The sequence below is a fragment of the Lactuca saligna genome, chromosome 4 (genome assembly GCF_052625555.1).
Source record: "Lactuca saligna cultivar CGN05327 chromosome 4, ASM5262555v1, whole genome shotgun sequence".
NCBI classification, from domain to species: domain Eukaryota; kingdom Viridiplantae; phylum Streptophyta; class Magnoliopsida; order Asterales; family Asteraceae; genus Lactuca; species Lactuca saligna.
Window position 1 is genome coordinate 54,244,158 of NC_136420.1, and position 72,089 is coordinate 54,316,246.

General features: G+C 36.7%; 3 protein-coding genes across 4 annotated transcripts; 1 reads left to right on the forward strand and 2 right to left on the reverse strand.

Annotated features, from left to right (window-relative positions):
- Nucleotides 1–727: 727 nt before the first annotated feature.
- LOC145041892 (uncharacterized) lies at nt 728–4,742 on the reverse strand. Of its 2 annotated transcripts, none has more exons than XM_078990110.1 (4): nt 4,553–4,742; nt 3,554–3,642; nt 3,111–3,399; nt 728–1,935 (listed from the first exon to the last, which is right to left on the reverse strand). In XM_078990110.1, the coding sequence occupies exons 3-4, from the start codon at nt 3,167–3,169 to the stop codon at nt 849–851; spliced, it is 1,146 nt and encodes a 381-aa protein (XP_078846236.1). In that variant the 5' UTR covers nt 3,170–3,399; nt 3,554–3,642; nt 4,553–4,742; the 3' UTR covers nt 728–848. The 2 variants fall into 2 exon arrangements, with proteins under 2 accessions (XP_078846236.1, XP_078846237.1); XM_078990111.1 differs by having other exon boundaries at nt 2,613–3,399.
- A 26,885-nt stretch (nt 4,743–31,627) lies between these two features.
- On the forward strand, nt 31,628–32,012 carry LOC145039625 (secreted RxLR effector protein 161-like). Its single transcript, XM_078987661.1, has 2 exons — nt 31,628–31,787; nt 31,858–32,012. Exons 1-2 carry the CDS (start codon nt 31,628–31,630, stop codon nt 32,010–32,012), a joined length of 315 nt encoding a protein of 104 aa, XP_078843787.1.
- Nucleotides 32,013–67,828: 35,816 nt separating this feature from the next.
- Nucleotides 67,829–68,958, reverse strand: LOC145038515 (uncharacterized). Its single transcript, XM_078986850.1, has one exon. The coding sequence runs from the start codon at nt 68,898–68,900 to the stop codon at nt 67,911–67,913; it is 990 nt and encodes a 329-aa protein (XP_078842976.1). The 5' UTR covers nt 68,901–68,958; the 3' UTR covers nt 67,829–67,910.
- Nucleotides 68,959–72,089: the final 3,131 nt, after the last annotated feature.

Below are 72,089 nucleotides of genomic sequence, written 5' to 3' on the forward strand. Positions count from 1 at the left end.
CTTTCTTCCTTCAAAATCAATTAGGTAGTAGCTAGAAAGCATCCTTATAAACATGGGTCGCCATCATCTCATTAATAGGAAAAAGCTAAAAGACAACAAACAAACTTGAATCAATTGAAACAGTTCCTATTATATATAGATGGATAACTTAATATGTTCAACGTCTATTAGCCATAGGAAAACAAGAGACATGTAGAAGGTTTTTTGTTGTATAACCAACAAAGAAGCAAACAGAGAAGTTCAAATTATTTTGTCGATAATGTACATATACTGTTGTATTTTGTATCCATAACTAGTTCTACATTTCTTGTTTGTAGTTATGAATTGATTGCTTGAGAGTCTAGGAAATAGACTAAATCCTCCATTGTACAAACCTTTGCTTCCGATACAATGCAATATAATGTAGAAACCGAGTGACTTAAAAATTAACATATATAATATGATGATGTTCCCTAACATTTGCAACTCCAATGCTTTGGTATGGACGTTGTTCAACAACAGCTATACTATCAGCATACTGCAAACATTGATAACGTACAAAGAACAAACAACGTGTTTTCAACAAAATGTTGTTGCATACACAGCAATATAACATCAAATGGTCCTTCATTACAGCATGTGTCAATGGGGTACACATAATGCAGTAGGCACAGATTTGAAAGCAAAGGACACCAAAACTTATAAAAGGGTCATATAATTGGTAGTTGTATAGCTAACAGCAAAGGTGGAGTGACAACCAAAATCTTTAAAAATAAATTGAAAATCCAAATCCATCCATGGAACATCTTGAAAAAGTTCAACATATGCAAAGATAAAAACCAAGATAAGAGTGCATCTGATCCAAGTCATCATTCATCTAAGCAATTCACGTTCAAACAATCATTGGGGAAGTACCAGATGCCTGAAAGAAGGAGCCTGTAATTTCGACCTGTATCAACGCTAGCAAAGAAGCAAGCACATCTCTCATATAGCAACCATTGATCAACCCACACCTCTGATCTAAAAACAGCAGAATACTTGAAACCGTTAATAAAGAATGCACATTCTTCTAATGTTTTTCCCGACGACACCCACTTCATTTCCTCAAAATCTAGTTGATAAATGTCGTATGAATCTTTAAACCTACAATCCGTCACATAAAGGTGTTCACTCGAACTTAGAAACTCCGGACATACGAAGACTGGCTTTGGAAAATTCATGGTTCGGAGTAACGTCAGTTTGGGGTATGGATTGAGTCTCATTTCATATACACGACAACCCATGTGTATGGTATATATCTTCCCCTTGAAAGCATGTAAATCAATCATGGGGAAAGTGGAGGAGACACAATTCCATTCTTGTGTACCCTCTATAGAAAACCAAACTTGATAGGCGAATGAACGCAACACCAAAAACACCCACCGAGAAAGCAAAGGTGAAAAGACAAGGATACATCTGATTAATGTTCGATCAGAACCTACATTAAACGGGAAACAAGGGAAATGAAGTTCATGCCTCGTGATCGGATTTACAAGCCAGAAGTCCTTGTTTTTCGTTTTCCTTCTGAACAAGATCACGTAACCACAACTTATTCCAAAACAGATCCTGCCAGCAGCATGGGGAAGGATGGTTTTGAACCTTCTTCCTTCAAAGTCCTCTAGGTAACAGTCTTTCTTATAAGGACGATTAGAGATCCAAATCGCCATGGGTGGTTTGGATGCCATAAAAATCTTCTTATTATTGAGTGCGAGTGACCTCCATGACTTGCACACACCACCGAATGCAAGAAAATCAATTAGTCCCAGTTGCATCATAACTAAAAAAAGCAAATTATGGTCAAGGTCTGACCAAGGTGCCACACCACCGTTGGTGGCCCTCCTCTTCCTGCTAGATGATGATGCAACATCATCATGATTCTGGTTTCTGGTCATACTCCTTGTCCTGGCCATTCCTATACTGCAAAAGTAAAATAAATATTCGGGAGCTTGGTAAATGAAAATTTCATACTAGATACAAGAGTTGTTAGCATTCAAATATATACAGAAGTTACCCTTCCGATCTCGAATAGCTGGATTTTTACAAATGGTTGCAAGAAAAAGAGAAAAATAGTGTGAATGAATATTACAGTCATACAAACTAGTTCAAGTTGTTTTGCAGTATCATAACAAATTATCCACAAACAAGAAACAGAAGATATCTACAAACCACCTGAAGGATGGAGTTTTCAGAATATGGAGATATGATTCTATTTAGTTTCCTTAAATAGTTCCCAAAATTTTGTTGTAAATTAGGAATTGATAGTGAACTAGTTTGAAAAATAGTCTCAACAAATGAATCCTGGAAAGAATTAAGACTCCACATAGTTAAAAGTTTCCTAAGTCCATGTATGTTCTTCTGTATAAAATCATCGGGAAAACACAATATACAGATACAAAATATTCAACATTTTCTCCATCTCTGCAATGTTCCCATTTTTGCAGTTTTCATTGTAATTCCGAACACATAAAAGAAACAGTATCATAGGCTTAGATGATCCTCTACTACACTGAGAAGAGGATAAAGTGTAAATTGATCTTCCAAAACACATAAAAGCAACAAAATTAAATGAATTTCCTTCAACTAGGACTTGATACCTGAAAGGTAAGAACCCAAAAAATAAACGCCCTTTTCGAAGGTTGTTAGAGGCAAGTTTTCCCTATATGACAACTCGATTTTCATGTGAGAATCCAAGAGTTATATCAGAAACGTTAAATCATCGTAGAGAGATCCAAAAGCTCATTTTGCAAACATTATTGCAGCTTTATTAACTGTAAAGTGCAAACTCCGGCACTAATTAACCAAATTGAACTGATTAGAACACATTGACTCAATCTAGGGCAAAAAACTAAATCAGGTCAAAACCAAATTGAGGAAAAACAATCAGATTATAGGAAAATGATTGGATTTCTAGGATAAAATCCTCAAGAAATTTTATCAGATCTTTTAACAATTAAGTTAGATTTTGTAGCCTGAACTTCAAATCAAATTAGGGAAAAGGTTTTAATAATGAAAACTAGGGTGATGAGTGCACATAGAAGATAACTCGACAAGAGGAAACACTCAAATAAAGAAGCCAAAGGAGAAAAATATACCTGCAATGGTAACACGGCGTTGAAGGTGGAGTTCTAGGGTTTGTACTCGAGACAAGCATAAATACTAGAGATGAGATGGGAATTGAGGGATAACATTAGGGTCCGATTTCAAGGTGAAATTACAATCATACCCCTTAACAAGATGCGGTGAGTGCACGTGACTTCACACGTGATCATTGTGCTGCACCAGTGATTCAATGCTGCATATAAGTTCAAGTATGCATTTGTATACTAAGAAACTTCATCATCTATAATAAATGTGTACAACACCCCCTCACGCAATACTTTCCTACAAAAATAATGGCAAAATGGTTATGGAACCCAAATACATGATATGCAATAGGTTGTAAAACCTCCATATGAAATATATAAGATGTCTTGATTGCAACTGGAAAATCAGGATCGAAATAATTACTCACCTATACAATGATAAAGAAACATACCTTGTAAGTTGTAAACGATGGGATTGATTGCAGGAAAAAAAATAGCATAAGGCCTCCATCGAGGTAGAGTGTTGTTGAATGCTTGCTTCCTACAAGTAAACAAATGGAAACATTTACAGCAACATACATAAACACACACAACTCAATCCTTTGAAAACCAAGCAAATCAGAAATGGCAAAAACCAAACATATAAATTGTTTCATAACAGATTTTTATGGGAAGTAAACTAAAAAGAGCAAATTATGATAACTTGCAGAAACAGAAAGTACAACGAAATCCCAATCTTACTAATATTAGTAACAACAAAATCAAAGGAATCACGGTGATCTGACAGGCAACTTTATTTTTCTATGATAGTTCACCAGGGTGATGAGTCAGTCCATTACTGGCTCAATTTGGTATGTTTGAGTTTTGCCACAAGATTGTCGCTCAAACCATCTAACAAAGATCAAATTAATGATAAGAAATACACCTTAATGTACATAACAAATAAGATGTTTGAATGGCTCTTTACATTCTTCAAGATCGTAATGGAATGTAATAGCCCATTCCATTACTTTGTTCATTCTAGTATTATTCCTTTTCGATTCTATTATTATTCCTTTTTGGAGAAGAGAATCATTCACCCTTCATAATTAAGCAATTGATTCTAATTTATGTAATAGTGATATCATGCAACTATACTAACAATTTAACTAGGATCACCACATGGTTTGTTAGGCTCAATGCCCTGTTTTATTATATACACGTTCGTAATTTAAATATGCTTCCGCAACCCATTTTCGTGTAAACTTGTATCATAATGCCACCTACAAATCAATTTTTCAGACGAAAAACATAAGCTATTTGAAGAAATAATACAGGAGATTTTTCTCTGATTTTGTAGGGTTTTAAAGCAGAAACATGAGACGATAAAGACGATAAAGAGAAGGAAGAATTAAAAAAACAAGCGAGGAAGGAAATAATCGATTAAAGAAGAGAATAGATTTAAAATTAACCTTGATGATGCCAGTTTAACAGAAAGTGATAAACTGCGGAGGCGATGGACTGCAGCCACGACGAACGGCAACCGGGGGTGAGGCTGGGAGAGAGGGGTGATGTGGACGAGGGCTGAGGAACCATGGGTGGGGTTACCTGATAAGCAAACCAAAGAACCAGGGGTGGGATCTCGGCAGAGAATGCAGCGTCGCTTTGGGGGGGGGGGGGGGGGGGGGGGGGGCGGGAATCGCCGGATATGAAGGGCCGTCGCCGGAGAAGTCAGGTCTTACTTTTCAAAAAATGTTTAATGATGTTTTAAACTTTTCTAAGAAATTATTGTAAAAATGACTTATTAAAGATTTTTCAATAGAATTCCAACTACTGGGATGGAACCGGTACATAGGTATCATTTTTAATTTTTCAAATATCAAATTTTATCAAAAGTTAATCCCAAATATTGTACCTAATTAAAGTTATTAGTACCGGGAATGGTAACGGGTACCGACGGTATCGAATTCTGAATTTTTTGATTTTGAAGTGTCGATCAAGATCATACCATATTTTTAAATTCGGTATAGTTCGGTATCTATATGAGATCAAGATTTTGTACAAATTACTCATCCCTATTTACCAACGCAACCCATTTCAACTTTTCCATTAAAAAACTATTTCTTTGTTCTATTCTACCAATACAATCCAATCTTATCTAATTTTTACAATTCAAACCAAATTTTATTAAATAAATGTAATTTATATTTATATTGTATTCTATTTTATATATATATATATATATATATATATATATATATATATATATATATATATATAAGTGTATGCATATATGAATACAAATATTCACACACACACACACATATATATATACACACACTACCTTCAAACCAATCTTCTATAAACTATTTCTCTATTTTGAGAATGGAGGACCATAAGGCTTGCCATCTTGACTTAAAGTACAAAGCACAAAATGGATGAAAAAAATGCCCAATGAAGTGTCTAACATCACCCATTCAAACTTCATCTTCCATTTCTATAAAAGTGTAGCTTACAAAACCTTAGAGTATAAAGGAAAAGCATTCAAACACTCTTCATTTTCCCTCACTCTCTCGATCTCTCTTACTCTCGGTATAATACCCATAAACTTGTGGCTTGTATGCCACCTTAAACCCTCAGAAAACCAACCACCATTGCAGCTACTGCCCTCCTTCATTTCTTTGACCATCTTCCCTTTCTCCCTTTGTTCTCGCTTGCAGAAAAGGAAAATGAGGCAACCGAAGCTCCGTTGTCATCACCAAACACCCACTGCCACCATCGACTTGCTGTTGTCATGGTTGATTCCAATCAACCACCACCACTTCCTACTGCAATAGGTATCGATCATTATCATCATTATATATATATTTTTTTGCTTCATGCGTCTAATATTGGCTAATGACTGAGAGAACTTATTTTTTCGTGGGTCTCGTTTCTATTTTTTATTCTATTTTTATTGTTACTTGCGAATGCAATTATAGGAAGAGGGTGATTCTGTTAGAATAATTCTGAAGTAGCCATTGAAGAGTTTAAAATAAAGTTGAACTGGTCTATTAGGGACCAAGTCTTTAGGAGAATAAAGTGGCATGATGCTATTCTAGTAAAAGCACATGCAGTAGTTGCATCAAAGTCGCTTATATGTTATTTGTTTTTAGTATTTAAACCATACTTTGTAATCATTTTTCTATCTTTTTAATTCCATAAGAACCAGTGGGTTCCAGAAAAACCAATCTCCATCTTTATTTTGTGTATCACTTGTGGTGTGAACTCGTTGATCCAATATGGACTGGTCGCCAACATTTTGTATCAAAGCTCCTTGTAGTTCATGCCCAAGTATCTTCGGTTTAAAAGGATGTAGCTAGAAACACAACTAGGAAAGGAGAATGGAAGTATGTCGTTCCAATGCCCGATGTTGACAACCACGAACTATACAATGTGGGTGATAAAGATGGAGGCGATCATGGATGCCCAGGGAGTATGGGAGTCCATTGAAGAACCAACTAGTGTGGATGTAGATGAGAAGAAAAGAAAGAAGGCTCAAGCATTTATTTTTCACGCACTACCTGATGATGTTATTCTACAAGTCGCCCAGAAGAAAACAACAAAAGAGGTATGGGAGTCATAGAATATTCGATACCTAGGTGTCGATCGGTTACAGAAAGCAAGGGTGCATACACTCAAGAGTGAGTTCAAAGCTATGAGAAGGAAGGAATGAGAATCTGTTGGATTAGTGTCTAAGCCCGTAACCATATTTGGTAAGTACTTGACCCGGTTGTGCATGGTCCTTTTGGGTTGCCTTCACCAAAGCAACTTGACTGGAGAAATAATAGAGAAAGAGGTTATTATGATTTATTAATATATTATAAGAATAATATATTAAAGGAGAAATCATATTTGTTTAATTAATATTAGTCAATAATTAATTAAGAATTAATTATGTGATCAAATGTAATTAATTAAACTAGAGGGGCTTTATTGTAATTATGTGATAGTTGCAAATTAGGGCATTGGTTGCCCCAAGGAAGGGGTGGACGAATTCAAGGTGATAAGGCCTTAGAATTCGTCCATGATAAGGATTTAAGGCTTATCTTATGGGCTGCTTGGTGGGCAAGTAACCAGATAAGGATAAGGACTGAAACCCTAATCTCTACCCTATATAAAGACCCATTGTGCCTTAGAAAATCGGCCACTTGATCCCTAGAATACCTAGATTCGATTTTTACCTCTCTCCCCTCTCTCTCTCTTGCCTCTCCATTTGCTTGTGGTGTTTGTGAGCCATTAGAGGTGCTACACTTGTGGTACTTGTTTTCCAAGACAAAGTGATTGAAGATTTGTGTTGTTATTACAATATAACAATAAGAGGTTTGTAATCCCTTCTACTACATAAATTTCAAAATACCTAGGTGCATGCTAGGGTTCTTCTTGTGTTCATAAAGTTGTGTATCTAATAGAGAAAACATAGATCCAAATCTAGGGTTGCATGCACACATATGATTGTTTGTATAAAATCCATCAGTGGTATCAGAGCTTATGGTTAAATTGTTTTCAATTAGAATTATACAATTGTATGAATTTGACACTTTAGGATTTATGGCCAATAAACCCTAGGAGGCAAGATTTCGAAATTAGGGTTCTTGAAACCCTATTTTCGAAAATTGATAGGGTTTTTGAAAACCTTTTCCTTAGTGCCCAAGATTTTGAAATCTAGGGTTTACAAACCCTAGGATTTTCGAAATATGCCTCCTTCCGAAGATAAGATCCTAAATTTTAGGGATTTGGATAATCCCATATCTTGTAATTATATTTTAGTGGTTAAATATGGTAATTAAAGATTTTGAATTATCCCATCCCATGATTTTCGAAATCTAGAGGGATTTAAGGGATTAGGATAAAATTAATTGTTTAATTTAAGATAATCCTTTATGATTTAGTAATTCAAATTAATTGTTTAATTTAGATCATTATTAAATCAAGAGTTTTAGTATTTAAAATTTTAATTTAAAGGTTATAAATTTCGAAAATTTTAAATTGAAATTAAAACCCTAGTATTTTAAAATGTTAAAATACACCCTATACTATTATATTATTACAAGATTTATATATATATATATATATATATATATATATATATATATATATATATATATATATATATATATATATGTATAACTAAAATGCTAGTCTTACCGTTAGTAGGCCTCATTCACGAAGCCGATCTATAAGGGGGGGTATAAGGTTATGGCCTATAAAATGACCGTTTAATGGGTATCCACTCTTACCCACCGCTTCCTTGATTGGTGGAGGGTCGTTAGCCGAACGAGTAGGATAGGGCAATCCTCTCTTCATTAATAAATATAATGAACCTATATAAAGTAACTAAATGTTTTTTTACAAAATTCCCAATACTAGTTACTTTAGGCAAAAGTGAATTGATGCAATCCCATGAAATTACACTTTGCACCCTTGCTAAGAAGTTAGTGGAGCGTGTGTGGTTAACCGGCACACTAATTGGTTCTAAGCAAAGGTTGCAAAGGGTGAATCATTGTTTGTCATAGTTCGATGGAGAGTGTGTGGTTAACCGGCACATCGAATAGGTGACTGTAACAATAAGGGCACCATGTACATTTGCATGGTTATTCACACCCACTTTGTGATCCTCAGCATCCCAGTCACAAATGAGAGGGGCATATCAAGATTTAAACATGCCATTGAAAAGTTCAATGAATCTCAAAAAGGAATCTAGGAACTCTCAATACATTAAAAACCTAAGCCTTTATGTTTTTCATGGTGAAGAATTAGTGAATCGTCATTCACTTACCTCCAAATTATTTGCATGTTGGATCACAACATCCCTTTTATAATATGTAAATAATGTTGTTGGATCCTAGCCCTAATTTCTCATTTTGGGTGTTTAATTAGGGATTCAATTCTAATCAAACTTTGTTCCTTTCTATTTGCAGATGTGTAACGCAAACGCCAACAACGCTGCTGCTGGTTCATTCTCGCTAATGAGCCTATGTCAAAAGGTGACATTTGACGGATCGAATTTCAGCGAATGGATAAGATACATTCGCATGATTTCTCGCTACGAGGATAAAGAATATGTCCTCGGCGAGAAGCTTGAAATGATCAATCCAGAAATCGCTACTCCCGAAGAAATGGCCGTCTTTGAGGCCCATGAGCGTGATGCAACGAAAGTCCATTGCATTATGCTGACTACTGTGAATCTTGAACTCCAAAAGTCCTATGAGGACATGTATCCCTATGAAATGCACCAAGATTTGCTGGAGAGGTACCACCAAAGCGCAAGGCAAGAGCGCTATGAGATCATCACCAACATGATCACCGCTAAGATGGGGAGTGGAGAGTCCCTAACCTCGCATTTGCAAAAGATGCAGAGGTATGTTGATCGTCTTTGCAAGTTAAATGTTAACTTTGGGGAAGATTTGGCTATCGACATCATTCTCCACTCTTTGCCCTCGTGCTACAACCAATTTAGGATGACCTACCACATGAACAAAGAAGAGGTCACCTTAAGCAAACTCCAAGGACTCCTAAGGACTGCTGAGAGCAACCTCAAGGACAAGTCTGTTACATCAACTCCCACTCCACCCGCTGCTCCTGTTTTGACCATTGGGCAAGGGAGGGGAAAGAAGAGGAAGGCTCCTTGAAAGAGCCACAACAAGGGAAAGCCCCAAGATGGTACCTCTACTAGTGGAACCAAAGTTGGTTCTGCTAAGCCCAACTCAAACCCTAAGGAGGCAGAGTGCCACCACTGCCACAAAATAGGGCACTGGAAGAGAAGCTGCCCGGAATATCTGCAAGACATCAAGGATGGGAAGATCAAGCCGTCTTTCGCAGGTATTTACATAATTAAATCTAATGATTCAACACATGCTATTTCTTGGTTTCTTGATACAGGATGTGGTTTTCACATATGTTCTGATTTGCAGGGACTAAGAAGAGATAGGGATGTGGAGCATGGAAGAATAAATCTAGTCATGGGGAATAGAAGATCGTCGCCTGTCACCAAGATTGGAGTGTATTGTTTAGCACTTAGTAATGGATTAGGTTTAGATTTAAATAATTGTTGCTATTCGCCAGATATAGCAAGAAACATCATTTCATTTCATGGTTTGTTTAGACAAGGATTTAGATATTCGTTTGATAATGAGAAAGGTTCGATTTATGCTTATCTAAATGGTGTTTTATATTTTGAAGCATTGCTTTGTAATGGAACTTATGAAACTTTTATGGCTGTAGACAACCTAGGAAATCATGTATTGTGTGTGGATTCTTCCAATAGTTTGGATAAAGCATGCTTGTGGCATTGTCGTCTTGGACATGTTAACAAGAAACATATAGCCCAACTCCAAAAGGATGGAGTGTTGGAGTTGTTCGACCTTAGGGACGATGACGTGTGTGAATCTTGTTTACTTGGAAAGATGACCAAGTCACCCTTCACTAGCACTTGTGAAAGGGGTGAGGGTTTATTGGATCTCATACACACCGATTTGTGTGGGCCCTTTAGATCCACCACAAGGGATGCGAACCGCTTCTATGTGACTTTCACCGATGATTATAGTAGATATGGGTATATTTACTTAATCAAGCACAAGTCAGAAACCTTTGAAAAGTTCAAAGAGTTTAAACAAGAAGTGGAGAATCAATTGAGCAGGAAAATCAAGATGCTTCGATCCGATCGAGGAGGAGAGTACCTAAGTCTTGAATTCCACGACTATCTCAAGGAATACAGAATAGTTTCGCAATTGACGCCGCCTAGGACACCACAGTTGAATGGTGTGGCTGAGAGGCGTAATCGAACACTGTTGGACATGGTTTGTTCCATGATGAGTCATGCTTCACTGCCTATCACATTTTGGGGGTATGCCTTAGAGAATGTCGCCCATATCCTTAACTTAGTCCTTACAAAGAAGGTTACTAAAACACCTCACGAGATGTGGATAGGGAAAGCTCCCTCGTTAGCACATATCAAGGTTTGGGGTTGCGAGACTTTTGTAAGATGAGAGACTCATGACAAGCTCAAACCTTGTAGTGAGCGATGTATTTTCATCGGCTACCCGCAGATGTCTTTTGGATATCTCTTCTATAGACCGAGTGACAATGTTGTCTTCGTTGCGAGGAGAGGGTTTTCCGAGAGCGAGAACTCATAAGCCAAGGGGACAATGGGAGGAAAATCAATCTTGAAGAGATTCAAGAGTCGAGCGATGAAGGAACCTCTAACACTGGTGCTTAACCCGAGTAGGAAACTTCGGTTGAACCGATTGATGAATCCTTACCTCTTAGACGTTCTGAAAAACTAAGAGTTCAACCCCAGTTGTATGGTTTTCATATTACTACTGAAGGGGAAACGTATATTAGTGATAGTACACTAGTAAATCTATATGAACCTAACAACTATAAGGAAGCCATGGCAGGCCTGGAGTCTGTGAAATGGAAAGAGGTGATGGACAGCGAGATTCAGTCCATGTATGACAACCAAGTTTGGAATTTGGTTGACCATGTAACTGGACGTAAGATGGTTGGGTGCAAGTGGATCTTCAAGAAGAAGACAAACATGGATGGGAATGTGCACATGTATAAGGCACGATTGGTTGTGAAGGGCTTTACTCAAACTACTACAGTTGACTATAATGAGACCTTCTCACCAGTTGCTAAAATAAAGTTTATTAGGGTGATGCTAGCCATTGATGCATTTCATGATTATGATATATGGAAAATGGATGTCAAAACCGTTTTCCTTAGTGGGAAGTTGGCTGAGGATGTTTACATGGCTCAACCAGAGGGTTTTGTCGATACAAAGCATCCCAATAGAGTGTGCAAGCTTGAGAAGTCCATTTATGGACTTAAACAAACATCTCACAGATGGAATCTTTGCTTCGATCAGAAATTCAAAGAGATTGGATTTGTACGAAGCGAATATGAATCATGTGTGTATGTCAAAGCCGGTGGGAGTATAGTTAGCTTCCTCGTATTGTATGTCGATGACATATTACTCATAGGAAACGACATCCTGACACTGCAGGAAGTTAAGTCCTGGCTCGGGAAGTGCTTCTCTATGAAGGACCTCAGAGAGGCTTCCTATATTTTGGGAATAAGGATAGTGAGAGACCAAAGTAAGAGACTAATAGGAATTATTCAGAACACTTACTTGGACAAGGTGCTAAAACGTTTTAGTATGGAAAACTCGAAGAAGGGAGAATTACCGATCCAAAGTAATGCCAAGTTGAGTAAGACTCAAAGTCAGAGAACCGAAGTCGAGATAGCAGAGATGAGCTGAGTACCTTACGCTTCCGCAGTTGGCTCAATCATGTATGCTATGACTTGTACTCGCCCTGATGTGGCCTTCGCTTTGAGCATGGTCAGTAGATATCAAGGGAACCCTGGCAGACCACATTGGACCGTAGTCAAGAATATCCTTAAGTACCTTCGGAGGACCAAGGAATGGTTTCTAGTCCTCGGAGGGAGTGATGACTTAAAGGTGCGAGGGTATAGTGACACCAGTTTCCAGACCAACAGGGACAACTACCATTCACAGTCGGGCTGGGTCTTTACCCTTAATGGAGGAGCAGTGACTTGGAAAAGTTCCAAGCAAGAAACCGTAGTTGATTCAACGTGCGAATAAGAGTACATTGCAGCAAGCGAAGCGTCAAAGGAGGCAATATGGTTGAAGAACTTCATTGGAGACCTTGGAGTTGTACCTGCCATAAAGGAGCCTATGGAAATTTTCTGTGATAATGAAGGAGCGATTCCCTTGACTAAGGAACCGAGGGATCATGGTAGATCTCGACATATCGACAGAAAATATCACTTTATTAGACATTAGGTAGAAGAAGGACTCCTCGTAGTTAAGAGGATATCGTCAGAGGATAACCCAGTAGATCCGCTTACGAAGGGACTAAGTAGGGTTAAGCACTTGCAGCACGCTAGGAACATTGGGCTGAAGGACGATGTTAGTTTGGATTAGATAGTTTAGAAACGTGTAATAGATAATTGTAATTGACAATTGATGATTAAATAAAAGAGTATTATTTATTAATACAGTTATTGTCTTATGTTGATTGGTTAACTATTATTTTTCTTTGCATGTTTTGACTTCCTGAATAATTGAGTTAATTGAGAATAATCGAATTATTCAAACGGTCCACAGTCGTTCATATGTTGGAAGTATGTATGAGTGAAGACTATCATGAATTGGTGTGTAGATTGTCTAAAAGGTATTAGACATTACAAAGGTTTGTTACAACATTCGTGAGTTCTTATGAATAAGTTTTCTGTGTTGGAATTGAAGGGTTTTGGTCATAAGACATCCTATGTGCTCATATAAACCCTAATGCTTGGATCTAGGTTTCTCTATTGTACATGCTTTGAATCCAAGATTATAAACCCTAATTCTAGCATTCAAGTAATCATATTAACATGAGAATAAGTTTATAATGTTACCTTGATTGTTGTGTAGCAATAACAATCCCAAATCTCCTATTTTGACTTTGGAATGCTTAGAGTCACAAGTGTCACTCCTCTAATGGCTTACAAACACCAAGAGCAATTGGAGAAGGTATATGGAGAGAGGAGAGAGGTTAGAATTCGTCCTTAGGACTTCTTGGGAAGAGATACACGAATTCATGAGCCAAGGGGTGTTTATATAGGTGTAGAGATAGGGTTTCAGTCATTATCCTTATCTAGTTGCTTATCCACAAAGCAACCCATAAGATAATCCTTGAATCCTTATCATAGTCGAATTCTAAGGCATTATCTCCTTAAATTTGTTCACCCTATATATAAGATAATTCTTACCTTATTTTGTAACTATCACATAATTACAAATCAGCCCCTCTAGTTTAATTAATTACATTTGATCACGAAATTAATTCTTAATTAATTATTGACCAATATTAATTAAACAAATATGATTTCTCCTTTAATATATTATTCTTATAACATATTAATAAATCATATTATCCTCTCTCTCTATATATTTCTCCAATCAAGTTGCTTTGGTGAAGGCAACCCAAAAGGACCATGCACCGTCGGGTCAAGTACATACCAAAATAGTTATGGACTTAGACACTAATCCAACAATCTCCCACTTGGATAAGTCTAATAACTATTCTGCATATGACTTCAGATCCTGATCTGCAATCGTAGCTTTCCAAAGCCGCTGTCAACTCTGATCCTATCAGATACGCGTGTCCTTAGATAAGGGACCATATATTCCTCCATTCTAGATATCATATGAGATATGATTTCAAATCATTCTCTTTGTACTATATCTCGATTTCCGATTTATGACGACTGACTAATTTAACAAATCAAATTAGCCCTAGCCCGGCCGAGCATTTACGTTTGTCATCACAAAACCATCGAGGGGCCCAAAAGATATCGCTTTTATCCTACTTTGGATAAAAGGAACGGATAAACTTTGATACAATGCTCGCTTGCACTCACTAACCAAATCACACACAACAATATGTTTTATAACACCAAGTTACTAGTGCGTTTACATATTATCAATGTGTAACCGATTAGCAAGATACAACTCACACATCTCGGTTTCAAGAATATAAGATGTTATCATCTCACCAAGCACTCGTGATACAATTCATGGAGTAATCCAAGTGAGCGTGGGTTTAATCCAATGCTCAAATCATATTCGTAAGCACTCATGAACGTTGCAGCAAACATTTGCTTATGTCTAATTCTCTTTTACACAATCCACACACCAATTCACGACAATCTTCATTCATATCTACTTCCAACATATGAACGACTGTGGTCCGTTCGAATAATTCGATTATTCTTAATAAACTCAATTATTCTGGAAGTCAAAACATGCAAGGTGAAACACAAGAATAATATTAATCCCATATGGCCTCAAACCTTTGAGTATAAATAAAACACGTTTTATTTATCACCATATCGATTACTCATTATTTGTCGTTTCGGGTAATCAACTTCTTACTTGAATTATTACACTTGTCCCATGCTCCTAGCATGCACACAATGTTTACCTATGGTTCTTACTTTTGTGAAATAGACAAATTGAACACATTTCCAATCATTCTCATTTTACAACTCCAAATCCATTTTCTTAAGTGTAAGAATATCAAATTCTTGTTACTTATAGAATATACTAGATTCTAACACTTTATGCAACGATCCTTTTGTAATGTCACTGCACCAAAGTCTCAAAGACTATTGCCAATGATATTGCATAGTCCTCTAACGTAGATTGTTACAAGACAATTCCTTAGATATGATGTCTCTCACTCAAAGTACATTCCTTTGAACATCCTTTTGCATAAAAGTTTCTAATCTAGTCATAGATTTTCAATATTTACTTCCCAATATGGACACGCTTCCATATGTTCCATATGACAACTTATTCTTAATAGAATCTTTTCTATTCGTAATGATGTCGATATTGTCCATCCAATATGGAAACATTTCCATAATTTCCAATACTATACTTCCAACTACTCACAAGCAACCAATTCTCGTCGAACTTCGAATCGTCCTTTGATAGTTGTTTAATTATTTTAGTCAAAACCGATTCTAGTCCCTTTTCCCTCTAAATGTGCTAGACATTTGGAAAATTTTAGAATGGTCAAACATTAAAGCATTTGCAATCGATCCTATACCCGAAGCGTATGGGACACGGCCCACAATGTTTTATTTGCTATGTTCTTAAAATTCGAATTGTGAAAAAGGAATGCCGTAATCATAATCGAAATTTTAAGAACACACTATGTACCTTTGACTAAATCTATTAACATTTCACAACCTAATCCTTTAGATTTGAAATGAAGCATAATATTCTGTCCCTTAATTATAGCAAAACAACTATTCCATCCTTACGACTTTGCAAAGAATGACTCTTGTATTCTATAATTAATATTTCCCACTTGCAATACTTTCCATAATAATCATACAATCATAAATTTTATGCTCCCACTATCATTATGATTACTATAAGACATAACACTTATGCTCCCACTAGCTTCGACATGTATTCAAAACATCTTAACTTCCAGAAAAACAATACCTATTGAATTTCTTAAGTCCATGTTTCTAATACTTAATGATTTGATAATCTTTTATCAAGGCCTCTTAAGCTTATACACCTTTGCTTTAGATAGTTCATATGTGTGTCTAAACTATTAAGACTAATTGCCAAACCTCACAATTCAAATCATGGAAAGGGTTACCGTAACCATAATTGAATTCGAGAATGCAATTTTACAATCACTATCTTCTTAAAATCTTTCTTAGTGAAAGCATTTCCTCACAATCATTTTCATGAAGGAGGAAATCTTATGACACTTAGATTTAAACGGTGTATGTGTTCCTATCCATGTGAACTTGTTAAAACCAAAGTTTAAGACAAATTCAAACTCATATGGACTGAACTTTCTTAATCTTGATTTCTTGCCTTATGGTAGCACAGCTGCCCACCACATCTTCCAAGTAGTTAAGCAGCTCACCTTTTTCCTATCAATGTACCTTTCATTGATCAAGGTGATTTACCTTTTATGCGTTCAAAATGAGAACTCATATAACTCACATGCATAATTAACTCAATTTGAATGGCATAGAAACATAATAACGTCAACACGATAGGTTGTAAACCTCAACTCGTGTGCTAGTGATGATTGATAAGGTTTATTTGATTTGTTCTTGAAACTTTTCGAGACCATTAAGACTTCCACTGACTCCTTGACATATAAGATTCTTTTGTCAATAAACATTTCTTGACAAACAAGTTTTCAAGAGTTAGTGTAGCTTGTATCAAAACACTTCATAAATTGGTCCTAGTTGGTCTTTGTCTTATCCAAGACGTCACAACTTTCCACATTTGATGAATGTTATAAACCTTTAATACTTTTCACTCATTGTCACAATCTTAACTTTAAGACTTGTTATTGGAACGAAGTATGATAGACTTCTTGATTTAACCATTTCTTCAATCCTTGATTCCTCTTCTTAAACATACAATTGTACTAAGACTCACTTAGAGGATCAATTGAGATATGGTTCTTAATCATTAAGACCCATTATAAAGCATAAAAGCTACTCTCCCTTCTTCTTAGAATGGAGAAACTTTTATCTTTCTCCCTACTTGATTCTTCTTATTCGTTCTACTATTGATCTAAACCCTTTAATCAATTCAGAATTACACTTAATCTTGTAAGTGTAATCATATTTACTAAGCCTTTAGTAAATCATGACGAATATCTTTGTTACTCTTATGGTGAACTTGATCAACACACAACTTTGTGTACTCGATCTCCTAGTCCTTCACTTGACGCTTTGTCAACGAATTTGTCTAATTTCCAAATATGAAATTTCTCATTCATCATGCAACCAAGTTGCGTGATTCCAAATTTCAGTCCAATTGAAACTTTGGGCGATGAGAAACTCTCCCTATTTGGTAAATTCTCGACATTTCCATAAATAACATAACTAAGAATCATATCCATTCGTTGTAGAAATATGCAAACATCAATTTTCATAACGATTTCATTGCAAGGAAGTAAACAAATAAATAAGTCAAAATTTATTTTATTTATAAAAGCAGCGGAAAAACATTTGTCCTTACAATGCAAAATCCATTGAAACCTATGTAAAAAATGAAAATTTCTAACAACTCTATCATAACTATCTAAGCTCAAAATCTAATCTTCAAGTCCATGCGATCGAGATCCATCTCTTGGTGATTAGATTCATCTTGCTTTCTCAACAAGCTTCCTTTCTTTTCACCAATCCTGCAAAACACTCAAATGCAATCTTATTACATCATGTATTAAGAATCAATGAATAGGAACTTAATGGAGTTATATAGTGGATTTTACTTAAAGTGGAGCCATACTTTCTGACTCTCCCATCTCTTAGATCTCTTAGGTAATTAGGGCAACTTCGTCTCCAATGCCCCTTCTCTTGGCAATAAAATCAAATTGACTCTCTTGGAACAACACATGTAACTACTTCAGACATCGCATTTCTCTTATGATCAAACTTTTCGATCATTGCATGTCTTTTATTGCCATTGTCTATATCCATAGAGGTCTTGAAGGCAGATTCACCAATCAACTTTGCTTTTCTATTGCACAAAACCATTGTTGATTCAGCAGCAATAAGCATGTAGGTGAGATCTATAAGGGTCACGTCGTGGTTCATCATATAGTACTCTCTTACGAACTCACTATACGAGTTGGGAAGTAACTAAAGAACCCAATCAACAGCCATCTCTTCACTAACAAGGAATCCCATCATTCTTAACCTATCAATGTGTAACTTAATCCCTAGGACGTGTGCACACACCGACTTTCCTTCTTTATGTTTACTTGCCAAAAGGGCTTGAGTGATATTGAACCTTTCAATTTTACAATCTTGTGGGTTAGGGAGAATAATTGGAGGAGGATGAGGAAGTGAAGCATGATTTCTTGTTCCTCGATCAAATCATGGAATATCATCTTCATGTGGAATGCTTGTTCCACAGGATTTGGGAAGACTATAGTTGTCGAACTTTGACATCTACAAAACGGGAGAAAACGAAATTCAAGTTAGTTGATTGATTGAGTCCTTGGTAAATCACCCAAATGAAATTCCAAGGCTAGGACCCAACACAATATGCTACAACCTAGAAGAGGGATGACGTAATCTAGTTGCAGAATATTTGAAGGTAAGTGAATGACGATTCACTAATTTCCACCATGAAAAACGAAAAAGAAATTTATGTTTTAAATCTATGAAAACTCCTAGATCCTTTGAGATTCATTGAACATTTCAATGGCATGTTTAAATCTTGATATGCCCCTCTTGTTTGTGACTGGGATGCCGAGGATCACAAAGCAGGTGTGAATAACCATGCAAACTTACATGGTGCCCTCACATGTTACAATCACCTATTCGATGTGCCGGTAAACCACACACGCTCCACTGAACTATGACAAACATTGAGTCACCCTTTTCTACCTTTGCTTAGAACCATTTAGTGTGCCGGTAAACCACACACGCTCCACTAACGTCTTCGCAAGGGCACAAAGTGTAATTTCATGGAATTGCATCAATTCACTTTGCCTAAGTAACTAAGATTGGGAATTTGTAAAACATTTAGTTACTTTGTATTACATTATACTTATAATGGAAGGTTTCATCCTATCCTACCCGTTCGGCTAACGACCCTCCACTAGTCAAGAGTGCGGTGGGTAAGAGTGGATACCCATTCAATCGCCATATTATAGGCAATTTCCTTAAACACCCCTTATAGACCAGCTTCGTGAATGAGGCCTACTAACGGTAAGACTGACTTTTACTCATACATATATATAATGTTAGACCTTTAATGTTATATATATAGTATAGGGTGTATTTTACACTTTTAAAATACTAGGTGGTCTAATTCAACAATTATACTTTTAATTTAATTAAATTGTAAACCTAAACTTTTATGGATTTATTAAACCTCCTTTTAATTAAACACCTTAATTAATTAATAAAACCACAAGGGTGTAAATTGAACTTTTCAAAACATTACTAGGGTTTTAGAATTTAACATTCCTAATTAACTTTTAATCAACTTTTAAATTCCAAAACTTGAGGGCAAGTTTTGAAACCTTTTTCAAAACATTAGGATTTTAACTATTTAAATATCAAAACTTCAAAACTTTTGGGTTCAAATTTAAACTATAAAACCTGAAGGGGAAATATGAAACTTTTCATAACAACAAGGATCAAATAACAAATAATTTTAAATTAACATTTAATCACATAATTATCCATATTTGATTTATTTAATGATTTCTTGCAAAACAATTTATCAATTTACTAAAAATAATTAATCAATTATCTTATAAGGAAACAATTATCTTATTAATTGATAAATATCTTCATTTAGATCAAAAATATAGTCAAATATATCATCTAAACAGATTAATATTGATCTAACATGATAAGGTAACTACCCATATGCAAAAACAACAAGAAATCCCGAGATAAGCATTATCTAACGAGTTGACTCGTCGAGTCAAGCCTGGACTCGTCGAGTCACCTTGGACTCGGTGAGTTCAGCTATGGACTCGGTGAGTCCAGCCTCTAGAACACCAAAAAATCGAATTTTTTAGATATATAATGCATCAATACAATTGAAACCATCCTAGGCTCTGATACCACTGAACGGTTTTGGTCATAAGACATCCTATGTGCTCATATAAACCCTAATGCTTGGATCTTGGTTTCTCTATTGTACATGCTTTGAATCCAAGACTATAAACCCTAATTCTAGCATTCAAGTAATCATATTAACATGAGAATAAGTTTATAATGTTACCTTGATTGTTGTGTAGCAATAACAATCCCAAATCTCCTTGATTTGACTTTGGAATGCTTAAAGTCACAAGTGTCACTCCTCTAATGGCTTACAAACACCAAGAGCAAATGGAGAAGGTATATGGAGAGAGGAGAGAGGTTAGAATTCGTCTTTAGGACTTCTTGGGAAGAGATACACGAATTCATGAGCCAAGGGGTGTTTATATAGGTGTAGAGATAGGGTTTCAGTCATTATCCTTATCTAGTTGCTTATCCACAAAGCAACCCATAAGATAATCCTTGAATCCTTATCATAGTCGAATTCTAAGGCATTATCTCCTTAAATTCGTTCACCTTATATATAAGATAATCCTTACCTTATTTTGTAACTATCACATAATTACAAATCAGCCCCTCTAGTTTAATTAATTACATTTGATCACAAAATTAATTCTTAATTAATTATTGACCAATATTAATTAAACAAATATGATTTCTCCTTTAATATATTATTCTTATAACATATTAATAAATCATATTATCCTCTCTTTCTATATATTTCTCCAATCAAGTTGCTTTGGTGAAGGCAACCCAAAAGGACCATGCACCATCGGGTCAAGTACATACCAAAATAGTTATGGACTTAGACACTAATCCAACAGGAATAAACCCGCACTTACTGGAATCACTTCATGGAATTTATCACGAGTGATCGCAAGACGATAATATCATATGGTCTTAAAACCAAGATATATGGTTTATTGTTTGCTAATTGATTGTGCATTGACAATGCGAAACCGCATTAGTAAATTGATGTCATAAAAAGCATTGTTGTGTATAATTTGATTAGTGAGTAGAAAATGCATATAAGTCAAAGTTTATCTGTTTCTTTTATCCTAAGAGGGTAAAAGCGATATCAGGGCCCTTGATGATTTGATTTGACTTATGTGTCGGGCCCGATCAAGACTGAGTTGATGTGTTCAAATTAATTTCTATGTCAAATAAATCTGAGATCGAGAAACAAGCTGCTAGACAATGAGTATGACTATGTTCCATGAGATTGTCCGCACGATATCTAAAACAGAGGACTGTACGATCCCTTATCTAAAGGACAGGTTGCTGATATGATTAAAGTTCGACAACATCTTTGAGATCTACGATTGCTAATCGATTTATACTTACATTTGTGGTTACTAGACTTATCCAAGTGGGAGACTGTTGGATTAGTGTCTAAGCCCGTTACCATATTTGGTAAGTACTTGACCCGGTTGTGCATGGTCCTTTTAGGTTGCCTTCACTAAAGCAACTTGACTGGATAGATAATAGAGAAAGAGGTTATTATGATTTATTAATATATTATAAGAATAATATATTAAAGGAGAAATCATATTTGTTTAATTAATATTGGTCAATAATTAATTAAGAATTAATTCTGTGATCAAATGTAATTAATTAAACTAGAGGGGCTGAATTGTAATTATGTGATAGTTGCAAATTAGGGCATTGGTTGCCCCAAGGAAGGGGTGGACGAATTCAAGGTGATAAGGCCTTAGAGTTCGTCCATAATAAGGATTCAAGGCTTATCTTATGGGCTGCTTGGTGGGCAAGTAACCAGATAAGGATAAGGACTGAAACCATAATCTCTACCCTATATAAAGACCCCTTAGGCCTTAAAAAATCGGCCAATTGATCCCTAGAATACCTAGAGCCAATTTATGCCTCTGTCTCCCCTCTCTCTCTCTCTCTCTCTAGCCTATCCATTTGCTTGTGGTGTTTGTGAGCCATTAGAGGTACTAAACTTCTGGTAATTGCTTTCCAAGACAAAGAGATTGAAGATTTGTGTTGTTATTACAATATAACAACAAGAGGTATGTAATCCCTTCTACTACATAGATTTAGAAATACCTAGGTGCATGTTAGAGTTCTTCTTGTGTTAATAAAGTTGTGTATCTAATAGAGAAAACATAGATCCAAATCTAGGGTTGCATGCACACATAGGATTGTTTGTATAAAACCCATCGGAATCAATAGACAAATTTATAGGAAAATTAAGTGGTATAAGTACAAGCTACAGCAGGCTAGGAGCAACGCTAGGGGATGGAGTGCTGGTAAGAAAATTACTCGATTCTGTCCCTGACAAAGACCTACAACTTGTAGCACCAATCGAACAGTACTTAGATATCGATTCCATGCCATTTGAAGAAGCAATTGGTAGGCTTAAGGATTACAAATCCTGATTGAAGCTATGAACAGAAAACATGACCATTGAAACGAGTTTGCTTTTAACTTGTTCAAACAGGCAAAGTGGTCAGAAAAAAAAGGGAAAGGTTCAAACTCAGGTGGAAAAGGACGAGGTTAGTCAAATAATGATCGAGGGGGTAGACACGGTGTTCGTGGAAGAGGAAGCTTATGAGGTAGAGGTGGTCAGGGTGGCTATCATTCGTGAGACAACAAAAATAACCGGTGAAAGATCCGAGATAAGAAACTCATTTAGTGTTTTATCTGCAATGTCTTTGGACATTACGCATCAGAATATTCTAATCCTAAAAGAAAAGAAGGTGGTGTGAACCTCATCCAAGCACAAGAAGAAGAAACAACGTTTCTATTGATAGTACATGGAGAAAAGAAAGAAGAAATGGTGTTGTTAAATGAAGACAAGGTGTTTCCAGCCCTCAACGGGAATGACAAGGACACATGGTATCTAGACAATGGAGCTAGTAACCATATGACAGGTGTGTGATATTATTTCGCAGAGTTGGATGAAAATATAACTCATCAAGTAAAGTTTGGAGACGGATCCAAAGTCCAAATCAAAGTCAAGGGAACCATCTTGCTAAACTGTAAGAACAAGGAGCAATTAGTCATCGTGGAAGTTTACTACATTCCATATCTTCGCAACAACATTTTGAGTCTAGGACAGATAACGGAAGAAGGATATGGAATTGAGATGAAGCAATATTTCTTGAAGATGCATGATAATTACAACATGATATTGATGATGGTACAATGTTTGAAAAACCGCTTATACAAAATTGCACTTCATACAACCCAACCATTTTGTCTTCACACAAAGATAGACAACATAGCCAGGTTATTGCACACACGCTTAGGGGATGCTAATTTTCGCCTGATAGAGTCCATGGTGGAAAAAGTCCTGGTGCAAGGAGTACCAAAGGTATGTCACCCTACTTAAGTATGTGAAGGGTGTTTAGTATCCAAACAGACTTGACAACCATTCCCACAAAAATCACAATGACAGGCAAGTACCCCTTTAGAACACTTACATGCTGACCTTTGTGGGCCCATAACACCACAAACAATAACATGTAACCAATACATCCTCCTTCTTATCGATGACCACAATAGGTTCATGTGGGTGTAACGCCCGTGTTTCTGGGCTAAAATCATTAATAAAGTTGTAATAGTCTAGGTCAACCTTTGTAACTCATTTTGAAGTAGTAAAGAGGAATTATGTGAATATTATGTGAATTATATGCTTATTTGCTTAATTATTATGATTTAATTAATTAATAATAAAAATAAGCATTTAAAATAAATATTAGAAAAAGACAATATCTTTTAAGAAAGTTGTAGTGGCCGAAACAAGGATTCCAGAGATATAAAGAACGCCGAAATCCGACTTATAATGAAAAAGTTATGACCTGTCGAAGTTTCGCGACGAAACCGACACGGCATCGGGAAGCGTAAAAAGTGAATATTGCGATAAAGTGCTTTTTAGCCTTAACAATCTAAACGAAAGTTGTAGTATTCGTTAAACGAGAAGTTCGATAAAAAGAACGCCCAAATCTGACTTCGTATGAGGAAGTTATGATTTTTCTAAGTTTTACCTTAGCAGTAGACAGCTAAATACTCGAATTTAAGATTGTAACAACCCGAAATTTGTTCGTCACCAAAACCCGTTCTACCCGGAAAGTCGCCGTTACCGAATTCGTTTCGATTTCTCTTTGGAATAAATTGATAAACTTATATGTTTATTTTATCCTAATGAGTGTCTAAAGCACTCAGGAACTTATGTTATTCGCCCAAAATCATTATTTAATAAGTTTTAAAAATGTTCCCGTCGGGTGACGGAAACTCAATCGGGTGCGACCAAAAGTCGCGTTTAGCGTCGGTATCGGGTAGAATTCCACCGCGTGCAAATTTTGGGAACTATATAAACAAGTTTCAGCCTTCATTTGAAGCTTTTCCTTCTCTCACTACTCTCTCTCTAACCTCTCTCCAAAATCCAAAGATTAAGTGTCCAAAACTCAAAATTAAGGCTTCAAATCCTTAAGGTACCTTCCTAGCCTTAATCTATAGCTTGTTTAGCTTCCAAATTCGAGATTTAAACATGAAATTGGACAATGTATGTGAGTTTATGGCCTAAGAAGATGCTTAGGCCGTAAACACCAAATATAAGGGGTTTTGAGCCTTTAAACCCTTCCTTGACTAGTTTGGACCTTGGATATGGCTATGAGACTTTAATGTATATAATCTAAACATGTAAAACATAATTTTTGTGATGTTTGAAGGAGTTTACGGCCAAGGAACATTCTTGGGCCGTAAACTCATATAATTAGGGTTTTCATGCCCTTAAACCCTTCCAAATCACCCCTATAGCTTAGATATGAATTATAGGACTTTGATTCTTGCATTTGGACACTTGAAACATTAATTTTGAGGGACTTAGATGAGTTTACGGCCAAGGAGAGTTCTTGGGCCGTAAACTCCACAAAACTTGGCATAAATCTCATTCTAAGGTGTTAGAAAGCCATCCAACACCACCAAAAGCCTTGGAATAAATCAAGGGACCAACCAAAAATACTTTGAGGGCCTAAAACACAACATTTATTGGGTTTCTAAGGGTTTACGGCCAAGACATGTTCTTGGGCCGTAAACTCCAAAATTTTTGGTGTTAGAATGCAAACTACACACCCCTAAGGCCCTTAGATGAATTTTAGAAGTCCTTTCATGCAAGTTTTAGATCTTGAATCACATTGTAGCCTCATATAATAGAGTTTACGGCCATGAAGGGGGTTTCATGGGCCGTAAACTCCACAAACACCTCAAAAATCACATGCAAACTCATGTTAGGCCTTGGATTAATTTTACCAATCACATGTGATTTGTTCTAGCAACATTTAACATCATTTTCTTGGACAAACAAGTTTTTACGGCCTTGGAGCCTTGATAGGCCGTAAACTCCCTTAAAAGAGGGTCAAATTGATGTTTTAAATCATTCCAAGTCCTTAAACCAAGTCTAGAAATTATCCCCTAAGTGTTGGAAGTCCAAAAGGCACCATAAACCACCCATCATGAGTTTACGGCCGTAAACTCATAGGGATGGGTGTTTAGGCCGTGAACTCCCATAAAGGGAGTGTTCCTTTGATGTCCCAACTCATCTCCCAAGTACCTTGTGTCATTCATGTCCCTAAACGCCACCCGGGTCCCACCAAACACTTGTATCGGAGTGTTATCGCGACCTGAAGCATTGGTCCCTATCCGACAATCAATCTAAGTCCTAATTAGATACAAATGTGTATCTTTACTTCATAATTAGGAACCTCGTGCGTTTACAAGTCCCGGCTCAGCTCTTAGCATCCAAACCGTCTCGTACCTCGTTCGGTGAGTTCATACCCCTACGACTTTTTCACTGTTTTCAATGTTTTCAGGGGGGGAATACAAGCAAACTATAACTGTTTTCCAATCACAACATTGATATGTTTCAAACAATATCTGACAAACTTATAAACTCTTTTACTCCTTATGTATTATGCTGAGCATAAGGAATGACTACTCGATTTCAACTAAATGGATTTTAGTTAAGGAAACAATCAAACTAATCAAATTATTATGGGAATAATTTGGGGGTCTTTACTGTTCTTTCTATCGTATACTGATATCTATACTAAGTTATTAGATAAACTATGTCTGTTTCAGTTTATCTCCGTATCATTTGAATGTATTATCCGATAATTTCATGTATGTATCTATACTTTACAGTACTATGTTTCATAATTTTATGTATGTCGATATCTTACAAGAACCCTGTGAATAGTTTAGTACTAGTTTGTGAGATAGTCACTACCCTTTATGGATGATCAGTAAATCCTCCCCGGAAGTGTAACCAGAGTCTCCTGGAGGGAGAGCGCGGAATTTGTGAATAGATCTATTCGGGACTGACAATCCCACACCTTAACTGCTAGCTACAGTTAGGCGGGCATGCCTAGGGTGACAAATTTCTGGATATCGTTCGACGTCTGACAAACATCAAGGAGGTCACGTTGTCGTATTAGTATGGTTACCCGACTCACAATATGTATTAATATCAGCTTATTCACAGTTTGGGTTCAGAATCTTTATCTCATTCAGGATTGTAATCCCATGGTATTGTTTCTATGTCTCTTTCGGGATAGTGATCCCATGGTATTATCAAACTATTATATATCTATGTCCTATACGGGATAATGATCCCATGGTTTATTCTTATATCTCTTTCGGGATAGTGATCCCATGGTATTAACTAAACTATTTGGTATCAAGTTCGGGATAGTGATCCCATGGTTTTATGTATACAACTTGTACGGGATGTCTTTCCCCATGGTCTTTAACTATACTTTATACGGGATAGTGATCCCAAGGTTTCGTATCGATATCTTACGGGATAGTGATCCCATGATTTTCTAAATCTATATCTTATACGGGATAGTGATCCCATGGTTTCTAAAAATTGTATCTTATTCGGGATAGTGATCCTATGGTTTCAAATCTATGTTTACATATATACATTAACTTATCCCGTGTTAGTCCGGGATGAAAGTCCCATGATCTTGAACCTGTACTTTCAAATATCTCAAACTAACTTATATGTCTTTCGGGATAGTGATCCCAAGATTTTCATTATATAGTTTTCTGTGTTAAACTATACTTTGTGATATACCATTGATCTTACAATTAGGAAAATATGGGATTTTCCTGGGGTAAATACAATACATAATCGAATTGGTAACAAATGATAACTTAACCAACTTCACATAAGAAAATATGGGATTTTCTTGGATAACAAATCTTTTCGGAAACTAAAGGAAACCGATACATTTTCACAGAACAAAACCGCTTATGAACTCACCAGCTTTATGCTGATTTTCAAACCGCTTGTATTCTCAGGTCCAAGTTAGACAGGTACCCGGTGATCACTTTTGGTGAAGACGGAGTGCGTAGAAGACTCGTCTCAACTTTCGTTAATATGATGCTTATGTATATCTTGTATAACTTTACTTTTGAAACAAATGTAAACTTTCATATATATGTAATGTAATGTTTGTTTACTGTGATTACTATGTACATTGGAATTGATACACAACATGGTAGTCAACCCCGGAGACGTTTCCACCTTTGGTTTTCGGGGTGTGACAAAGATCGAGCGATATTTAGCCAACACAACCTAAACAAGAATCTAAGGTCTCGTCAATAGTAGTACAACGGTAAAATGACTGACGAAAACGGACGTCGGATGAAGAAGTTATGAACTTTTAACGGATTTTCTTGTCCCGGTCTGTTAAAAATAATAATATTAAAATTAAATTCAAAATTAACCGACGAAGTCTAAACGGAAGTTGTAGAGCATGATTTTAGCTACGCGTGCATACAAAGAACGTCAAAAGCGGAGCTCGTATGCAAAAGTTATGGATTTTAGAAGTTCGGGGCTCAAAATTCGAAAAATTTCGGATGAATAGTAACCGGACACGTCACCTCGCCGAAGCTGCTGCGTCATCGAGGATGTGGCCGAATCCGGTACCGACGTGTGTCGCTATTCCCTCGGACCGAAGCCTCGGCCAATCAGAAGACGCCTCGTGGCTGCCGCGTGTTCGAATCTCGCAGGGCCACGTCCGAGCCTCGTAGCCAACCTCCGCGTCTCGCCTCGCTGCTGCCACACGCCTCGCCCCTTCGATGCCACGTCTCCCTTCCGTGTCCGAACTTCGCAGGTGCTACGTGGAAGCTCCTCAGCCACGAAGACCTCGGCCTCGCACCCTATAAATAGGGGGGGCTGAGAGATCTCCCGACTACTTTTGAAAATTTGACATTTTTCACCCCTAAACTTACATTTTTAATATTTTGACCTCCCCCGAATCCCCGGTATCATTTTTAAAGCCCGGAATACGTCCCGAAGTGCCCAAAAACCCGGAAAATTTTATCTTTTCGGTTTTGAAGCTCCAACTCTTGCAAAGCCCGGTTTCTCAATAAAACTCCCAGTTTTATCAGAAACAATCATTTTAAGGAACGAATTGTTGTCCGATTATCATCAAATCAAGTGAGTGTATAGTCACTTTCATCTTACACATAGATATGAAGTATTTTCTATAAGATACATGTTATGTGTAATTATATTGATTGTTTATTTGAGATGATTGTTGAATACAATGTTTTATACAAGTTATAAACTGTATATGTATTTTATCTACAAATATGTTGGGTAGAACATGGGTAGAAAAAATAGTTGATGTGTGTTAAAATGATGAGAGGCCTCGATGTTGTTGTTGTTCCAATCATCTAGCAGAGTATGGATGACGACCACAGACTCTTCTAGACAGCCCAGTGGAACGCTAGCACGCTCGCAACCTGTAGGTGTTGTGAACGATGTGTTCACCGGTGTACTCTATCCCCCTCATGGTTGCCTTTAGGACATTTATTGTTGAGGAACCCCCTTAGTAGTAGTATCCATCCCGATGATAAAATCCTTAGACTAGGTCCCTTGTATAGGTGTTTAGGGACGTAAAGTGAGGATAACGGGAATGGGTAATCAGGGTTATTGTTGGTTGATGAAATTAATAAATTTATTGTTGATCGATGAAATTAATAAATTTATTATTATTTGTGGGTTGAAAACCTTATATGCTCACCAGGCTCCCAATCCTGACCCACTCAGCTTTCTGTTTTACAGGTAGTGGACTCAGAGCATAACTATGATGATGATGAGGGAATTTTGGATTATAGGCCATTAGTTGTAAATAACTGTTGTAAGGCTTATAATGTATTATTTATACTTATGTACTGTATCAAACATGACATCCCAAGTCTTTTAATGAAATACATTTCTAAGGAAATGCTTTTGATAAATCTTTATCATATTATTGTTTTGGGACAAATTCCAATTCTTTTATTAAAAGGTTACTCTGATTTTGAAATAAAGTATAAACAAAACCGGTCTTTTCTGGCCGTGAAATTGGGGATGTCACAGTGGGTGTATATGCTTAAGCAAAAGAGTGAAGCATTTGAAACATTTAAGAGGTTCAGAACACAGGTTGAAATCCAAATAGAGTACAAACTAAAGGGGTTACGCACTGATCGTGGAGGAGGATTCACATTGTAGGAATTCAATGAATATTCTAGAAAGGAGGGTATAAGGCGACAATTTGAATCACCATATTCTCTTTAGCAAAATGGAGTAGTGGAGCATCGGAATGGAACCATTCTTAGGGTCACATGATCACTGTTGAAGGCGAAAAAAGTTCCAAAAACACTATGGGGAGAGGTGGTACGTCATGCAGTCTAGATCTTTAATCGATTTTCCAACAAAAGGTGTAAAAGACACGACTCCTTATGAAGATTTATACGAGAAGAAGCCAACACTAAAATATTTTAGGATTTGTGTAGCCCACGCAAAAAGACCAGCAAAAAAACTCACCAAGTTAAGTGATCGTAGTGTGGCGATGGTCTATCTTGATAATGAACCAGGAAGCAAGGCGTTTCGTTTGTACAGCCCAAGTGAAAAACAAAAGTATGTGGCCAGGGATGTGATTTTCGATGAAAGAGCTAAGTGGAAATGGGCCGGAGTCCAAAATGAAGCACATGTATTTCGAAAAGAATGGATTAGGTTCCAAAGTGAAGTCTCACATGATGCATGGAACGATGATCTTTAATCGATTTCCTCACTCTGATCCATCAACCCCACCGATGTCACCACAAAACCTCACAACACAATCATACAATGACGGAAGCTATCCGTCTTCTCAAGGAACAAACACAACAACAATCTCATCAGACTCTACACCAAATCGATCGACATACGATGATACACCGGTTTGGGGATTTCGCACCTTGGAAGATGTAATTAGTCGTTGCCAGCCACTTGAAGACGAAGTCAAGGAGCTCATGCTTGCTAGGGAAGAACCTTCAACATATGAAGATGCAGCAAGTGAAAAAGAGTGGCAAAGTGCAATGAAGAAAGAATTAGAGTCAATTAAAATTAATGACACATGGAAACTAACGAATCCTCCCAAAGGAAAAAAACTAATTAGATTGAAGTGGGTCTTTAAACTAAAGAAAGACGTTGAAGGAAAGATCATCAAACACAACGCCACGTTGGTCGCAAAATGGTATGTGCAAGAAAAGGGTGTTGACTTTGAAGAAGGATTTGCACCGGTGGCCAGGATGGAAACTATTCGAGTTATTTTGGCATTAGCAACAAACAAGGGATGGAAAGTCCATCATATAGATGTGAAGTCCACATTCTTGAATGGAGTGTTACAGGAAGAGGTGTATGTTCCTTAACCTGATGTTTTTTTTTTGTTAAAGGGAAAAAGCACATGGTGTATAGGTTAAACAAGGCTCTCTATGGGTTGCGTCAAGCGCTGAGAGCTTGAAATGCTTGGGTTGACAAAATACTCAAGGATATGGGATTTCAGTGATACCCATAGGAATACGCGGTATATAAGATTCAGAAGACAAAGATGACACTAATGGTTGGAGTTTATGTGGATAATTTGATCGTGACTGGTACAAGTGATGAACTGATAGATGATTTCAAGAAACCGATGAAAAAGGTGTTTGACATGAGCGAGCTGGGTAATTTATCCTATTACCTTGGGATAGAAGTCCTACAAACAAAAAGCAGCATCATATTAAGTCAAGTTGGGTATGTAGAAAAGATTCTTCAAGAAACAGGAATGGGTGAGTGAAATCCCACAAAGCATCCAATAGAGCAAAGATCAGGCCTAACAAAAGATGTGGATGTTGGGAGTTGAAAGTATTACATGATGAACTCAGAATTAAGGGGGAGATGTGTTAGAATAATTCTGAAGTAGCCGTTGAAGATTTTAAAATAAAGTTGAACTGGTCTGTTGGGGACCAAGTCTTTAGGAGAATAAAGTGGAAGCTTACGTTACCTGACCCATACAAAACTTGATCTAAGCTAATCAGTTGGTGTGGCTAGCACGTATATGGAGGTACCAAAGCAGAGCCACTTCAAGGCAATAAAGCAAATACTAAGGTATATTAAAGGCACAAAGAATTATGGCCTGGTGTACAAGAAAGGTAGAGATAGGAAACTAGTTGGGTACAATGATAGTAGCCATGGAATGGATTTAGATGACAGGAAGGGTACAACGGGAACAATCTTCTATTTTTTCGGATAGCCTATCACGTGGTCTTCTAAAAAAACAATGTGCAGTGGCGTTATCCACCTGCGAGGTGGAATTCATGGCAGCTGCAAAAGCTGCATGTCAAGCATTGTGGTTGAGGTGTTTAATGAGAGACTTAACGGGTTGGAAAAAAGAAATTGTTAAGCTCTATGTGGATAATAAATCTACAATAACTCTCATGTAAAATCCCATTTTCCATAGTAGAAGTAAGCATATCAACACCAGATATCACTTTATTCGAGATTATGTTGAGAAGAAGCAGATTGAAGTGGAGCATGTAAGTGGAAAAGAATAAAGGGTAGACCCTTTAACAAAATCCTTACCACGTGTGAAGTTCATGGAAATGAGGGACATGTTGGGAGTTGAAAGTATTACATGATGAGCTCAGAATTAAGGGGGAGATGTGTTCGAATAATTCTGAAGTAGCCGTTGAAGATTTTAAAATAAAGTTTAACTGGTCTGTTGGGGACCAAGTCTTTAGGAGAATAAAGTGGCACGATGCCATTCTAGTAAAAGCACATGTAGTAGTAGCATGAAAGTCACTTATCTGTTATTTGTTTTTAGTATTGAAACCATCCTTTGTAATCATTTTTTCCTTTTTATTTCCATCAGAACCAATAGAACCAGTGGGTTCTAGAAAAACCAATCTCCATCCTTACTGTGTGTATCACTTGTGGTGTGAACTTGTTGATCCAATAGGGACTGGTCGCCAACAGATTCCCCTCCCTTTCCAAACTTTCATTTAGATTAATTCATTTCAGATGATTCCGCTCTTTCTCCAAACTTTCATTTAAATTAATTTAATTTAGCCCCTTTGTTAATTGGTTACAGTTTTAGTCTAATCTTCATACCTTGATTTAATTTAATAAAAACAACCCTCATTTGGAAATTGCGTACAAAATCAATCCTTGTTGGGTTATCTTAGCAAATCAGTCCATGTGGCTTATTTAAGTTGCAAAACAAACCTATACTTGTTAATTAATATAAAATTTCCCTTTTTTGGATAATTAGGAAACAAAAATAATCCTCGCAGATTGCTTAAAACTCGAAATGTGTCGAGTTGTGGTTTTTTTTCACGTCATGCTTCACGTCAACGAACTTAGTTCTTGAATACACGCATTTAAGGTGAGTGCTTACGGCCCCTTGTTAATGTTTTTATTATCTTGGAGGAGAATACTTGTAAAAGACGTATATCAATTATGAAAAATGCATACAAAACTTCATATCTAGCATAAACGATATTTTATCTAAGTATTATATCATTTGTTTGTTTATCATGACATAGTTAAGTTATAGTGGATTAAGCATGTTGCGAACTAGAAAATATAACATATCATAATGCTATGATTTTCATGTGATAATGCATGTATTTATGCACTTACTAAATATATGTGTATAAGTTATAACACTCATATCTTGGAAATTATATATGCATTTAAGAAACTTATTATTGATTTAAGCGAGTGAAATATATTTTTACGGATATATCGAACTTACTCGGCTTTTATAGTGAAACTTTATCATATACCTTAGTTAATGGACTTTATGCTGAGAAAATACTCATTACCTAAGCTTAAATACTTAGTATAACCATTCAGATATAACTGTTAATCCTCGAAGCGAGATGCGTATGTATAGATCTATATGGTTTGACACCCCCCCCCCTGCGATTGCTAGCTACAACCTCGATAGATCAATTGAAGCGGGTGATAATTATCTTTAGTCTTTATCCTTGACATCTAATAAAGCGTCGTAAGGGATTATATCTACTCACATAGCTCGATTATAAGACTCACTATAAGCATTAACTAGATTATTTATCTAGAAACCACGAATTTGGTTTCTCACTTTATCAAACATTTTCAAACATGGTTTTTAACTACAAAAGATATATTTTTCAGAATTTTTAAAAGTATCATTATTGTGTTAGCATAAAACCTATAACTCTCACCAACTTTTGTGTTGACTCTCAAACTACATGCATTCTCAGGAGATCACTGAACCAACTTTTAGCAGAAGGAATTGTCATGGACTTCAAACAACCTAGTTTTATCTACTTTTGTTATTTTGGCATATTTGTTAAGGAAATTCATGTACTTACTTATTATTATTATTATCGGTAAGAAAAATGTATTCAAACTTTAAAGTGCAGTATAATTGATGTGTTGTTATTGTTATACCTGTGATGTGTATTTAATTTGTCTGTGATCCATGGACTAAGTTGCACAACCCGACATGTTCAGCCGCGTCGGTTGGGGGGTGTGACAGCGTGATCTATGCCATAAAAAAGTTTTTTTTGTTTTCTAAAGTGATATGAGTGATCGTCCCCTGCCCCCAATTCCAACTTTTCCATTAAAAAACTACTTTTTTTCTCTTTTACCTATACAATCCAATCCTACCTAATTTTTAGACTTGTTAATAGTCTAATCTAAACCATTTTTTATTAAATAAATGTAATTTATATTTATATTGTATTCTATTAGAAACTAATAGAATGTTTAAAAATATTTGTTTTATTTCACAGGATTTATGGTAGCAAATAGAGAATCAAAAAGATTAAAAATAAAGAGTTATAATATAATATTTTATAAACTTTAATAGTTTTAAAAATAATTTTGATTAAGATAATATTAGTTTTTAAAATAAAAAAAATCATCTTAAAAATATCTATTCAATCGATTTATATGTTGACATATGGAAAAAAAATCAAATGAGATAGAGTTGTGAAGAAGATGAGGCAGCTCGTGGGCGTGACCTAGGCCACAAAAAAATTAATTCTTTTTCTTTTTTGAAGTGATGTGAGTGATCACCCCCTCCCCCCCCCCCCCCCATGGGGATGGCCTAAGGGTATGAGGTAAAACGTGATGTTAACTAACATTTGTTGACCCATGTTTACAGAGAAATTGAGTTATAAGGGTAATACTTTTTCAGTTTTTTTATATATAGTTTATTTTGTAGACATCTAGTCAACTAACTTGTTTTATGTATTCAAATTTGACCATCATTATCAACAAAATTAGTTACAATTGACGTGACTAATACAAAGTTGTCTGGCGTATAGATGGAAATAAATGGCCTCTATGACATCTTGGTATTCAGGTACTTTCAAATTCATCCTTATGGTTTTAATTTATGTCATTTTGGTCCTTGTAATAAAAGGAAGTAGACATGAGAATCCCTAATGGAAAAATCATAATTTGGAAGGAATGAGAGCATGCCATGCGTACATGCGTACGCTTAGCGTACTAGGGCATGCCCTAATATGCGGGGCGTACGTCTATGTACATGGGGAGTACTCATCAGACATGGAAAATCCCAATTTTTAGGGTTGCGCTATATGTAAACCCGTTTATAACCTCATTTCCCTCACCTTTTCATCCTCCACCTTCTTTGAGTTGATTTTGCAATCCCTAGTCCTTGCATGTGTTGAGCTTCAGTGTATGTGTGTGTTCTTAGTGTTGAAGAAAGAATAAATGATTCCTTGAGAGGCTTTGGTGTGGGATTCAAGCTTGTAGATATGAGATCTTCATCTCTTTAGGAAGCTCCATATGGTATAAAGTCTTGAAATTTACTTGTATTCCTTAGAGATCTATCCATATAGAGTTTTATGAGTTATGTCCCCTCATCTTGGACTTAATGAGTAAATGCTACTCTATGACCAAATGAGCTACCTTTTTAGGAGATTTGAGTTTTGTTAAGTCATAAAATGCTTTATTGACTTATTTATTGCTTGCATGAGAAGTTTGGAGGTCCTTAATGGTTAAGACCAACTAGGAAGTTGGTTTTGGGTCTTAATGATGCATGGATAACCATAAAGTTGGAAATTTTATGGTTAAGAGCACCTTCTTGGACTTGGATCTGGTTATTGGACGTTTTGTCTTAATGAAATAAGCTCTTATTAAAAGTTTTGCATGGCCACCATGTATGTTAGGCGTACTAGGCCGTACATTGGGCGTAGGTGGTCAGTAGTGCGATCTTGGTCAAGGCGTAGTACGTTGAGTGTATAGTTGGGTACCCCCCGCGTCTTAAGTCAGTTGGGTTTAGGAGTTTGGGCTTCATATTTGGGTCACCTTTTGGGGCTCGGATGCTTGGGCGCTTTTTGGACCATTTGAGTTTTGTTTTTTTGAGCTAAGTGAAGAGTTGGACCTTAGGGTAAGGCCTAAGTAGGATTTTGGGCCCAATTTGGAAAATTGGGCCGATTATGGGCCTTGAGTGATTGCTTCGTTTTGGGCCTTTTAGATCAAGATTTGGTCCTGGGTATTAGCCCAACTAGGGAAAAGGTAAAGTGGCATTTTACCATAATGATGGACTATTAGCCTTGGTTGTAATCCAATTATTAATTGGATGATTATCTTGTTATGATAACACGTTCATTTTGTGAGTCAGCAATTGGAGACTTTCAATGCGATTCAACAGTTTAAGGTGAGTTTTCCTCACTATACTTATGGGTCGAAGGCACCAAGGCCGGACCATTGGTTTGCTAACCTGATATTCGTTGATATGTTGAGTATGGAATAGATATGCTTGCTAATCTTGATATGCTTATATGGTAGATTTGTAGGACTACCTGTGATATTGTCTGTTTATTTGTGTATATTGTTATCTGTTATATGTCAACATATATTCTGTGGGTTGGGTTGAGGTTGTACTGCTTCGTGGTGTAGCCAACAAACCCTGGAGCAAGGCAGATATGAGCTGAGGTTCGGGGAGGCATGTCAAACTCATAGTGAGGGCTCATGAGCATTCCAGATACGAGCTGAAGGCCGGGAAGGGCATGCCAAACTCATACCGAAGGCTTAATGATATTTAGTATGAGGACCGATCATGCTGGGGAGCAAGCCAGACATAAGCTGTGTACCAAGGGTAAGCTAGATTTATGATGTGGGCACAAGGGTAATCCAGTCTGTTAGATGTGGACACATTGGATGTTGTTATTGTATATGTGGTATTTGTTGTGTATTGGTATGTTGGGGAACTCACTAAGCTTTAGACGTACCATTTTGGATTATGTTTCAGATACCTTAGAGGATCGCCAAAAGGCGAAGGCGTGATCGTGCACCTCCTCGTTTTTGGTTTTGTGATTTTGGGCAAACTATTATATTAGACATGTTTTGAAAACTATTTGGTAAACAATGATGATTTATGGGTTGTTTTAAAAGTTTAAATTTTTCCTAAATTTTATGGATGTTACAAGTTGGTATCATAGCCTTGGTTTGAGTGAATTGGAATAACACTCATGTGAATCCAGTCACAAACTAAGGAAAAGATTTTAAAAATGATTTTTCAAATGGTTTTCAAATAATCAAGGAAGATGTGATGTGTACGATCGGCCGGAGCCAGTATGTAACGCCTGCAAATTTGGGATAGTCAATTTAGAGACAATAAGCTTCAAAATGATTTTTTGATAGAATATTATTTAGAGTAAATAATCTTAGCCAAGTTATATTATATTTCACAAGGGTTTCGTATATATAAAGAACGCCGAAACTTGAGTTATAACGAAAAAGTTATGACCCGTCAAAATTTTATGGCTAAACTTGCACAACCCCGCGTAATGTAAAAAGTGAATTTTTGATGAATTACTTTTTATCCTTAGAGATCTAAATGAAAGTTGTAGTATACATTAAGTCGAGAACGTGCATAAAAAGAACGTCCAAATCTGACTTCGTATGAGGAAGTTATGATTTTTCAAAGATCTACCGTAGCAGTGCATAGCCCGTAATTCGAATTTTTGATCGAGCGATTGTTAGGCAAAACAACCTAAATGAGAACTGAAGATCTCATTAATAGGAGTTCCATGATGAAAAAGACAGTCGAAAACGGAGTTCGTATGTTAAAGTATGTATTTTACATGGTCATTAACAATGTAATTTCTCATACTGTTAAATTTAAAATTAGATGTGATTAGTCGATGGAGTCAAAAGGAGAGTTGTAGATCTTGTTAATACCTACGTGTGGATATAAAGAACGTCGAAAATGGAGATCGTACGCGAAAGTTACAAAGTTTAGATGTCGGAAGGGTGCTACTGCGAAGCGGGTGACGTGGTGCGATCTGAGCCATTGCTTTCTCCCCACGCCTGGCCATCTGACGGTGACATGTGGCACCAACTCGACTAGTTAGAGGCCAAAACTCGATGAGTTTAAGCCAATTTCAGCCTATAAATACCATGTGAGTGTGCCTTCATTTTTCACACTGAAACCCCTTCACTTCTCTCTCTAACTTCTTTATAAGCCTCCTAAAGCCTTAGTAACCTCAATTTGCTAGAGGAAAGCACCGGAGTGCCTAGAGGCTTCGAGAAAAAGAGCTTTTTGACTCGGAAGTTCTGCCCCGCAGAGCCCGGTTTCTAGCTAAACCCCCTGTAAGTTTAGTTATGCTTACCGCACTTTAAGTATAACTTATGTTTAAGTTCATTATCGTTATTATGAACCCATAAACAAGATTTATCAGTGATTCCAAGTTATTATACTGATTGATCTACTTATGGGGATGATGTATAGGCTGTGATTTAGTGAGCTGTTTAAAGTGGGATTTCCAAACAGTATACTTCGTATACCAAACGGACCCTACCTCCGATATGATCCTACCTGGTTGTTCCTTACTTGATAGATCATGAAAGAAGGCTTTGAGTTAATGATGAATCTAGATTAATAATTACTCGCATTAAATATTAGACTAAAAATTAGCAATAATATTGTTAGGTTTCGTCAAAGGAAAATATAATCGTTAGAAGCAAAGTGCTGCCCGAGTTTGGAATCATCACTTTAACAAGTGAGTGCATAGTCCCTTTCATGAACATGATTTTAATACAAGTATTAATTAAAGTATTAAATATCTGTTAAAGAGTTAAATATATGTTAAATATTTTATGTGTGAGTGCGTAGTCCCTTTCATGAACATGATTTTATTACAAGTATTAATTAAAGTATTAAATATTTGTTAAAAAGTTAAATATATGTTAAAGAGTTTATGTGTGAGTGTATAGTCCCTTTCATGAACATGATTTTAATACAAGTATTAATACAACTATTAAATATATGTTAAAGAGTTAAATATATGTTAAAGAGTTTATGTGTGAGTGCATAGTCCCTTTCATGAACATGATTTTAATACAAGTATTAATTAAAGTAGTAAATAGATGTTAAAGAGTTTATGTGTGAGTTCATAGTCCCTTTCATGAACATGATTTTAATACAAGTATTAATTTAAGTATTAAATATCTGTTAAAGAGTTAAATATATGTTAAAAAGTTTATGTGTGAGTGCATAATCCTTTTCATGAACATGATTTTAATACAAATATTAATTAAAGTATTAAATATTTGTTAAAGAGTTAAATATATGTTAAAGAGTTTATGTGTGAGTGCATAATCCTTTTCATGAACATGATTTTAATACAAATATTAATTAAAGTATTAAATATTCGTTAAAGAGTTAAATATATGTTAAAGAGTTTATGCGTGAGTGCATAGTCCCTTTCATGAACATTATTTTAATACAAGTATTGATTAAAGTATTAAATATATGTTTATGTATGAAATATTTGATATTGTCTGAAATATGTGTTAAGAGCATATCTGATAATATATGATGATTTAGGATACATAGTAAACCTAAATTAATTAAGAGGAATATTGGATAGTATCTCCTTATGAGTACGAGTGAGATATATATTGAGGGTAGAACTCTAAGATTTGTCATCGATCCGAGAGTATGGATTGGACATAGTCATTTGTACTTAGTCCAAGAGTATGGAGAGGACATAGTTATTTATAATTAATATGGGAGCATGGATTAGACATAGTGAATTGTCCCTAGTCCGAGAGTACGGAATGGGCATTGTTATTGATCCGGGAGCATGGATTAGACATACCTGATCCAGGAATATGGATTTGATAAAGAGGTTAACTTTAGATCTGAGATTATAGATCGTGTTGTCATGAAGATCGACGGGATGGGGTAAAATTGCTTATATGAGGTGAAATTGGGGATGTCACACAATAATTTGACCCCAAAATACCATACTGTTATTTGATATTATGATATGTTAGAACAACATGCTAGTGATAGGCTAGGGATCTTCAGGATTTTGTATGATAGAATTGCTTGATTAGATGATTCCTGATAGCCTAGGGTTGTTCTCTAATGGAATTGACATCATTATTGTAGTTGCTTAGTGTATGCATCATGGTTATGCATAACTAAGATTTTATAGTTTGAGAATGTTTGGTGACTTATTTCATGTTCTTGTTTGATGAAGGGCTTAGGGTAGGATCAGATATTCGATTGTCTATAAGGTCTGGTGTAATATATGACTAGCACACATGAGTGATGCAGGGTTGGTGGAAGTTTCATGGATGAGTTGTGTGGGGTCAGCCCGCCAATTCCAAGATTTGTAGCCTTTCCTCTAGGTAGTGAGGATTGAGTGTATGATTATGCTAGTATGTATTGTTAGGCTTGTCGCGATGATCCTCTGAGATAAATACGGGTAGGGTTGTCAAATCGGGCAGTCGTGTTGTGTTTTTGTCTGACACGACACGACACGACAAGGTTTTGTATAACACGAACACGACACGACACGATGTCGTGTTTTTTTTTTCATTAACACAAAAATGAACCAATTAAAAAACGAAAACACGACACGACACGACAAAGATAATATTATGCAATTATTAGTGTATTTAATTAAAACTTAAAGATATATAACACGATAAAAACAACAAACACGAAAAACTCGACAACCAAATGTTTAATCATGTCACTTTCGTGTCAATTTATGACCATGAACACGACACGACACGACATCGTGTTTTTTAATCTTGACATGAACACGACACAAACACGAATTCAAAATTTGATTTCGTCCCGATTTCATTTCGTTTCGTGTATTTTTGTCATGTCGTATCATAAATTGACACCCCTAAATACGGGTAGGTATGGAAGGTAGTATGAGCCTGTGTTACTAAAAGCACAGGACTCGTACGCGTAACACGGAAGTCACAACCCCTAGGGATTGTTTGGGAGTTGGTTCCCCTAATTTGATATGTGTAATTTCTGATATCCTCGTGGTTTATTTTTAGTATGGTGACTACATGGCAATTTATGGTTGGGTCCCGATCGGGATTAGGAGTTGGTAGTCAGGGTGGGTCAGCTGCGTTGGATGACAAGATTAGGGAGATCCTATAGGAGGCGGTTGTTGCTCGCTTATGAGCTCAGTTGCCAAAGATCTTTAGGTCTATTAAGACCACCATGATTGAGTACTTTGATGAGCATTATGATGCTTTGTCTGGAGTTGCTGTTGTTGCAGCCATTGCGGCTGCAGGGGTTGGATTGGGTCGGGTTTTTCAGTATCGGGACTTCGACAATATGAAGCCCCCGAATTTTGATGGAGTGTGGGACCTGATCATAGCAATGAGGTGGCTATCTGATTTGGAGGGATGTTTCTTCACATGTTCTTGCTCAACTGACCAGAAGTCCAGGTGCACTTTGAACCTTCTGAGGACCGAAGCGAAGGATTGGTGAAGACTTGATACTAGTTCATTTTCTGCTAAGCAGAGAGCTATTGTGTCTTTAGAGAAATTCTTGGAGATGTTCTGATCCAGATATGTGCCGCTAGTGGAGCGTGAGAGATTGGCCCACGAGTAACTGGATTTGAAGCAGGGGTCGGAGTCGGTGACGGAGGTCACCAAGATGTTCATAGAGAGGGCAATGTTTTGTCGTGTGTTTTCTACATCTGAGCAAGATCAGATGAGCCATTACTTGAGCATGCTCAAGATGGAGGTCAAACAATTTATTTCCACCAAGCTCTATGGTCCTTTGTTGGAGATGCAGGAGGCCACCAGGTGGCGTGAGATTGAGATTGATTTGCAGACAAGTAAGCAGAGACCAGCGCTGACGCAGTTGCAGCCTGCGCCAAAGCAGTTTAAGACTACTGATGTCAGATCTAGGGGCTGTAGGGGCCTCACTTGTGGAAAGTGTGGCAAGATGCAAGAGGGTGCTTGCCTATCATCTTTTGGGTGCCACAATTGTGGCCGGTAGGGCCAGATGGCGAGGGATTGTCGTTAGCAGGCCCCGACACTTAGTTGCAGGATTTATTATCATTGTTACCAGGTTGGCCATGTGAAGTCCAATTGTATCATGCTTGTTGCTATGCTGGTGTAAGCTCAAGTACCGTCTACTTCTAGGATCACTAATAGGAGTCAGGGCAGGGTGGAGCACCCGAGGGCTCGAAGTCGCGCTTCCAGCTCTCTGCCGAGGAGGCTAGAGTAGCTCCAAATTTTATGATTGGTATGTTTCTATCCATTATTTTGTTAATTATGTTTTATGTTATGCTTATCAATGTGCCGAGAAGGCCGTATAATACGTTAAACCGAGAGCGTGGATAAAAAGAATGTCCAAATCTGACTTCGTATGAGGAAGTTATGCTTTTTCTAAGTTTCAGCTCAGCAGTATGCAACCCAAAACTCGATATTTAGATCGAGTGATTTCTAGCCGAAACAATCTAAATGAGAATCAAAGATCTCGTCGATAGTAGTGCAACGGTAAAAAGGCAGAAAAAATGAACGTCGGATGAAGAAGTAATGAATTATTAACGAACTTTTCTTGTCCCGCCCTACTTAAAATATAATATTAAAAATAAATTCAAAATTAGTCGACGGAGTCTAAATGAAAGTTATAGAGCATAATCTCACTTACGTGTGGATATAAAGAACGTCAAAAACGGAGCTCGTATGCGAAATATATGAATTTCTGAAGTTCGGATCACAAACTTCGAGGTCTGTCAGAATTCACGACGTGAACATAGAGTTCACAACGTGAACTCAATGATTGACACCTTCCAGGACTATGAGTCAGACGTCGAGTCTACAAAATGATCATGACCAAGTTCACGATGTGAAAAAGCCTGGTTCACGACGTGAATGTCGAATTTCAGCCCTATAAATAGAAACCGAATCCAGCCGATTTGGTTGCTAATTTCTGAACCTCTCTCCTAGTTCTCTCATCTTTAAGCCAACTTTTAACCCCCCGAAGTTCCGGTATCATCCCGATACCCGAAGCAAGTCTTGAAGCCCCGAAGATCCCGAGAAAAAGAGTTTTCGAGCCGAAACTTTGCCCGCGAAAGGCCCGGTTTTTTAGAAAACATCTCGGTTTCATCGAAGAATATTGTTTTAAGGGACGAAGCGTTGTCCAGTAGTCATCTTATCATATGAGTGTGTAGTCTCTTTCATATAACACATAGATATAAAATATTTTCTATAAAATACGTGTTATGTGTTAATATATTGTTTGTTTATTTGAGATGCATGTTAAATGAATGTTTTATATAGGTCTTAAACTGTATATGTATTTTATATCTACGAATATGTTGAGTAAAACATGGGTAGATAAATTATGAGGTATTAAAGATTTTATAGATAAATATTGGTAGTTTCGCAACAATGTGTATTAAACCACGTTATACTCTAAACATCGTAGCAGTTGCGCAAAAAGGATAGTATTGGCAGAAGCACCTAATAGTGAATGTCGTAATCCTGGCAGATGCGGCTAAACAATATTATTAGCAGTTGCACCTAATAGATTTCATTGGCAGTCGCGCCCTATGAAACAATGGAAGTTGTGCTTATTCCTTAAAGTCAATCTTTAGGAATGAATGAATGAAGGATAGATGATTGATAGGGTAAATCCTTAATAAATAAAGGAGATAATTGGGATGGGGAATTTGATTGATTGATTGATGATTATAAATAACAATTATATTATTGTGGGTTGAAAACCCTATGTGCTCACCAGGCTCCCAAGCCTGACCCACTCAGTTTTCTTTGTATAACAGGAAGTGGAACAAGAGCATAGTTGAATAATGACGAGAGATTTTGGATTATAGGCCAATAGTTGTAAATAATTGTTGTAAGGCTTATAATGTATTGTTTATAAGTTGGTCTGTATCGGAACATGACATCCCGAGGTTTTGTTATTTAATGAAAATACATTTCTTTTTAAAATGTTTTGATAAATTTTTTTTATCATATTTTGTTTTGGGAACAAATTCCGCAACTCTTTTAAATCAAAGGAATACTCTGATTTTATTTTAAAAGCATAAATTAAATCGGTATTTTCTGACCGTGAAATTGGGGATGTCACAGTTGGTATCAGAGCATTAGTTTAAGCAAACTAGGAATTTGTAGGATTTATAGACTTAAACTTAGAATGCTGAATGATGATCATCAGATGAGTGTCTACCATAATTTAGACACAAGCACTAGTTTATTTTAGGAAAGATGCCTAAAATATTTTTATGTGCTAAATGCTTTATGTTATAGCTATAAAGATGCCTTATATGCTACTATTTGTTTGGATCTATGGTCTATTGACGACCAGATCTAGAAACCTTATGTGTTCAGGATTCTAAACGTTTAATTACGATATTAGAAGTGACATGTAACTTTTGGAGTAATAAGAAGGATTTCACGTCTAAACCTTCCTCTATTTATATTCTCGTCTCGATACACCAAACGCATGCTTTAGTGTATAGAATGTCATGGTGATGACTAATAGTGAACTGAGTAAATGGAGGAAATGAGAAGGCTTACGATACTGAATGGTACGTATCGGAAGATATTATAAGAGTAATATCTTGCCTTTAGAATGTGTCCATTAAATACATCTAGTACGGGAGAAGTACATTTTCGATTATCAGAAAGAAAGCTTTTTGGTATAATCCACAAAGTTATCCCATTGTCCAACATTCCCATCACCAACCGAGTTAAAGCGAAATTGATGATTGAAGATATGGATGGAAGAATTCCTAGTAGAGTCTAGGGAATTTTTTTTAGATTATTTGGACACATTCGTATATGTTAAACAGTTTTGTGATTTTAGGAAATAAGAACTTGGGGACTGCGAGACAATACTTGGGACGAGTATGAGTAGGTGTGAAAGGTAGTAAAGGCCTATACTACCGGAAGCACATGAATCACACTTAGATCAGGAAAGGTCGCAAGGTTACCAAGGAGCTAGTAATTGATTCCGTTTTGTTCAAGTATGTTGTTACCATCGTTTCGGTAATAACTAAGAAGATGATTGTTTTTTTGACCCTAGTTGTCATATCAAATTGAGTCTGACTACGATGAGTTTGTTACATGGTTCAGAGAACCAAGTTCGATGTAGCACCTTACTTGAGCCAGAAGATTGAAATCAAAGCAAACAATTGTATCGCGCTCATTGTTAAAGAAGTTAGTAGCTAGAAATGCTACATGCTAAAATGTGATTATATCACATTAGAATATGAACGAAGGTATATAATCCATTCTGGAATTTGACTCTAACAGACTTAAGTCTAAGCGTTGCATCATACGATGAGAGGCCATTAGAACATGACCCATCGGTCTGTTACAATAAATGAAGGAAAGTACTTATTCTAAGAAGAAGAATGAGTCCTCAATAAGGATTTATTTTGTAACTCGAAGGTTACGATTGAAATTCTAAGTTAGTACGAAGAGCAGATGCAAGATTGAGCATCGCCTGCAGTCAAGAAGTCCAAGAGTTAGATACTCATTCGAAGAAACATATATATTATGGTTATTACTTAGGAAGGAAATTTAACGTATGGAATCATTATATTAGACCTATTTCATTGATGATTCCAGGACGTAATCATCCTAAGGGGAGATAATTGTAATGCTCGCAGATTCGGGCTAGTCAATTTAAGGACAATAAATTTCAAAAATGAGTTTTTGATTGAAGGTTAATTAGAAGGAGTAGTCTTAACTAAGTTTTAGTATATGTTACAAGGATGCTGTACATGTAAAGAATGCTGAAATCCGATTTATAACGAAGAAGTTATGACCTATCGAAGTTTCACGACAGAACCGGTACGACACTACGCAATGTAAATAGTGAATTTACGATAGAGTGATATTTGGCCTTAGCGATCTAAACTAAAGTCATAGAAGTGTGCATAAAAAGAACATCCAAATCTGACTTCGTATGAGGAAGTTATGATTTTTCTAAGTTTCAACTCAGCATTATACAACCCAAAACTCGATATTTAGATCGAGTGATTTCTAGCCGAAACAATCTAAATGAGAATCAAAGATCTCGTCGATAGTAGTGCAACGGTAAAAAGACAGACGAAAACGAACATCGGATGAAGAAGTTATGAATTATTAACAGACTTTTCCTATCCCGTCCTACTAAAAATATAATATTAAAAATACAGTCAAAATTAGCCGACAGAGTCTAAATGAAAGTTAAAGAGCATAATCTCACTTACGCGTGGATATAATGAACGTTGAAAACGAAGCTCGTATGCGAAAGATATGAATTTCTGAAGTTCAGATCACAAACTTCAAGGTCTGTCAGAATTCACGACGTGAACATAGAGTTCACAACGTGAAGTCAGTGATTGACACCTTCCAGGGCTACAAGTCAGACATCGAGTCTATGAAATGATCATGACCAATTTCACGACGTGAACAAGCCTGGTTCATGATGAGAATGTCGAATTTCAGCCCTATAAATAGAAATCGAATCCAGCTGATTTGGTTGCTAATTTCTGAACCTCTTTCCTACTTCTCTGATCTTTAATCCTACTTTTAACCCCCCGAAGTCCCGGTATCATCCCGATACCCGAAGCAAGTCCTGAATCCTCGAAGATCCCAAGAAAAAGAGTTTTCGAGCCGAAAATCTACCAGCGAGAAGCCCGTTTTTTTTTAGAAAACATCTCGGTTTCACCGAAGAATATTGTTTTAAGGGACGAAGCGTTGTCCAATCACCGTCTTATCATGTGAGTGTGTAGTCTCTTTCATTTAACACATAGATATAAAATATTTTCTATAAAATACGTGTTATGTGTTTATACATTGTTTGTCTATTTGAGATGGGTGTTAAATGAATGTTTTATACAGGTTTTAAACTGTATATGTATTTTATATATACGAATATGTTGGGTAAAACATGGGTAGATAAATTATGAGGTATGAAAGATGTTATAGATAAATATTGGTAGCTGCGCCACAACGTGTATTAAACCACGTTATACTCTAAACATCCAAGCAGCTGCGCAAAAAGGATAGTATTGGCAGAAGCGCCTAATAGTGAATGTCGTAATCCTGGCAGATGCGGCTAAACGATATTATTAGCAGTTGCACCTAGTAGATTTCATTGGCAGCCGTGCCCTATGAAACAATGGAAATTGTGCTTATTCCTTAAAGTCAATCTTTAGGAATGAATGAATGAAGGATAGATGATTCTTAGGGTAAATCCTTAATAAATAAAGGAGATAATGGGGATGGGGAATTTGATTGATTGATTGATGATTATAAATAATAATTATATTATGGTAGGTTGAAAACCTTATGTGCTCACCAGGCTCCCACGCCTGATCCATTTAATTTTCTTTGTATAACAGGAAATAGAACAAGAGCATAGTTGAATAATAATTAGAGATTTTGGATTATAGGCCAATAGTTGTAAATAACTGTTGTAAGGATTATAATGTATTGTTTATGCTTTTGGTCTGTATCGGAACATGACTTCCTGAGGTTTTGTTATTTAATGAAAATACATTTCTTTAAAAAATGTTTTGATAAATTTTTTTAATCATATTTTGTTTTGGGAACAAATTCCGCAACTCTTTTAAATCAAAGGATTACTCTGATTTTACATTAAAAGCATAAATTAAATCGGTATTTTCTAGTCGTGAAATTGGGGATGTCACACCCATTAGGGAGTTAGAGTGTTTGCTTCGAATTTTTATCGCCAATGAACACTAGGTTTCTACATCATCACTGTATCTGGGTTGTATTCAGGAGATCTTTCGGATGCCTTACCCGATCAATTTGATTCCTATCCCCATGGGGGATGTTTACGTGATTGTGGGTATGGATTCACTGAGCCATTTCAGTGCTATGATTGATTGTGAGGGCCAATGCATGGTTGTTCGAACCCCAAGGGGGGTAGAACACATTATCTATAGAGATGGCACCAAGATGGGTCCAAGGTTTTGTTCTGCAGCTAGGGATTCACAATATATTCAGCATGTGTGTATGGGTTACTTGGACCATGTGGTGGATATGCGAGTTGGGGATCAGGTTTTAGTTTCAGAGGTCCCATTTGTCAGGGAGTTTGCCGATGTGTTTCCGGAGGAGTTACCCGGTGTTCCACTTAAGAGGAAGGTCGAGTTCAGGATTGACCTTGTGCCAGGTGCCACCCCGATTGCCAAGGCATCGTACCGCTAGGCACCGCCTAAGATGCATGAGTTGTCATCTCAGCTACAGGAGCTGTTAGTCAAACAGTTCATTAGACCGAGTAGTTCTCCATGGGGAACGTCAATTTTATTCATCAAGAAGAAGGATGGTTCACATCGGATGTGCATTCATTACTGGGAGTTGAACAAGTTAATGGTGAAGAGTCGTTATCCCCTTCTGCGGATTGATGACCTCTTTGATCAGTTGCAGGGTGCATCTTGGTTCTCCAAGATAGATCTAAGGTACAAGTATCATCAAGTCAGGATGAGAGAGGAGGATATGGAAAGACCGCATTCCAGACTCGTTATGTGCATTATGAGTTCGCGGTGATGCCATTTGGTGTAACAACCCGTCATTTCAAGTCATTAAAAATCGAGTCTTGTAACCTCTTTGAAAAAGGGATTAGAATATCATCGAAAAATGAAGTATTCAAAAGCTCTGTTTGGAGTACACTATGTAGTAAATATCGTCTTAAGGTTTCCAAACATATAAATAACACAAAAATCCGAGTTATAACGAAGAAGTTATGACCATTCTAAGTTTTCCGACAAAAACCGGCGATACGAAGTTACGTAAAAACGCAAAGTTTCAATAAAACACTTTTTGACCTTAGGTGTCTAAATGAAAGTCATAGATATCGTTAAACTACAAACGTGCATAAAAAGAACGCTCAAATCGGACATCGTATGAAAAAGTTATGAATTTTTTAAGAAATTCCTTAATCACGTCATTTTAATAAATAAATAATAAAAATAATTTCGGAATTTTCCGACAGAATCTAAACGAAAGTTGTAGATCTTAGTCTCACCTACGCATGGATATAAGGAACGTCGAAAACGGAGTCTGTATGAAGGAGATATGAATTTTTAAAGTTTGATAAATAATTAATATATATTTTTATTCAAAACTTCGGTATTATCCGAAGTCTGAATCACACAAGTACGCCCTGCGTACACGAGTACGCCCAGTGTACTCAAGGCCTTGGCCTCGGATCGTCCACATCGCCCCTATGCGAGCCTACCCCCGGTCCCATCCGAAGTCCGAGGCAGTCGAGGACTCGGTCATGCGTGACGTATGCGTACGCCCCGCGTACCGAGGCGGTTCCAGCCTCCTATAAAAGGGATGCGAGGGTTCCCGGAAAAATTGCTCATTCTCTCTCACTTTTCTTGCGTTTTGCCTCGTTTTCCGTGCTCGCACTACCCTAAAGCCCTGGTCATTTTGTGCAAGTCCCGAAGGTCGATTTTACTCCCGAGAAATCCCGAGAAAATCCGCTTTTTCAAGCCAAAGTTCCGCTCGATTTTCGTCACACCTTCTTCAAACTATCAAGTGAGTTCATACCCCTTTCAAACACACTTTAAATACATTTTAAATGCTTTTATACTCTTTTAGGGGGGAATACAAGTAAACATACGGTTATTATCGTGTATTTTATAAAGTTTCACTTCACTTGTTTTATCGAATAAATCACTTGGAATTCATTACTACTATAGAAAACTCTTGTCATACTTTGCGTGCATTAGACTTATACAAAGTATATAGTGAATTCAAAGTACCTTTTTGTCGCTAAGTCGTTTTTTTTAAACATTCTGAAAACTTATGATTTATGCTTTGTCAAACATTGTGAAAAAGGATAAACTTTGCATACAAAACTATCACTTTAATACAGACTTAGTTGAGAATCCATGAGACGTGTATATCTTCAAACACTACTTTCTTATTAGAAAGTAATGCTGCAAGTCCTGTCTATAACCAGAGTCTCCCGTTAGGACAACGTGTCAAATGTGTATAGATCTATACGGGAAGTCATGATCCCGCTCCCTGACTGTTAGCTACAGTCCGTCCTTTGGGGTGACAGTTGTCATAACGCTGCGACGCCTGAAGAATGTCGCTACAGCCATATTATGTTTAGTATGGTTATAAAACTCATCAGATACACAATTATTATAGTACTTCTGATTGATGAACGAGTAGTGATTAAGACTATTCTTCATCTAACAAATGCGACCTTCGTATAGCTTTATTATATAAAACTATGACACAACTTTTAAGAACGTCGGTTGCTTACAATTTTCGATCTTAGAGACTGCCAGTTATGTTAGGAAAATAAGGGTTTTTCCTGTACACAAATCAAACAACTAATAGGAAAATAAGGGATTTTCCTGGTGCAATTATTTACAACTTATAACACGAACATTCATATGCATTTCATACTTTTATAAGAAATTAAGGGTTTTTCTTGGAAAACACAATAATTCATATCTCAACCATTAGGGAAAATATGGGATTTTCTGGATCTAATACATTCATTTTCAACACATCAAGTCATAACTCTTTACATTTGAAATACTGCATTTTCTGGAAAACATACACCCATTTTGAAATGGCATTCAATTTTTCTAAACCACTTACGAACTCACCAACTTAATTGTTGAAACTTTCTCTTTGAAATAACTTGTATTCTCAGGGAACTGCTAAGAAGGTTTGGAAATCAACTTTTAGGATTAACGCGCTGGCGTTAATTACTTCTTTTGAAAGATGTTTATGTATTTATCTTTTGAACATGTAATGAATACAGTTATGTAAACATTTTTAAAACCTTTATATATGTATGGTGGTGTGTACTTTCCTTTCTATGAACTGTTATGATACTGAATATGACGTCCTCCGCCCCCGAATGTTTCCGCCGTTCTGGTTTGGGGGTGTGACATTTGGGCTCACCATGCATCTGCAGTATTCATGGATTTGATGAATCGAGAATGTAAGCCAATGCTTGGTCGTTCAGTTATTGTGTATATTGATGATATCTTGGTGTATTCCAATAAAAGAGAGCAGCATGATGAGCATCTTTGTGAGCTTCTAAGGGTTTTGAGGGGAGAATGACTTTATGCTAAGTTCTTGAAGTACGAGTTTGGGTTATCATAGGTTCAGTTCCTTGGACACCTCGTTAACCAGGATGGGATATGGGTCGATCCGACCAAGATCGAGGTCATGATGCAGTGGGGAGGTTTCAAAATCTCCCTTGGATATCATGATTTTTTTGGGTTTGTCAGGGTACTATTGGAGATTCATTCGGGATTTCTCCAAGATTGTAGTACCCCTCACTCGTTTGAAGAGGAAGGGGGTGGATTTTCGATGAGGCCTTGAGCAGCAATCGACATTTGAGAACCTTCGGAAGAGATTATGTGAGGCCCCGTTTTTGACTCTCCCAGAGGGAATAGAGGATTTTGTGGTGGTCCTCATGCAGATAGGACGGGTAATAGATTATGTTTCACGGAAGTTGAAGTCGCACATGATGCGAGATCCCACACATGATATGGTGTTGGGGGCAGTGGTTTTTTCCCTCAAGATTTGGAGGCACTATCTTTATCGGGTCTACTATACTATCTACATGGATCACAAGAGTCTAAGGCATATTATGGATTAGTCGAACCTCAACATGAGGCAACGCAGGTAGCTAGATGTTGTCAAGGACTATCACTGCGAGATCCTTTAACATCAGGGTAAAGAGAATGTGGTGGCGGATGCTTTGAGCTACAAGTCAGTTGGGGTATCATGTATGAGCATATCAATTGTTTCCCCGCTTTTGGGATTAATTAGGGAGGCTTAGACCGAAGGTGCTAGGGAAGAGAATTGGAAGAGCGAGAGAGGATCACAAGTGAGATTGCTAGATTTGTTCTGGATGGTCCTGGGTTGTTGACCCGATGTGGTCGGTTCCAGGTTCCAATGTCTAGTGGGGTCAGAGAGATTGTATTGGAAGAGGCTCATAAGTTTGATTTTTCTATCCATCTGAGGGCCACCAAGATTTATCAGGATTGATCTATTGGTGGTCGTGTATGAAGAGGGAGATAGCCTGGTACGTGGACAGATGCATGACCTGCAGGATGGTCAAGACTGAGCATCAGAGGCTGGAGGTTCCCATGTGGAAATGGCAGCAAATTTCAGTGGACTTGATCACCAAGTTGCTGAGGATGACAAAGGGTTTTGAGGCTATTTGGGTCATCAGGGATCAATTAACCAAGAGTGACCACTTTCTGACAATTCAGGAGAGTTCTTCGGCCGAGAAGTTGGCCGATGTGTATATTCGCGAGATCGTTGCTCTCTATGGGGTTCCAGTCTCCATTGTTTCTTAATGTAATGTTCAGTTCACCTCCCATTTTTGGCAGAAGTTCCATGAGGAACTGGGCATAAGGTTGCACTTCAGCAATGTTTATCATCCGTAGATTGACGACCAGAGTGAACGGACGATACAAATCCTTGAGGATACGTTGATGCCATGTGTTATCGATTTTGGTGGGAGTTGGTACTCCTACATACCTCTTGAGGATTTCTCTTACAACAACAGTTATCACTCCAGCATTGGTGCTTCGCCTTTTGAGCTCTTGTATGGGCAGAGATATCGCACCCCGGTTTGCTGGGGCGATGTTGGTCACAAGGTTATGGGGCAGACTAAAGTGGTTCTTCAGACCACGGAGATGATTCATCAGATCAGGCAGAGATTGCAAACTTCTCAGAGTCGGTAGAAGAGCTATGCTGACCAATGTCGATCCGAGTTGGAGTTTCAGGTCGGCGACATGGTGCTACTGAAGGTCTCACCTTGGAAAGGTGGAATAATCTTCGGGAAGAGGGGAAATTGTGTCCCCAATATATTACACCATTTCGAGTGATCGTCAGGGTTTGCAAAGTTGCTTATAGATTGGATCTCCCTGAGGAGCTCAGTCAGATTCACAACACTTTCCATGTTTCGTAGTTGCGGAAGTGCATATTGGATGAGGATGCAGTGGTTTCCTTGGATGATATTGATGGGTTTTGAGCATTCTAACACTCCTATGGTGTACATGCAAGCCTAGAAACCTTGGATCTATGCTTTCTCTATTATACATGCAAACTTTGATTTTTTCCAAGGATTCATCCTAACGAGCATATGATTGGGGAATATGTAATATAAAAACTAGTATAATGGCATACCTTTCTTGTAGCTTGGATTCCTTAAGACCTTGTGAGGCTATTTTTGGGTTATGAGCATTCTAACACTCCTAAGTGTACATGCAACCCTAAATACCTTGGATCTATGTTTTCTCTATTATACATGCAAATATCAACTTTCCAATGTATTGTTCTATTCTAGCATACTAAACTTTGAATAACATACCTTTTGTTAGTGCTTGTCTTCATGAAGCTTGAGTGCCTAGTGCCCCAAGTGTGACACCTCAAATGGTTCACACAACACCATAAGCACTTGGAATAACTTAGAGAGAATTCTACACTTCATGAATCGGCTAGCCCTCTCTAGAATGATACTAGTGACCGATTTTGTCAAGAATAATATCTTTATATAGTGTTACAATTAGGGTAAACCCTAATTGTCATGACTTTCCATTTCCATGGATCCATGGGTTCAAATACACCATGGAGCATCCATGGAGCATCATATGGGTTTTAGCCCAACTTGATTATCCATGGAGCATTAGCCCACTATACAAGTATGGATGATTTACACAATCAACCCCATATTTAATTAGTCTTCTTTTGATCACTTAATTAATCCTAGATTAATTCTTGATCAATACTAATTAAATAATCTCATTATTCTTATTATTAATATACTAGAACTTATAATATATTAATAACCATAAGTGTCTTATTTCTCTCATTATAGTCTATCCAAGTGCATGATGCCATGCAACCCAAATGGACCATGCCGGGTCAGGTCAAGTCTTACCAATTATAGTTATGGACTTAGACATTAATCCAACAGCTATCACCCCAAATGTGATGCCTCTAATGCTTCACACAACACCAGCAACAACTTGGAATAACTTGAGAGAAGATTCTTATGTACCAAAATCGGCTAGCACTCACTAGAATCACTTAAGTGCCGATTTTACAAGGATGAGGCTTCTTTATATAGTGTTCATATTAGGGTTACACCATGTAACTCATGACTTTCCATAATCTTCATGATCCATGGGTGTTAACCTCCATGGAGTATCCATGGGTAACCACATAGGTTTAGCCCAACATGAAGAACTATGGACCATAAGCCCACTACATAAGAATGAATGATTTACCAAATCAATCCCCATTTATTTAATTAGTTTCTTTTGATCACAAAATTAATTCCAAACTAATTCTTGATCAATACTAATTAAATAATTCATATTAATATATTAGTACTTATAATATATTAATAAACCATAAATATCCTCTTCTCACAAAAGTCTATCTAAATTGTTATGAACTTAGACACCTTATCCAACAGTCTCTCACTTGGATAAGTCTAATAACTATAGCTGCAAGTATGACTTCAAGATCCGACCATCAATCGTAGCTCTTTCAAAGTCTCATGGAACTAAGTTGTGCCATTTTAGATAAGTGATCATATGATCCTTTATTCAAGATATCAGCTAGACAAATACATGAAACAACATTGTACTTATTGTCCAGCAGTTTGTTTCCCGAATTCTGATTTCTTTGACAGAGAAATTAATCGAACACATCAATTCAGTTTTGATCCGGTCCGACACATAAGTCAAAACAAAATCATCGAGGGGCCCAAGATATTGCTTTTAATCCTCTGAGGACTAAAAGGAATAGATAAACTTTAACTCATATGCGTGTACTAACTAATCATCAAATTGTACACACCAGCATGTTTTATAACATCAAGTTACTTTCCCAGTCCACATCTCGTGAGGTGTTTTGGAAACCTTTTTGGTAGGGACTAGATTAAGGATATGGGCGGCGGTCTCTAAGGCATACCCCCATAATGAGATTGGTAATGAAGCTCTACTCATCATGGAACGAACCATGTCTAACAAGGTTCGATTGCGCCTCTCAGCCACACCATTCAGCTATGGTGTCCTAGGAGGTGTCAATTGTGAAACAATTTCACATTCCTTAAGATAGTCAAGGAACTCAATACTGAGATACTCACCACCCCGATCAGATCGGGCATCTTTATCATCCTATCCAACTGATTCTCCATTTCTTGTTTAAACTCTTTGAATTTTTCAAAGGTTTCTGACTTATGCTTGATTAAGTATACATAACCATATCTATTATAATCGTCAATAAAAGTCACATAGAAGCGGTTAGCATCCCTTGTGGCATTTCTTAAGGGTACACACACATTGGTGTGTATGAGGTCCAACAAACCTTCACCCTTAGCACAAGTACCAGTGAAGGGTGATTTAGTCATTTTTCCACGTAAACAAGATTTGCAACTATCATCTGACTTTAAGTTACATGACTCCAAGACTCCAGCCTTTTGGAGTTGGCCTATGCGCTTCTTGTTGACATGTCCAATACAACAATGCCACAAGGATGCCTTATCCAAACTAGTGGAAGAATTAATATGCAATACATTATTTCCTAAGTTGTCTACAACCGACACAATTTCATATACACCATCACAAGGTAATGCTTTAAAATAAAGAACACCATTATAGAAGGCATTAACACCACCACATTCATTATCAAATGAAAAATTAAATCCGTGTTTGTATAAACCATGAAAGGAAATAATATTTCTCACCATTTCAAATGAGTAACAACATTTATTAAAATCTAATATTAACCCACTACTAAGAAATAAAAAATAAACTCCAATCTTGGTGATAGGTGAAGCTTTCCTATTCCCCATGATCAAGTTTATCTTATCGTGCTCCACATCCTCACTTCTTTTTAGGCCCTGCAAATCAGAACAAATGTGAATTCCACACCATGTATCAAGGACCCAAGAATTAGTATGTGGTGAGTTATTAGACAATATAGTGTAAATACCTACATGGGTGGGTTTTACTTTCCCATCCTTAACATCCTGTAAGTACTTTGGGCAGCTTCGCTTCCAGTGCCCTTTTCCCTAACACTTGAAGCATTGTGCATCCTTCGGGTTGGAAGAGGGAGTGGTAGAACCACCTTTGGTTCTACTCGAAGAGGAGCCATCAAGAGACTTTCCATTAGTACCCTTCTAAGGGGTCTTCCTCTTTTTCCCTTTACCTTGCCCAATTTCCAGAACTGGGGCGGTAGTAGGAGTGGTAACAACATTCTTACCTTTGAGACAACTTTCAGCGGTCCTCAAAAGTCCTTGAAGTTTGCTAATTGTGACTTCCTCCTTGTTCATATGATAAGTCATGTGGGACTGATCATAACAATAGGGTAAGTAGTGTAGAATGATATCTATTTCTAACTCCTCATCAAAGTTTACATTTAACTTTAGCAAACGGTCCATGGATCTTTGCATTTTGTGCAAGTGGCCTGTGATAGACTCTCCATCCTTCATTTTTCTTGTTATCATGGAGGTGATGATTTCATACCTTTCTAGACAAGCAATCTGATGGTATCTTGCCATCAGGTCCTGGTGCATCTCATAAGGGTAGAAATCTTCATAGGATTTCTGGAGTTCTTCTGTTATGGTAGCCAACATGATACAAGATAACTTGGTGGAATCCTTCTCATGACTAGTGTAGTCAGCAATCTCCTCGAGAGTAGCAGAAAACTCGTCGATGACCTTAAGCTCCTTGTCAAGGACATACTCCTTGTCCTTATAATGAGTGACCATCCTTATGTTCCTAATCCAACCATTGAAATTAGTCCCATCAAAGATGACTCTCTCACAAAGGTTCATGAGAGAAAAGGAGCCAGTAGGGTTTGAGCCAGAAGCATTGTTGGAAGACATCTGAAAAGGAAGAAAGACAAGTTTAGATTAGATAAAGAGTCCTTAATAAGACACCCAAATAAAATATTAAGGCTAGGACCCAACACAATATTTTATGACTTGAAAGAGGGATGTCGTAATCCAAGCTACAAAATATTTGAAGGTAGGTAAATGACGATTTACCAATTTCCACCATGAAAAACGAAATAGATTATTAGGTTTTAATTAGATTGAAACTCCTGGATCTTTTGAGATTCACTGAACAATTCAATGACATGTTTAAATCTCGATTATACCCTTCAAGTTTGTGACTGTGATACCGACGATCACAAACAAGGTGTGAATAACCATGCAAAATAACTTGGTACTCTTAATTTTATCACCAAATCAATGTGTCGGTTAACCACACACGCTCCAACGATCTACGGTAAACCTTAGGCCACCCTTTGTACCCCTTGTTAAGTCCAAGTTAGTGTGCCGGTTAACCACACACGCTCAACTAACGGTTTTAGCAAGGTGCAAAGTGTAATTTCATGGGTTAGCATCAATTTCACATTTTCCTAAAGTAACTAAGATTAGGAATTTATAAAAGGTTTAGTTACTTTATATTTATCATTATATTTTTAATGAGAATTATAGTCTTTGTCCTACGCGTTCAGATAATGACCGTCGACTAATCAAGGAAGCGGTGGGTGAGAGTGGACACCCATTAAGCTGCCATTTTATAGGCAACAACCTTATACCCCCCTTATAGACCGGCGTCGTGAATGAGGCCTACTAACAGTAAGACTGACTTGTTCTTATACATATATGTAGTTATTAGACTTTTAATAATATAATAGTATAAGGGTAGAATTTTAAACTTTTAAAACTCTAAGTTTTGGAATTAAAGTTTTCTAAAGTGACTTTACAAATTCCAAAACTTGGGGGTAAGTTATGAAACTATTCAAAACCTTTCATTTCTATAACTTATGAGTTTTAATGATTTTATTGAAAAGGACTTTTGGAATTCCATAACTTGAGGACAAGTTATGGAGTCCATTAAAAAGCATTTAGATCAACAATTAAACTAACAATCATTTCAAATAATTTCTATGATCTATCAAAACTCATAAGCATGCATAATTCATATCAACAATTTTCAAGAATCACAAGAACTTAATATGAAACTTGAAACTTTGACAATTATCTTTGAAATTGTATTATCACAATCATTACCATGTCAAAAAGAGGTTTAACAATATAAAAATAGTTTAGGGTAATGATCCTAGTCCAATTTAAGCAATAAAACTCGAAATTCTGCACTTAGGGTCTCCTACTCGTCGAGTGCAAGAACCTACTCGACGAGTAGGACAAACTTTCACATGGACTCGTCGAGTCCCCCCATGGACTTGGCGAGTTCACTGAAAAGTGGGCATAAAAATCGATTTTTTTAGCAATTTGCATGAAGTATAATTGAAAACAAGCCTAGGCTCTGATACCTCTAAAGGGTTTTGAGCATTCTAACACTCCTATGGTGTACATGCAACCCTAGAAACCTTAAATCTATGTTTTCTGTATTATACATGCAAACTTTGATTTTTTCCAGGGATTCATCCTAACTAGCATATGATTGGGGTATATGTAATATTAAAACTAGTAGAATGACATACCTTTCTTGTAGCTTGGATTCCTTGAGACCTTGTGAGCCTAGCACCCCAAATGTGATGCCTCAAATGTTTCACACAACACCACCAACAACTTGGAATAACTTGAGAGAAGATTCTTATGCACCAAAATAGGCTAGCCCTCACTAGAATCACTTAAGTGCCGATTTTACAAGCATGAGGCTTCTTTATATAGTGTGCAGATTAGGGTTACACCATGTAACTCATGCCTTTCCATATTCTTCATGATCCATGAGTATACATGGGTACCACATGAGTTTAGCCTAACATGAAGAACTATGGACCATAAGCCCACTACAGAAGAATGAATGATTTACCAAATCAATCCTCATTTATTTAATTAGTCTCTTTTGATCACAAAATTAATTCCAAACTAATTCTTGATCGATACTAATTAAATAATTCATATTAATATATTAGAACTTATAATATATTAATAAACCATAAATATCCTCTTCTCACAAAAGTCTATCCAAATTGTTTCGATGCCATGCAACCCAAATGGACCATGCTAAATCGGGTCAAGTACATACCAAATATATTTATGGACTTAGACACCTTATCCAACAGATATTCAGGTTGATGAGCGCTTGAACTATGTTGAGAGGCTGGTAGCTATCCGAGAAAGGAAGGTAAATATTTTGCGTAGCAAGGAAGTATCGTTGGTAAAGGTACGCTGGCAACATCGGAGGGGCTCCGAGTAGACCTGGGAGCTGGAGGCTAAGATGCAGAAGCATTATCCTGAATTGTTCATTGCAGCAGACTTCTAGGAGGAAGTCTAGTTCAAGTGGGGGATAGTTGTAACACCTCGGTATTCAGGTACTTTCAAATTCATCCTTATGGTTCTAGTTTATTTCATTTTGGTCCTTATAATAAAAGGAAGTATCCATGAGAAGCCCTAATGTAAAAATCGTAATTTAGAAGGAAGGAGAGTACGACATGTCTATGTGCGTACGCTTAGCGTACTAGGGCACACCCTAGTACACAGGGAGTACATCTATGTACCCGGGGCGTACTCATTAGACATTGAAAACCCTAATTTTTAGGGTTTAGCCCTATATAAATCCCTTTATAACCTCATTTCCCTCACCCTTTCAGCCTCCAACCTCTTTGAGTCGATTTTGCAAGCCCTAATCCTTGTATGTGTTGAACTTGACTATGTGTGTTCTTAGTATTAAAGAAAGAAGAAAGGATTCCTTGAGAACCTTTGGTGTGGGATTCAAGCTTGTACATCTGAGATCTTCATCTCTTTGGGAAGCTCCAGAAGGTATAAAGTTTTGAACTTTACTTGTATTCCTTAGAGATCTAGTCATATGGAGTTTTATATATTTTGTCCCCTTTTCTTGGACTTTGTGAGTAAATGTTAATCTAAGACCAAAGGAGCTATCTTTTCAGAAGTTTTGAGTTGTGTTAAGTCATAAAAATGCTTTCTTGACTCATTTAGTGCTTGCATGCAAAGTTTGGATGTCCTTAATGGTTAGCCCAACTAGGAAGTTGGTTTTTGGTCTTAATGATGCATGCATACCATAAAATTGGAAACTTTATGGTTAAGAGCACCTTCTTGGACTTGGATCTGGTTATTAGATGTTTGTTTTGAATGAAATAAGCTCTTATTCAAAGTTTTGCATGGCTAGGGCGTATGTTGGGCGTACATTGGGCGTAGGTGGTCAGTAGCGCGATCTTGGTCAAGGCGGAGTATGTTGAGCATATATATGGGTACACCCCGCATACTCAGTCTGTTGGGTTTAGGAGTTTGGGCTTCAAGTTTGGGCCACCTTTTGGGGCTCAGATGCTTGGGCCCGTTTCGGACCATCTGAGTATTGGTGTTTTGGGCTAAGTGAAGAGTTGGACCTTAGGATAATGCCCAAGTAGGAATTTGGGCCCAATTTGGAAAATTGGGCCAATTATGGGCCTTGAGTGATTGCTTAGTTTTGGGCCTTTTAGATCAAGAATTGGGCATGGGTATTTGCCCAACTAGGGAAAAGGTAAAGTGGCCTTTTACCCTAATGATGAACTATTAGCATTGGTTTTAATCCAAGTATTAATTGGATGATTATTTTGTTATGATAGCGCGGGGATTTTGTGAGTCAGCATCCGAAGACTTTCAATGCGATTTAGTAGTGTGAGGTGAGTTTTCCTCACTGTAATTACGGGTCTAAGGCACCAAGGTCGTCCCATTGGTTTAATAGCCTGATATTCGTTGATATGTTGAGTATGGAATAGATATGCATGTTAATTTTGATATGCTAGTCTGGTAGATCTGTAGGACTACCTGTGATATTGTCTGTTTATATGTGTATGTTATTATTTGTTATATGTCGACATATTGTGTCAGTTAGGTGGAGATTGTAATACTTCGTTGTGTAGCCAACAAACCCTAGAGCAAGGCATATATGAGCTGAGGGCTGGGGAGGGTATGTCAGACTCATACTGAGGGCTCATGAGCATTCCAGATGTCAGCTAAGGGTTGGGAAGTACATGCCAGACTCATATTGAAGGCTTAATGATATTCAGACTGAGGACTGATCAGGCTGGCGAGCAAGCCAGACATAAGCTATGGGCCAAGGGAAAGCTAGACTTATGATGTGGGCTCAAGGGTAATCCAGTCTGTTAACTGTGGACCCATTGCATGTTGTTATTGTATATATGGTATTTGTTGTGTATTGGTATGTTGGGGGAACTCACTAAGCTTTGGGATTACTGTTTTGGATTATGTTTCAGGTACCTTAGAGGATCGTGGAAAGGCGAATGCCTAATCGTGTACCTCTTCGTGTTTGGTTTTGTGATTTTGGGCAAACTCTAATATTAGACATGTTTTGAAAACTATTTTGTAAACAATGATGATTTATGGGTTGTTTTAAAAGTTTAAATTTTTCATGAATATTATGGATGTTCCAGCTTCTATGTGGAAAAGTACACATCACTACAATACAAGAAGTGGAAAAGTACACATCACTACAATATAAGAAGGGTGATATACGACTTGGTCATTAATCGAGCCCTAGAAGTGTAGATCGATAATGGCTACTTCTTTTTCATCTTTTTTCGATCAATGAGCTATCAATTCTTTTTTTTTTAACTATGCGTCTTTTTTGAATAGGTGTGGCAAAATGATGTGGCGCCTATGTGGTAGAAATTTAGTGCGACAAGAATGACACCACACCACTCCCTCTAGACTTAAATCGGAGGGTGTACTCAGACTTCATCACTCACTTTTTCACTGTCACGTCAGTTTTCCACTCACTCACATTTCACTCACCAAAAGGCAGGAAACGGTCACCTTTCACTTTTATTTTATAAATAAAATAATTTACTTTTAAAGTTCATATTCAAAAAATAAATAAATAAACTAATAATGATTAATAAACACAAAAATGAACTAAAATAGAAATATTTCATTAATTAGAAATAAAAATTACATAAAAACCAACCAAGGTTAAAAGAAACTACATAAAAAGCAACCAAGATTAGAAAAATAACCACGCTTTAAGAAAAAAAACAAAACAATCTATGTGAAATATTTTTTTCATGATCTTTTCCTTCGTATTCAAAACTAGCTCGATGGTCGGTCCCGAAAGATGATCAATTTTTTGCATCAATAAATTCATATCTTCAATTTTATTCCTTTCATCATGCTCCTATTTCTTGTGGGCATGTTTTTCTTTGATGAATGTCAAACGTTCAACGAAATTTAGATTGTATCGATCAAATGTCTCTATCATTTTGTGCATCTCTTTTGCTTCAAATCCAATGTACCGGAAGAATACCCCTTCCCACTCCTTTTCGCGTTTTCCTTACCCATCGTTCAGACAATTTATTCTAGCTTGAGCTCATCTCCATCATTAACATCTAGCATGACACGAGCATTAAAAGAAGTTGTGTATCAACTAGAGCCTATTTTTGTTGTTTTTGATTGTGCTTCTCCTACTATGAAGCTGGCTTCAAATTTTTTCCACCTTGGACTAAGAGCTAACGGTTTCCAAGGCTCATTAAACTTGAATTTCTTTCTCGTTTCCTCGTGAAACAAATGCAAAGCCTCTTGTGGAATTACCTCATCTCCTTAACCACTTCTCATTTGGGTTTTTAGTTTGCTGTAAACATGTTCATCTTCGAAACACTTCTCGTTATTTCTCAAAACTTTGAATTAAGTTGGATTTTGTTATGGTAGTCATCATCTTTGCCTAACTCCTTGCGAAATCTTTCAAGAATGTGTAGCCAAAAATGTTCATACGTTTGAGCATTTTAGTGCGTTGAATCTTCCGAAATGTCTTCCCAAGATTGTGTGAACACTAGCTCTTCTTGGGGAGTCTATGCTTGAGGCTTCAACTTTGTCTTCTAATGCATCGTTTGTTTTCCTTTGCGGCATGGTGGGGGTGGGGTTGAGTTTCTCGTACAAATTCGTCATCCGACTCATCGATTCTTTAATTTTATGATTGAGAGTGAAAGAGTGGGGTTTGGCTTTGAGGTTGATTTGGTGTAGAATAAAGATTAATATTCATAAACTTAAATATGAGAATACTATGAAATAATAAGTATAAGAACCGGATGAGGGGATCAAATGGATTAATCACTAAAATAATAACACACAAAGGATTGTTACTCTCTTACCCAAGAAAATGTAGAGATCTAGCCTAGCTAGCCAAAAAGAAAGTGTCAAAAAAAAAGGATCCCCACTCACTACCCTCCCTAAATAAAATTCGCATTTGTGTCTTTATACAGTTAAAGGTTTTCTTGTATTACAATAAATGATTCCTCGATTCTCATATTTGTAACTATTATTTTTTTTTGAACGGTGAGGTTAGTGGTTAGAAGTTAGTATCACGAAATTGTTCATGCCATGGTTAGAACTCAAGATCACCAATCTAAGAAGCAACGCCTTTATTAAGTGGGTTAGTCCCACATTGGCCCATACTTGTAATTATTATAAACATGTATTTATTTTGTGTGGGTTTTCCAGCACGAAATGCATGTGATGGTGAGTGTGAAGGAGTTAGTGAAGGCGGTGATGATTTTTTGTGGAAAGGGTAGGGGTGAGGCACACCTCATTTTAACTAATATTCCTAAAAAAATTAAAAGCAATGATAAACAAGCCAAAAGTAAATAAGAAGAAATGATATAAAAATCATTTTGGGTTTGATATTGACTAAATCCGAAACAAAACCAAAGGGCAGATCCGTGTTTAAAAAAAAAGTAACAAATCACTGAAATCGTCCCTATAGTTTGGTCAAAATTTCGTGTTTGGTCCCTAACTGTAACACTCATAAAAATCATTATAAATTTAAACTTTTTAAAACCAACTCAATTAACAAATTGTTTACAAACATATTTTTCCAAAACATTTCAACATTAGAGTTTCTCAAAGTCATAAATCAAAATATGAGTATGTGTACGGTCACGCATTCTCCTTCCCGTGATCATTCGAAGTAGCTAAAACATAACCCAAAACTGTAAGCCAACGCTTAGTGAGATCCCCCAAAATACCACCACATACACATAATAACAAAATAACATGCATACAGATCCTTCAGCCTGATTTGAACGCCTCACCGGGCCTATAGACTATTTGGACCGCTCATAGAACCCTCAGCATGACTGTAATGCCTCATTGGGCCTACAGTCTATCTGGGACGCCTTGGGTTTATTGGCCTTCAACCTACACTAGTCCTCCTTAACCCGACCACACACAAACCATGTCGATATATACATAACAGATAAACATACATATAACCAGTCAACAAACAATCAGAAAGATCTTACAGATCACTAAGCAATGCATCATCCTATATATCAGGATACATATCTAACAGATCACTACAACATACCAACATGCGATAAACCAAGATAACAATCCAATGGGCCGGCCTTGGTGCCTTCGACCCAAAAGTACAATAAGGAAAACTGGCCTCACAAACTAGACAAAAACTGATGAAGTCTCACCTTCGAATCTCAGCTCCAACCGCATCCTATTTCAACCAAATGACCAGTCTCAGTAAAAATCCTAAAATACCTAAAACACCCTTAAGGTTAAACTTGGTCAAAGTCAACCCTCCTCACATCATGGTCAGACATTGATCACGTCGTGACCGCGAACCCGATCCGATTCCCACTCGACTTGACCCAAATAGATCAACTAATTCAAAGAACCACCTGAGCTGGCATCACCACGTGAGCACCCATTCTCACATCGTGAGCCTCAAGGGTTCTAACAGAAACAGGACCACTCCGATTATCACATCGTGGGGTCTTACTCCTCACGCCGTGAGTGATGTCTATGGCTAAGGGTCACCATTTTAAGTCCTTATTCCATTAAGTCTTCGAGTCCACTTCATCCAGAAGCTAAAGGGGACCCCTAAGGTCCATAAAATGTTTCATTCGTAACCATGCATGCACCAAACATGATCATCCATTTCTAGGTCAAAAAGGGAAGAGATAAGCTTCAAACTTGCATGCATGTATCAAATCTATATCAACTCCGATATCTGAACACTATAATACTCTTGGGACTCTTAGAACCCATAAAGTTGCCAACTTTATGGGTATACTACACTCAATCATGCAATAACATCAATAAAATGGACAAAACTTAAGATCTATCCATGATAAGTATTAAAGTTAGAGCCTTTGATACTTACAAGGGTCCAAAAGCAGTAAAAGATGATGATGATGAGTCTTTGCCCACACCAACACTAGAGAAATTCCTTCTTCTTCTTCTTCTTCTTTTCTTCTTCCCACAAGCTATAAATGCCCCCAAATGACAAGTGATCTAAAGGAGGAGGAAGATTAGGGTTTCTAGAGATCTAGATAGTGAGGGAGGCTGAGGGTGAGGGTGAGAAACTCTAGCCTTTTCATTCCATTAAATACCGAAGACTTAGGGTTTTTGCTCACCAGTCGCCAACACGTCATGAGCATAATACTGCTCACGTCGTGAACCTTTAAATGGTGCATGGGTTTGGATCACTCTTCACGATGTGAGAAGGCATTCCTCATGTCGTGAAAAAGGGCAGAAAGGAAAACTTTTAATTTTACAATATAAAAAAAAATATGCACTTGATTCGGGTGTTACACTAACTTTTTTTTGCACTCGGACCGTCCTTATAGTATGGTTTTGTTGTGTTTTAAGTCCCTCCCCGATATGAAAAGACAATATTGCCCTTTATATTTTCTTTTTCATTTTTAATTATTTATTAATTAAAGAAAATGATTTATAAACATTTGGGACCCACACATACTCCCACTTCCACCTGCATCCACCACCGGTCATTGGCAATCACCACCACCATCCATCTAATCTAGCATCACAAACGCACGCATCATCGATTTCATCAAGTGATAACCCAAGATCAAATCCCAAAAAACAAACAGACCAAGATCAAATCTAGAAATCAAAACCAAAAACCTATCTTGAAATCGATGTTGAAAGAAAAATCTACTAGAAATCAAAGACGGTTGTCAGAAGAATCGAGTTAAATGGGAACAACCCTCTTTGCGATTTTTGATTCGGTGGTCCACTTTTCAAAGGTTTTTTTGGAGATGATAGTGGTCGGGATTACAGTGAAGGAGATGGTGATGGTTGGAATATTTTTAAAGGCATGGTGGTGCTCGTTAAAGGAGACAACCGCGAAGGCGGGTCCAATTGTCTCATTCTCTAACATAGTGCTCCACTCACGACGGTGGAAAGAAACAGTCGCCAAGGCGACAGTGGTGGAGAGACTTAGGTTCGACGAAGGGAGTTGCTTCCTCCCTCCCGAGATGATGGTGAATATGAGTTTCAGTTACAAGCGGCATCTCCGGTTATAGAAAGGAATGACAAAGTTGAAGATGAGTTTCAATGGAAGGGAAGGGATTGGATCTAGGATTTGAACGTTGAGGAGGTAAAGGTGGGCCCCACATGATTTATTAGTTTTTGTAATAGAATAAATAATAAAAAACTGAAAAAAATAAAATAAAAATAAAGGGTAATATAGTATTTTCAAATGTGGTAGAGACGAAAAACACAACAAAATCATATTACAAGGACTGTATGATGAAAAAAAAATGTTAGGGACCAAACATGCAATTTTGATGATTTTAGTATTTTGTAGAGGTGTGTATGAGACGGTTTGGTTCAGTTATTGGTCAAAATCAAATCATAACCATTACAGTTGGTTAATGTATTTCAATAACCATTGTGTAGCGGTTAATATTGGTTTTGGTTAATGGTTTTTGTTGGTTAATGGTTAAAATCGATTAACCATAATGGTCCAAGATGACATAAAAATAAAATAACTTTCTATAAATATTGAAAAACATAAAATCTATTGTTATAAAAAGTGAATGATAGTGTATATAATTATATTGATAGAAGATTACTTATCATATCTAATGCTAGATAATTTCTCTTTAATTTTTCAGTTCTTAATATAATTACAAATAATATACTCACTTTATCTCATATTTATTTTCTACTTTTGACTTTTGAAATCTTTACTTTTGAACTTTAACTTTAAATATTTTTATTTGTGTTATAAATTACTTAATTAAATTATAACAATGAAAAGATATTATATTTTATTTTGCATCAAGTATTATATATCAAAAACAAAATATTTAAAGTTAAAGTTAAGGATAAAAAACTTCAAAAGTCAAAAGTGGATAATAAATATAGAATGAGAAAGTATTTAATATTATATTATATTAAAAATACTTATTAATATTTTTTGGTTCGGTTCGATTAATAGTGGTTCGGTTTTAGATGAAAACGATAACCGAACTATATCTATTCGGTTAATCAAAATTAGTAACCTTACCATATCTTTTAGTAATCTTTCGGTTAAAATGGTTCGGTTATTTTGGTTAATATGCTCACTCCAAGTAATTTGTTCAAAAAAAATTATTGACCAAACACACAAACTAACCCAAATGACAAGGATCATTCGTGTAATTTACTCTAAAAGATATATTGATTAACCTAGTCTAGCAAACCATGCTTAGATCTAGTTAATTTCAATTTCAAATAAGTAATACAAGCTATTCTCATTATAAATAAGGTTTAATATCCTGCGAAAATATAAGCCTAAAAAAGTTGTAAAGTAAACATTAAGTAGACAAAATAGTATACAAATAACAACATATGATTCTCTCACAAACAATCAGTGTGAAGAAACGTTTTGAGAGTGAACGAATGTTTGCTTAATAATTTTCTTTTCCATAATAATTGGCATAACTACAACTTCTAATTGCATGTTTTCAGTGTAAATCAGGCTTGGGGCAGAGTAAATCTAAGTTCCAACTCTATTGTTCTATATGGTACAAAAAAAATTCAAAGACCACCACTTAAAAACTGCACAAATAAAGATGAAAGTAATCCAAAACCATTATAAAAAGTGAAATATTCAAACCAAAATGGACATCAAATCACATAAAAAGAAAGATATAATTGATCGTCGTGCCCCTTGTAGCAAAGAGTGAGTGACAATTGACAACTAGCAACTAACAACAAAACATTAAATTGCAACATATGCATATAGATAAGACTAATATCATTTTTGTTTGAGATCAACTTTCAAACAATCATTAGGGAAGTACCATATGGTTTCATTAAAAAACACACCATTTCTACTTGTACAATTGTCACCACATTTCTTGTAATGTTGCAACCAAGAGTCAGACCACAACTCTCGTTTGATAGCAGCACCATGCTTCAAGTCGCTAGCAAAAAAGGCATATTCTTCCATTTTCTTTTCTTCTGGAGACACCCATTTCATTTCACCAAAATCTAGTTCATGAACTTTGTACTCATGAAAGGAAATGCACTCCATAGCATAAAAGGTCTCACTGGAACATACTAACTCCAGAAGTACCAAATCTGCCTCCAGAAAATTCTTGGTTTTGAGTAACATCAGTTTGGGCTCCGGATCAAGTCCAAGTTCATACAAACGAGAACCCATGTCTATTGCATATATCTTCCCCTTGAAATCATGTAAATCAATGATGCTGGAAATGGAGGAGACATAACTCCATTCTGCTTTACCTGCTATTGAAAACCATATTCTGGAGGTGCATCTACATAAGACCACAAGCATCCATGCAGATATTGAGGATGAAAAGACGAGAATAGCCCTGACTCCACTTTCATCTGGTTCAAGATAAGTGGGGACTTTGGGGAAACGAAGTCCATGCCTTGTAATAGGATTCATAAGCCAAAAGTCACGTGGTTTTCTCCCAAACAAGACCAAATAACCACAAGTTAATCCAACACAGGTCTTTCCACTGGATTTGGGGATGTGAAATATGAACTCTCTTCCGTCAAATTCATGCAGGGAGTACTCCCTCTTATTACCCTGCTCTGAGATCCATATGGACACGGGTGGTTTGGATGCCATAAACCTGGTTTTGTTAGAGAGTGCAAGTGATCTCCATGACTTGCAAACTCCACTAAATGCAACAAAATCGAAGGCTCCGAGTTGCATCATAACTAAATAAAGCAAATGATGGTCAAGATCTGACCAAGGTGCTGCACCACGAGTCATGGACCTCTTGCTGTTACATCCATCACCACGATTCTGGCTTTTGGACACACTCCCTGTCTTAGTCATCGCTGCATTTGAAGGAAAAAATAAATAATCAAGATCCTTGTAAATGCAAATTCAACACTAGTTATAAACAGCGGACAAGCATAACTAAGTGGATTCTAGAGTGAGAAAAAAAAAAGCACATGTTACATGTAACGAAGACCAAGATTAAACCAAAATACCAAATGTAATCAAACCCTAGTTAATCAAATAAACTAACTAAAATCACTTTATATGCACCTTACATTTGTCCAAAATGTAAAGGAACAATATGCAGGAAAAAAAAACAATTTAGTGCTTAGTGTCGACGAAAACTGAATGTAAAATACTAGTTATTATGGACCAGTCGACCATGAGAGCTAATAAACATCCGAATCCTTTCAAAAACGCACAAATCGAGATGTTGTGAAAATAACTTGCCTGGTTGAAATCGCAGAAGGAGCAACTTCAGCTGTTGGGTTGGTTTAAGGGGGTGTTTGGCAGAGGAAAAGTCCTTTTTGGAAAATTAAAAGTCAGGTTTTCTTTAATTTTTCCTTCTATATAAAATTCAAAAATTAAAATGTTTTTATCAAACATATTTTGTCTTTTATCTTTTCTAAAAACAACTTTTACGTTTTAAAAATACAAGTCAAACACCCCTAAAACTAATTGGTGATACTCGAAGAATTGTCGCAATGTATTTGAACCGTTGTTTCCATTTCCGATGTTTTCTCTTTGGCTGCGGCTAAATCTTCAAAATAGGTTTAATTGTGAATGAAAAAAAAAAAAAAAAAAAAAAAAAGACGCCCAAACCCAAGTTACACACTTTTGGGCCTATGTGAATATATTTGTTGCATTAGGCCTGGTCGCATATGTCTTGTTATATTTGTTGCATTTCAGTTTTAACAAATTACAAACGTACAATTTTAAACACCAGCATCACGAATTCACAATTTTATTATATTATATATTAAAAAAATTTATATATACATATATATATATATATATATATATATATATATATATATATATATTGTCAATTTTCTTATAACCATTAACCAAAAGTTTTCTAATACAATAATATCAAGTGTTGTTTTTCCTCTTTAAGGTTGAGATTCAAGTTTTACTGTGAACATATGTGGAATAATTTATGAGCAGTTTAATATATATATATATATATTAAATAAATAAAAGTTACGATTAATCTTAACTTTAATAGCTTAATTTTTTTTATTAATTAAATAAATTTATAATTATTTTTTATTCTATTGAAATCATTTGAAATGCTTAAAAATATTTATTTTAATCTAAAAGAAATAAATTATTTATTTTCATAGAAATACATTTACCAGTCATACTTAATAAAATAGATAAATTAAGTTATAACTATATCAGGAAATATAAAATTATGGATGAAGATACAAATTGTAACATTCATAATATTGTTGAAAATTTTAAACATGTTAAACAAACCCAAAACCATCATTATTTACAAATTGTTTTCAAAATAAGTTTCACATGAAAGAAAATCTCAAAATCGTAAAACAAAAAACATGAGGTGGTGCACGATCACGCATTCGCATTCTCACGATCCTCTTCTAAGGTACCTGAAACATAATCTAAATTGTAAGCTCAAAGCTTAATGGGTTTCCCCCAAAATACCACCACAATACATAATCATAAATATCACAACAATATCGTGCATACAAAAGCTTCAGCATGTCTGGACCGCCTTACCAAGTCCGGCCCTTCGGATTGTTATCCTGCTTGTCATATGATTGAGTATCGTAGTAATCTGTTAGATTTGAATCCTGGTAGATAGGATGATGCTATGCTTATTGATTTGTATGATCTGTGCTTGACTGATTAATTGACTATATGTTTATGAGTTATATGTCGACATGTGTGTGTGCGTGTGGTTGGGTTGAGGCGGTTCTGCTTTATGCTGAAGGCCAACAGACTCAGGGCGGCTCGGATAGACTGAAGGCCTGCGAGGTGGACCAGTCAGGCCGAAGGCCCAGAGAATGTTCCAGACTCTCAAATGTCAAGCTGCACTGAAATCCCTCACAGATGACTCATGGAAAATCCCGAACTATCACAATAAACAAACACACAATTAACAATTGGGATACCATTCTTGACTAAGGTCCAAACATAGGGTAATTGTCAATTTTACCCTTTCCCTAATTATGCCAAGGCCCAATTCCAAATCTTTGATCTAAAAGGCCTAACTTACTTCAAGGCCCATGATTGGCCCAATTTTCCAAATTGGGCCTAAACCCCTTATTGGGCCTCATCCACAAGTCCAATCCTCAAAATAGCCCAAAACACACATATCCAGATGGTCCATTAGTGCCCAAGTATCAAAGCCCAAAAGATGGCCCAATACCCGAAGCCCAAAGTCTAAAACCCTCAATGAAGGTGTATGCGGGGGCGTACCTCGCCTAACCTTTACCACCATCGGGGTGGTTGACTCAATACACGGGGCATACATAACTTACGTGGGGCATACCCTCGCAAGTCTTAAAATCCTAATAAGGCTTAATGAATTAAGCACCTAAGCTCAAACTTCAGATCCATGACTCAAGAGTACTTTAGAACCATAAAGTCTCAAACTTTAAGAGTTTGGTCGTCCAAAAAGAGCTTAATGCATGGTATTAATCTATTAAGAACTCCTACAAAGAACAAGGGACCAAACTAGCTCAAGGGACCTCATTTTTATGCCTTGGGACCCATATTAGGGTCTGAAATGACAGCCCAACACGACCAAAATAAAACATGCACAATATTGGGATTCTTGGGACAAGAAGGATACCAAAAAGCAACCAAAGCAATATTGTCACACCCCAAAACCATGAACGGCGGAAACGTTTTGGGGTGGAGGACGTCATGTATGATGGGTTTTCGTCATAAGACATCCTATGTGCTCATACAAACCCTAATGCTTGGATCTAGGTTTCTCTATTGTGCATGCTTTGAATCCAAGACTATAAACCCTAATTCTAGCATATGGAAATCAATATTAACATATAATTAGGTTTAAGATATTACCTTGATTGTTATGTAGCAATAACAATCCTAATTCCTCCTTGAATTGACTTTGGAAGGCTTAGAGTCACAAGTGTCACTCCTCTAATGGCTTACAAACACCAAGAGCAAATGGAGAAG

Coding starts and splice junctions, on each gene's coding strand:
- LOC145039625 (XM_078987661.1), top strand. CDS start 31,628: ATGGAGGTACCAAAGCAGAGCCACTTCAAGGCAATAAAGCAAATACTA. Junction 31,788..31,857: donor GGATTTAGATGACAGGAAGG/GTACAACGGGAA, acceptor AACAATGTGCAG/TGGCGTTATCCACCTGCGAG.
- LOC145038515 (XM_078986850.1), bottom strand. CDS start 68,900: ATGACTCGTGGTGCAGCACCTTGGTCAGATCTTGACCATCATTTGCTT.
- LOC145041892 (XM_078990110.1), bottom strand. CDS start 3,169: ATGCTTGTCTCGAGTACAAACCCTAGAACTCCACCTTCAACGCCGTGT. Junction 1,936..3,110: donor ACGCCGTGTTACCATTGCAG/GTATATTTTTCT, acceptor TTACTTTTGCAG/TATAGGAATGGCCAGGACAA.